Below are 67098 nucleotides of genomic sequence, written 5' to 3'. Positions count from 1 at the left end.
CAGTCACAACTCACAACACACACAGTCTCTCTCTCTCTCTCTCTCTCTCTCTCTCTCTCTCTCTCTCCTAATTTGACTTTTTCTTTTCAAAGCCCAAAAAAATGAAGAACGAAAAATTGATAAATGTTGTTTTATTCAAAAAATAATAATTTGACACATACATATGCCTATTTGCCTCTACAATGCCCCTCCCTCTCCTCCACTATCACCGACTCCAATAACTGCCCCACCATTAACCTCCATAGCTCCCTCCCCTATGTGTGACAATCAAAACACCACCGTAAGAGGCAAAGGGGGAAGAATCGTCTAGGTGATTCATTAGTACCCCATTCGCATATAGCCTCCATAATTAGCGTTTTTGCTAGTTCTTAAGACTGAACCTTGTCCCACAGCGAGGTTGTGGCTATGGTGGTGATAATGGTAGTGCCTTAGTCAACAAGATCTATTGCCTCAATTGTACTCAAAGTTTACTATTGATTTTTGGTCTGTACAAGTCTCTTGTTTCAATTTGGTAACTCCCAACATTATTTTGTCAATTTTATGGCCCAACACTCCCTTCTCTCACATTCATGATGAATCTCACTATAAATCTAATGAGTGAATTTCACCATGAATATGAGAGAATGAAGTATCATTTTTCGTATTCTGAGAATTCTTAAGAATTAAGGGTGTGAGTGCAATTATTCCAAATATTACCTAGTATAAACGCAAATTACCCAATTTTTTTTTTTTTTTGGATAAAATAAATTGGTGAAAGGGAGAGAGGTACGTGGGTGTGGGACAGTATCCAACCCCAAACGCAGGCACAACAAAGCTACAGATACTATTGTAATCTATTCTTGCATGGATTGTTGCATTTAAGATTTAAACTTCACGCAAAATAATAAATGCACTAATGCAGTCAAGGGGAAGCGGAAGTCTCTATTCGCTGAACCCGAATCTAAACAAACTCTCTTTCCTCTTTATTGTCCAATGATTCCTATGTATTTTACGGGGTTTTAACAATTTTTTTTTTTTAGGTAGTACGGGCTTTAACAATTGGTCGACATCTTCTCAGAGGAAAAAAAAAACACTTGGTCAATTGGTCCACATCATGAAAATAACCGAAACGTTAATGTCACGTGAGGATTCAAGACTATAATTTGATTGGATTAAAAAGAAGAATGGACTACAACTTGATTGGATTTTGGTGAATGCATTATCCTCTTTTCGAAAAATAAAAGAAGAAAAAAGATCATTTTATATATATGGATTGGTAACTTGGTGTAAAATTTTACGATATTTTATAATTCAATATATTTTTTTTCTTGTATATGTATTTTAATGAATTTCATTAGATTACATTTTCTCTTATATGAAAAGTTTTAAGAAAATTAGAAATCAATAATTGTCTCATATTTTATACATTGGTCATGTTAACGGTGCCCTTAGAATAATAATTAACAATCCATTTTAGAAAAATTTTAACATCACTTTTATGGGAAATAAAAAAAAGTTATCAAAATATTAATTTTTTTTCTTTTTCTATAAAAACTTTTTTTAAAATGATTATTAATCATTGCTCTAAAAGCATCTGTTAGCATTTCTCTTTATGTATATGGGGAATATATATATATATATATATATATATATATATATATATATATATATATATATAATTCTATAGTTGTGAGAGGAGAGATTTTTTTTTTTTTTTGAAAAGAAAGACAATGACTTTCATTAACAAAGGCTGATAAATCAACTTGAAAAACAATAGTGATGTCTAGTGGTATATCTTCCATCCAGACTTAAAATTAAGAAATGGAAATTACTCGTCTCGCAAATAAGTGAGATACAGTATTACAATACCTACGAACATGGGAATAATTTGACATTGAAAAATGAGAGGCAAGGTATCGAATATCTTTTGCAATGTGGCCAAAGTTGGATAATGAGTGAGAGTCTTCTTTAAGTGATGTGATGAGGATCTATGAATCACCTTCCAAGATAACCCTTTCAGAACTCATTTCCGTAGTCAGTTCAAAATCTTGTCATGCTGCCAAAGCTTCAACCTCAATAGCTGTAAACGGCAAGGCAATACGTTGGGATAGAGAGACCATTACCTGACTAAGCTCATTTCTAATATTTACCTTAATACCAGCACAAATTTTTTTATTGAAAAAGAAGGGGATTTAAATTTTTAAGGAATATCAAAATGTGTTGACTAATTGAGTTACAAAACTCTTGGCATAACTATCTTATCTTTAAAATGTTTAAATTTCAAGTTGTAAGTGCACAATTTGTACCCGGATCCAAACGAGTGATGGACTCAGGCCCAAAGAGCCTTATACAACAAAATTTATAGAGTGTAGGCTTGGAACCTAGGCTTTACGGATATTGGACAACAGATAGGTGGGCTAGATCACCACTACCTAAGTGACTAATAGATAAGAATAATAGAAATTCTCCTCGGACATAAGCTGAGGATGGTTTGTATTGCCTTTCTTTCTTCGAATTATAGACTAACATTAGAGATAAGGTGTACAGTGCTTTCTTTCTCTCTCTTTTTTTTTTTTTTTTTTTTCTCTCCCCTTCTCCTGCCTCGTTTTTTCTATTATATCCATCTTCTTCTCCCTTTCATCTTCCACATGTAGCACAAATCACCCAATTAGATACTTGTCTCATCCACCACCTTCTTGAAGTCTTCAAACAATAGTTGGAAGACTGAACATTTACTGTTTAGAGGTCATTTCCCCATTAATGCGGCCAGAGAGATAGGTTCGGGGTCTTTAATGCGGTGGTAGCAGCCTTTTTCCCTTAATATTTCTTATACGTTCCCTCTCTCTATAACCGTGTGGAACACATCTTTACCCAATAAGCTTTCTAGAATCCTCTCCCAAAACATCATGACGTGTCATGCGATCTTCATTTGACTTAGCCGAGGAGATGCCTCTCCTCGGACAACCTCACCAATCTTTCTAGTAAGAGTTGGCTTGTGGACCTCAAAGGCTCTACTCGGACAGGCTCACACCACCAAATCAGGCCCAAGGTCCAAATGCGTGTTTTGACCATTTTACCCCCCACACAAGTTTTTTGTATTTTAGAATAATGCAAGAAAAATAATTAATCAAAAAACAATTATTCATATTTATGAGTTTTTGGATTTCGTGATATAGTAAATAACCCATGATTAACACAAAATTTGACATTCATGTTAATAATATAGAGAGCAAGGAATCCATTGGAGAGGTTTTAAGAGAGAGAGAGAGAGAGAGAGAGAGAGAGAGAGTTGAGATCAATTTACATTTGATGTAACTATTTGTGATGTTACATCTCTCTCTTTTATTTATTGGAATACTATTTTTAAAACCTCATTATTGAATTATATATTTTCATTGTTTATATATGCATGTCAAATTTATTGTAATCATAAATTATTTAGTATATAATCCATATAGTAATGTTTTGTGTATAATTTCAAAGTTTTTAAAAAGTACAAATTTTATGATGAGAAAGCTATTGATCTCTAAGTATCTTGTTACTTTGCAAGCATGGAGGGTATAAAAAGATAATGTAATCTAATAGTTTATTCATCAAAATACTACTTAAATAAGAAGTTATGAAGTAGTATAACATCTCATAGAGTTGCACCATTTTAAGTTGAACAAGATTAGAACTGCTAACTAAATTAATATTTTAAAATTTTCACCATTAGGTTGTAAGTTCTCATTCTTCATTTTTTTTCTTAACATGCCTGTTAAACTATGTATTAATTTGATGCTATTTTACAATTTGATTGAAAAATTCACCTTTATGCGTCATTGTAAAATATACAAATCTAGAATTTAAGGGTGTGTTTAGTAATAGGATTTAAATACAATTTTTTTTGTTTTAGAAGCCAAAAAATAGTGGGTCTCACACCTGAATCTTTTGTTTGACTGATATTCTTTAATAAAAAAAAACAGTTTTCAAAATTTTTTTTTCTTATTTTTCCTTTTTAAAATGCAATTTTGAGAATAGCTGAAAAAATATTTTCAAGATAAAAAAAAAATATTTTTAATGGTATCGTTGTAAATAAACTGGAAACAACGGACTCCACAGATTTGTTCAAACTCTTCTCTCTAAATGAAGGAGTTTATCTTTATTATAAATAAATTCTCACACTTCAAATTTGAAACTTATCATTATTTCAAAAAAAAGGGTACATGAGTTGTATTTCCACACTTCAATTTTGAAGCTTATCATTATCCAACAAAAAAGGTATCTACACATAATGTAAAAAAAAAAAAATATATATATATATATATATATATAACAAAAAAAATTATCGCACTTCAACTTTGAAGCTTATCATTATCCCCCCCCCCCCCCCCCCCCCCCAAAAAAAAAAGGTACATGAGCTTTATTTTCACACTTCAATTTTGAAGCTTATGATTATCCCCAAAAAAAAAAGGGTATCTGTGGGGGGTAAAAAGATCTTAATAGGGATATGGGCCGTTGGGGCTTACTAAGGAAGGCCGACCTGCTCTTGGGTTTAGGGCTTGTTGGTACTTTAGGTCGGCCCATGCGCCGAGGATCCGAGGATCCAGCCGATGATGTTTTTCTCCTTGGACTAACACCAGAGAACCCGGGACTTCATGGTACAGGTTAGTGAATGACACGGTCAAGACCAGTGGTTAAAGGGGGTGAACCCTTGAATGTCCTAGAAGCACCGATGTTGGGAAAGTGTCAAAAGTAAAGGCTGCTACCTCCACATTAAAGACCCTGCACCTACCACCCTAGCCGCATTAATGGGGAGGTGACACTTGAACAGTGGAAGGGAAAGTTACTGTTCAAAGGCACTAAGAAAAGAAATATCTAGGCTAAGGGAGGAGTTGGGGCAACACGTGTATAAAGTATTAAAAAGAAGAGTATTTAAGGAGAGATCTAAAACAGAAATGGGGGACGGACTTTTTGTAACCTAAAAAGAAAAAGGACAAAGAGAGAGAGATAATATAAGAACAGCTCTCGGCCTACGTCCGAGGAGACCTATTCATATTACTTCTTGCTGTTTCCAAATACTGGCAATCTTTAGTTTGTCATTTAATCTTCACTCACTTCTAACCTGGGTTTCAAGCCCACTCTCTACAAATTTTTATTGTTTAAGGCTCATTGGGCCTGAGCCCATAACTGTTCTTGGGTCCAGGTGCAATTGTGCACTTACAGTATCAACACATTATTTTTGTAAAAATAAATAAATAAATAAATATCTCAAAAGTAAAAATGGACTCCCATATATAATTTTACTATTTTCGGTATTTTGGAAATTGTTTTCATAGTTCGTACTACTTTGAAAACACCCAAAAAAAAAAATTATTACCAATCAAAGCCTAAATATTTTATAGATGAGATAGTTTTAAATGTCTAAATAAGTTAAATAGTACTATAATAATATTCTTATACTACAACTAGCCTCATCGCGCATGCAAGGCTTCTTTTTTTTCTTTTTCTTTTTTTGTCTAGTGTCATAATTTTTCATTTATCTCAATTTTTAAATTATGACACAACCCAAAAATTAAATAAAAGAAACCGGTAACTCTTTATAAAGTTTTTTTTTTTTTTTTTTTTTTTTAAAGTTGGAATGTGATCTTGTAGGAAATACATAAAGTGAACTGAGAAGGTTTTTTTTTTTTTTTTTAATATATATAATTTTTTTGGATAAGATTGTTTGGAAAACATGAATTAGTAGGAAAGTATCTTATTTTTTAGGCATTTTAAGTGGAGTTGAATATATATTTTTACTAGGTTGTTCCTAAGTTTTATCCCTGTTAAACGTATAATCTAGGGATATTTCTGAACTACAAAAATGTTCAATCCAAAGAAGGAAATCTTATTATAAATAGCATAGATTTATTATTGTTTTAGCTCGTGAAGTCAATTATTAGAAATCTTGTAACTTAACTGATTAGCACCTTCTACTAATTCAAAAGCAAATATACGTTCCGTTTGTTTCAATGGAAAACCTTGTATAAGGATAGTTTTCCTTATTTTCCAATGTTTGGTAGCATAAAAAATATATGAGTCAAAGGAAAACTATATTTGGTCAATATAAAAAGTATGGCTTATTTTTAGAGATTGTTTTCCATTAAATTTTTTTAGAAAACAACTCTATCTCACAGCAAGTTAAATAAGAGAAGTTAAGAGGTTGTTTTTCAACTTATTTAAAGTTGCTACCAAACATTGGAAAATAAGATAGTTTTATAGAAAATGCTTTTTAGAAAATGACTCATTTTCTAGAAAACATCATTATTGAAACAAACAGAGCGATTGCTAACTAACAAATTATCAAAAGAATAAACTATTGAAGTCAAATAATTAGCGCCTACACACAAGGGAGAACTATTGTTTTCACTTTTTTGATGATTTCGGTGCACTATTGGTTTGTGCCTATTGCCTAGTTAATGTAGTATTTGATTATATGGCAACATAAACTCATTCTGTCTCCTTAATGCAATGAAATTCAAAATTTTATACCCAATTATGGGGTTTGAAAAAAACTAATGCAATATGTAATCGAGAATAAGTTGTGAACAAAGTTATAAAAGACAAAAGATAAAATTGAAAAGTATTAGTCAACTCTATAAAAATATAATAAAAAGTATAGGTCAAGAGTCATTTTTTTTAGCAAACAATAATACATATTAGAACAAATGAACACGAGAGTAATATATGGATTTTTTTTTTAAAAAAACAAGCTTATAATATATTACATAACTAGAGTGCCACTACAAAATAACCTAACCTTTGTAGTAGTAGCCTAGGGTCAAAAGTCTTGTAATTCGGTATCATTGTCTTGTCTTGTTTATGAGGATATACATGGTTTGAATCTCCTTTTCCCATTAATTGTAACATTTTTTTCCTTTTGATAATTTAATAATTATAATAGTGAGAGAGATTTGAATTTTAGATGTTTTCATTAGAAATACTAAAAATTGAACTGCAAAACTCTTAGTTGATTGTAACATTTGAATGTGTTAACTCAAATGTTATTGAAATGATTTTTGTTTTTGGATAAATCGCTAAAGTAGGGGGATGTCTCCATTAATGTAGAAACATTAGGAGGTGCTAATTAGTTAGGCCACAATACTCTTGGCATTAAAATCAAATTCAAGATACTGGTAACTTGGTAAGGAATTGGATAGGATTAGCATTAGTTTGTTCAAAATTGCTTTTTTAAAATTAAAAAAAGAAATCAAATTCCAAACCAAAATTAGAAATATTCATAATATAAACTTGCATGAAAATGAATAGAACAATTCAAAAGATATTAAGATTTGAATAGTGCTAGAGATACAAACTATTTTACAATTTTTTTTTATAAATTGTTGATGTCGTGAGTGATTATTAGTAAATGAAAAAAGTAATATAAATTGTAAATTTAGATGAAAACCAATAAAAGGTTGATCATATCAGTAGTTTGTAAAAATGTTATAAAATAATTTGTGATTGTAGCATTTTTCTTCAAATTTAAGAATTTTTTGCTCTTTTTCAAATTGTATTAGAAGATAGGAGTATATTCGGGTCAAAAATTCAACTGGTTTCTCAACCTTACCACTGATTTAGAAATCTAAAAATAAGAGGTACTAATTAATTTTGTGTTCTTAACCAAAAAAGGGACTCAGTGCTATAAATGCTAGTATTTCTAAAACAAGAGAGTGACATCAATAGCAAAACAAGAATAATAACGAGAAGGTTCCAATGTTTTACTTTTACCACCCTTCGCTTTCTAGAGATTATTATTATTATTATTATTTTGCTGAATCGCTTTCTAGAGATTTGAGTCCACCTTTGGTGCAAAGATTTTATTATTATTATTATTATTATTAATTTGAGCAATAAGATTTTATTAATATTAATTAGGTCCCTGCAAAAGAGAACGTTCTTGCTTTATATATAATAAAGTAATTGTAACTTTAATAAAAAAATAGTAATAAAAAAAGGATCAAACTTATGCACAGTATCTTAAGTGCGGTTTGTTTGGTTTTCTTCTTAAGATTTTGTCATGTAGCTACTTAACTTAAAATATACACTTTTATTAATGAGAAAAAAGCCACATGGCAGAATCTTAAGAGAGGAATCTTAAGAGAAGAATCTTAAGAGAAGAATCTAAGGAATAACACTTAAGTCCTGTACCTAAATTTTGCTCAAAATGAAAGATAATAATGTTATTATTCTTTTTTTTTAAGGAAAATATTAACAAGCACTGATTCTTGTTAAGGTTTTTTTTTTTTTTTTTTGTGTTTCACTTAGAAAAAGGAAAAAAATTGTATTGCCAAAAACTGAAAAATTATCAAAAATTAAAAAAATTACTCAAAATATATTGTTAACAGACACCTTACTGTGCCGGTTAACACAACCCTAAAGGCTTTCTTCCCCACTCACAAACCATGACAAATGGACCAAAGCAATTCGACCTTTTTAGGCCGATTTCTTTAACGTGTAGATTCATTTTACGGCATCAAGTCAAACGCGCTCATTTAAAAAATTGAAAGCTTCAACTTGAAAGGAACTCTCACGTCACGCCTTGGCGTTTTGCCTATTCAAATTTTCATACAGAGAGTCTGACAGATAAGATCAGATGGGAATTTATGGGATTGGGGACCATCTTTACTCTTTAGATTCAACGTCAGCACTCAGCACAATTGGTCCACAGGTTGGTGGGTCTTCCTTCTACCCACGTGGTAAACGGTATAGATTTAAACATATTTGAATGTAACGGTCCTGATTTTACTGAATATGACTTGTACATGTGCGAGGCACGAGCTTAATCTAGAAACATTGACAAGCAACCACGTCTGGTTTGGTGCAGGAGTCTCTGTATGCTTAACATTGAAGTTCACGTGGTGCTTTGCTAGAAGTTGAGCTGTTCGAGTAGCGATAGTTCAACCAATATATTGTGTCCATCATAATAGGTTTATTAAGTTTTTAATGGCATGTGTAATATTACTTATTGTCGTTAAGTGAAATCAACGAGTACACTTTAGAAAAACCTTTTTTTTTTTTTTGCAGCAAAATAGAAAAAAGAAACATTGACAAGGTAAAGGTGGGTAACCAAGAAATTAGTAGTATTATTATACAATTATTATTCTATAGAAAATGTTTGAAATTTTCTTCATAAATTTTAAATAGTGATTGTACAACATCTATTAAATCAATAAAAATATAGAGTATATAATGTCATTAAGTATTTAGTTTACATAGCATGTTAGGCGAACAACTTAGTCAATTTATGCCTAATAATAGCCTATACGAGCCGCATCAAACTTACAGATGGAATTAAAAAAAAAAAAAAAAAACCATTCTTAGAACTGTGATGTCGTTGCACAAGCCTTATTACAGCTCAGAGTTCCGCAAACTTGATTCAACCAAATGGAAGGGATCATGCAAATCTCCTCCATAAACAATTGGACAATTGAAAATTATATATTATAAGTTAAAAAGGGAAAAACATAGATGTAACAACCGATACACTAGATTGACAGAGAGAGTTAAAAAAAAAAAAAAAAAGGTAGTTATGAATCAACAGAAACAATGATAGGATAAAATGGAAGAGAATAACAAGATAGTTATAAAATTCAGCACAATTTGACAACAAAGACTGCAACAAGATGCAGAAATATAGATTTAAAAAAAAAAAAAAAAACGAAAGATGTTAGGCCTCGTTTGGAAGGAGTGAATGGAATGAAATAGAAAGGAATGAAAAGAATAATATTAAAATATTCTTCCCTTCCTTGGTTTGGGAGTTTTAATGAAGAGAATGGAAAGTCAATTCTCTTGTTTGGGAGTTTAAGTGGGAGGGAATGAAATGAGTAGGAAAGAACACTCATTCCTTTCTATTTTCTTAAAACCTCAAATTTTTATTCTCCCGAAATTGGGAGGAATGGGAAGGAATGAAATTAGATTTAATGATTTTTTCACTAAAACTTCCAAAATACTTCTATATATTCGACCCTTTATTTTAAAATAGGAGTCTAATAGTAATATTGTCATAAAATGATTTCATTCCATTCCCTCTATGTTATTCCCAAACAAGATTACTTACATTCCATTCATTTTCATTCATTTCCATTTCTTTATTTTAAAACATCCAATCAAGGTTACTTAATTTCATTTCATTCCATTCATTTCCTTTCCTTTCCCTTACTTAAATACATTCTATTCTATTTTATTCCTTTCTATTCCCTTATGATCATTCCATTCCTTTCTATTCTCTTTTGATCATTCCATTCTATTATCTTATAAACTCCCAAACGAAGCCTAAAAAGACGAAGGATAAAATCATACCAAAAAGGAAAAAAAAAAAAAAAAAACAAAAACCAAATCGAAATCACGAAGTTCCTTACTTACCGAGAAGCATCGAAGGGAAAAGACTTGTTCACATGACCAGACGAGAAATTTTTTATACTTTAAAAAAGAACAAAAAAATTAATAATCAAATATCTTCTTCTTCTCCTAATAATAAGAACAAGATCTTGAAGCCATGTGTTTGTTTGCGCTCTCAAACTCCTTAAGTAGTTATTAACTTGGCTTCAATAAGGGTTAAGGAGGCATAAGCTCAAAATGAAAGTATTCAAAGAGAAAATCCTAACCTTTATCATCGGTGTGTTAATGAAACTTCATGCTTATTTTATCACCCATACACATGATCAAAAGCGGAAGACCACAAAGTGTTACATCCTAGCGAGTTCACAACATTATCAAACCTTCAAAGATGTGCCTTGGAGTCGGACAGAGATTCTGGTCACTAACACTAAATAGTCATTGCGAAGAGGTCTATGTATGAAAAGTTTAGAGTTTTGAAATTGTTGTGGGTTGCAACCATGAATTCATTTACAAAGTTGTAGAGTCTAGGTAACAAGGTCTTGTTCTAGATTATTAACTATTTTTTTTTTTAATTGAATTGCCTTAATTGGGGTTAGGATTGTGCACAAGTTGGATTTGATAGGTAAAGGGAAATTTTTTTAACTAAATCGCCGCCAACCCAACAACCTCCAAAAGCAACAAGTCAATTGAAAATTTGGCTAGATTCAACTTGGCAAATATGGGTTAGCTTTAGTTATATGTTGCATACTAAACTTTAAAAATTATATTATCATTTATAGATACACCTAAGTTGTATTTTCTCTAAATCTTATAAATCATTGAAGGAAATCATAAGAAGCAACACACTTTCCCATAGATTAAAGCACACATCTCTCTATAAAAAAAGTACATATCTTAAAGTCTTGGTACTTTCTAACTTTTTCTAAGAAAGAAGAAAAAGAAACTACAACTGAGTATCATTTCCATTTCACTTTATTAGGGCTGTCCAAGCAACCCAACAAACCAATTGGAACCAACCCATTGCGACCAAATATGACTACTTCAACAGTGGGTGTTGGGTTTCAACCCTCAAAAATTGACTCTAGCAGGTCAAGTGACAGGTTTCCTCTTCTAAAACCCAAGCCACACAACCCGATCGAGAAACCCTTCGAATTAAGGCTAAGTCTACCCAGTGTTGATGACGATGAGGTCTCATTTGCTTAGAATTGGCCACATTTGGCCCTCCTCCACTCAAATCCGGCCAAGTTTGGCTTTCCTTAGCTCCGATTCAATGATTTGATGCTCTCCTCCACTCAGTTCCAACTACATCTTGCTCTTCTCCACCCAAATCTGGCAAAGATCTACAAATCACCACCGACCGTCACTCCTTAATCAGTTTCGCCTGAACTGACCAATCGTCTGCCCATGCCTAATCCGACTCGACCTATGGTGATTGGTTGTTGATGGTGGTTCTCAACATCTTCCACCCAACTTGAGTGGGTTGGTTTCGAGTTGAGTCCAAAACCGACCTGGAACAACCTGTAGACAACCTTGCTATATATACTTATAAATACGTTGAGAAAGTATGATTCATTTTTCATATTAACTTGTCTAAATCATAGAGTTAACTCAAAAAAAAAAAAAAAACTTAAAATTAAATTCAAATACCTGGTTGATTTGACCAATAAAACACAAAAAGAGATATCTTATCCAAAGCCAATTGAATTCAATTAAAACCATGTCTTTCACTGTCTCTTCTCCCTTTCTTTAATCTTGATATGTCCAGTTGAGACAGTTCATTGCATACCACGGAATGCGTTTCTATTTCTAAATTTATATATTGAGTTAGTTAAGAAGAAAAACTCAAACATGATTCATGGCTCAACAAGGGCAAAGAGACAATGAAACTTGAAAAAGTAAGAGAGGAATAATAGGGAAGAAAAGATTCACCCCAAAAGAGAGGGTGAGAGAATTTTTTTTTTATTCTTATATATCATCAATAGTCAAAACTTTTTAATATAGTTCAACTCTCTTAAAATTATTCATTGACCATAATATCTCTAAATATTTGGAAATGCATTTCAAAGGGAAATAATATTAGATAATAGAGATGGGACAATCTCAAACCCTAATTCAACTTATGATGAGCATGGAGCATCCTAATTCTACCTCCCACGATCACATTATAAAAATCTAAATTAGCCTGTTTCTAAAATGTTGGAATAATTTTTATTTTTATTTTTAATCCTGCTTACATGTTAAAAAACACCATGAAAATCGTCCCATTAGGAACGAGTCAGTTTGGGCCTTTGAACTTTGAAGAACTTGCTTTATTATAAAGAACTAAGCAAGAGAAAGAGATGGTTGTGTATCAAATTCAAAGGACTTCATTTCCAAAAATTGACATATTAATCATATATATTAGGTTACAATCCGGTCATATAAAATGTTTTTGTTCAAGTTAATCAAGTGCAAGTTCAATGTTAAGTTTATCTCTCTCTCTCTCTCTCTCTCAAAAAAAGAAAGAAAAAGGTTTCAATGTTAAGTAATTTTTTTTTTGTTTGAGATAAAATGTTAAGCAATAATTAGTTGGGCGGCTAAGACATGTGATGCCCAATGGCACTCCTAGAATATTGCATCCAAAAAAAAAAAAAAGGTTTCAATGTTAAGTAATATATATATATATATTTTTGTTTGAGATAAAATGTTAAGCAATAATTAGTTGGGCGGCTATGACATGTGATGCCCAATGGCACTCCTAGAATATTGCATCCAATATTACTAGTAGTATTCATTGTTCCCTTTTTTTTTTAAATTTTATTTTATAGAAGTTGTTCCATTTTAATAACTTAATCGATGTTGTTTCTTTTGAGGAGCTTAATCAATGATTTAAAAAAAGCTATGGGTCCACAACTAAGGTTAATTTAACACTTTTTTGTAATACAAAGTGAGATCTATTGGCCGTTAACTATACATGTCCAAGCAACAAAGTCCAAAGTCCAAACCATGTAATTAGCCTTTTTTTACTCCTGAAGGACAATGTACTGGGAAGAGATTATTATAGTTGGGAAACATCAACTTCAAACTTTTCTTGGTTGCTGGGTTCAGACTCCAGATGTACCAGGAGAAACCTACCCCGAATATATTACAGTTTTCCTTCTCGGGTTTGGGTCTAGTGACAAATCCATTATAATCACAAGATTTGGGGAAAAATCTCTCATGTGCTACCTATTTGTAAACGGTCGATCTCATGCGTTGACATATGAGATTCCAACTTAAATAATGAATAGTTTAAAATTGTGGGTTTTGATTTGATTGGTAAATGGTGTGTATGGGTCAGACTTGAGGAAGTTTTCTAGTTCAACCTATCGAGATTCGATTGTGGATTGAAAAACTGTTATTCTTAAATCTCATTCATATTTGATTCCATTCAAAATAATGTTATTGTTTTCGATATATCTATGCTGAATTCTTGATTTATTAAAATCATGGTACTTTTAACTTTTAAAATTTAAGTATGTCCAAGTTAAAAACTATTGATACACTTTTGAAAGAAAATATTTTGATAATTTAGAAAGAGCAATTCATATTTGACTTCTTCAGCTGAAATTTAATTCTTAAAAGAACATCTTTGCGTGACTAAAAGAAAAACAATTTATCACAGCAATTACTATGTTAGTTTGTAAATCTTTTGTTATAAATGGGGTGTGCCTTGAAAGATAAAATGGAAAATTAGGAGCAACTATTCTATAGAATATATGAGTTGTTCCACACCTTGCAGTTGCAAATTATTATATTGAGTTGGGATGAAATTAAGCCTAAGCCAAATGGAGGATTGGGACTACAAACTACGAGGGGCACACAACAAAACCCACCTATTTTGAGTATAAAATAACTTGCCTCAAACTTTTTGTTATGGTTATTATATAAGTAAGGCAAATGTGTCTATTTTAATTTTCCAAGGTCCTAATAAATTATAAGAAATGAGAATCAAATGTTTGTATATGGAAGGTAATCATAAAGGGAGAAAGTATACAAAAAATAAACTCTGTAGTACCAAACAAATCCTCGCTTAAGTTAGTGAAAGTCTTGCTCTCAAAGTTCAGATGAGAGTGGACTTTCCATTAAGAGAATTTATTGGATTTAATATGTGGGTCTCTTCTTGCTAGGAGAGGACTCACTTGGACATTGGAATGGTTTGATAATTTTGGCAAAGGTTAGCCCTAGTTTGCTTCTGTATTTGAGAGTATTCATGATTTTGAGAATGTTGGGGTTGAAGAATAGTTACAAATTGAGTAATACTTTACATTAGAATCAACAATCCGTTGTAGTCTAGTTGGTTAGGATACTCGGCTCTCACCCGAGAGACCCGGGTTCAAGTCCCGGCAACGGAATTTTTTTTTTAAATTTGTAATGGGTTGCTTATTAGTTGGCCCAATTTAGACAACAGTACTAAACAATTTACAGCAAAGAAAATAAGAACAAACATTTTAATTGATTACTTATCATCATCACCCTTTTTTTTTTTAATTTCTTTTTTGGGTCGATTTTATTGTTGTGTTAATGAAGGTAGTTAATTTCTCAAATTTCGTTCAAGGAAAAATAACAAAAATTGGCATCATTTTTGAAGCGATCTCATGTAAGCTAAACACTAGTCCTTTAAATCCTGGATTTGGAAAATAAAAATTGTAACGTTCATCATTTTTTTTTTCTGGACAGGGTTCTACTTGTGCATATAAAATTTAATTGTTTTATGTCAAACATTTGATTTTAGACCCTACATGTATTAGGTCCTTTACTCCAAGAATCAGGCTTGAAAAGGACTGTTCGCATGGCTTTGCATACAATGGAATAAATGAGTTTCTATGATCAGCAATACATGGATAGATAATTATGAATTCAGGGGTTTAATGATATTCTAGCGGTAATAACATCTTTTATGGTGTTTCATATCTGTGGTTCAAACCCTACCCCTTTCACTTTTTACCTATCAAAAAAAGATAGGTATAAATTCTTTTCTTTTGAAATCCAATCTTAAACTTTCCAACTTTATAAGTACAATAAAAATTAAAAGGTTGCTAGAGGGTAATATAATTCTGTAAACTTGATTAAGAAAATTATATGATCACCAAAGAAGGTTGGTGGCATTGTGACTATGTAAGACAGAGCATCTTCTCAAAAAAGAAGAAGATAGAGCATCTAACCGGCCCAACCAGCAACTAGAGTGGTATTCATTATATGAATAGAAATCCAGTAACTAGAGCTGTATTATTAATAGAAATCAATCGACCCGAATCATTCAATACCACAGGTCCACAACCACAGCTTGAACACGATACCAACCGAATCATCCGAACATTCCTGTTTCAATACGACAGCTTGAACACGATATCAACCCGAATCATCTGAATTGAATGTTCAATACCAACCTAATCATCTGAATTGAATGTTCAATACCAACCTGAATCATTCAATACGACGGTATGAACACAATACTAAGGCAAACCCATGGAAATACCCCTTTAACCAACTAATAATAGACATAGATACTATATGTAGCTTTATTGCATTGTAAAAAGTCAAAAAAAAAAAAAAAAAAAAAAAACTATGTGTAGTAACGGCTGAGTTTGGATTTAGGGTTTAAAATTGATTTATCAGTAGGTTTTGAAACAATATGGTAGCGTAGTTGGCTGGAGACGCATTGAGTAATGGCAGATTGGCAATTAGATGGATAGCTCAAAAAGCTATTTGTGTGCAATGGATTCTGGGACTTCTACCAATCGAAGAAGGGAAATATATATATATATATATATATATTTTAAAAAAGAAAAGAAAAGCCATTTAATGGAAGTCTTTCTACTGCTAGAGGTGTCATCAAACAACAGAAGACAAAAGTATTGGAATGAGGTCGCAGATATACACCATCTTTGTATCTCTCAAACCACATATACAATACACCGTGCATTACATCAACCTTTTATTCAATGCATAATAAAACACGCATGATTGTCACTGATATGGAACTCAAATTACTGAATAAATTCTTTACCCTGACCATCCTCTCTGAGAACCCCCAGAAGATTGCACATTCAACCTGTCAAGCACCGCATTAAAATCAACAGGCTGCCCACTCTCCTCCATCCTCTGAATCACGCTTGCAACATGGTCACCCCTGAAACCCATGCTCACCAATTTCTCAATCAGTTCACTATAGGGATGGTTGCGAAAGAATTGTGAATGGCTTGGATTCCGGACCATAAGATTGGGGCCTGTTGTTGGTTGTGGATTCTGAAGTGCAACACTTGTTGGAGGATATCCACCTTGAGTGTAGTGAGGCGGTTGAGGTGGATGATGTGCTCTCCCTTCACTGTCATACATCATATATCCACTCCCTGGAGGAAGTGTAGGCTGGGGTCCGGCAACTGCATACCCGTCACCTGGTTGTGCTCCAAAAGTGCCCTTCATCTGCTGAGGCGGGGGCTGCTGTGGAACTGTTCTACCAGATCCAGAATACCCATATGGCATGGCATCAACACGGCTGGAAACGGGTTGAGGAATTCCTGGGAATGGCATTTGCATTGGCATGCTGTTTGGCAGCGTCTCTGGAGGTGATGGGTTTGTTGGTTGAGTTGGTGCGTAGGACGAGTAAACCGTTGTCGATGGGGGCCTGATCTGGGGTTGCATTGCGGGCTGTTGCGATGGCTGAGGTAATTGCTGCGGCCATTGCTGCTGATACTGAGGGAATGGTTGGACTGGTGCTGTCTGATTTATTTGAGACTGTGTTGGCTGTGGTGCCACCCTAGACATGTCCTGCAGTTGGGGTGTTCGGTACTGAGAATCAGGTGGATATTGACTGTGTGTGTGTTGGGTTTGGGCTGGTGGATTTGGTAACTGAGTTGGAGGGAGATAATAGGATTGTTGTTGCGTTAGATTCTGTGGTGGTGCTTGTGGAGGAGGTGCCACAGGCTGTTGCTGTGGCACTACTTGGTGTGGCAGGGCAAGAGCTAATTGCTGGTTATGTGCATCAGATGTGTTATCAGTCTTTTTGGCATCAGCAGCAGCTGATGAAGTTTTCTCCTCACTGGAGTGGCTTGAAGAAGATGACTCTTTTTGCGCAAGCTGAAGCTTGGCTAATTCTTTCTGGGTCTCTGCAAGTTCTTGCTTGTCTCTTAGGATCTGTACAGACCTGTGGACCTGAAGTGGGCAATATAAATAAGTTAATCTCTTGCAGCAAATGGCATGCAGAAGGCTTTGTACTGAAGATCACAGCATGTAATCAATAAATGATAACTGTAAAGCATGTCAGTGGAGTTTATTTGAGCCTTCAAATTAACAGCAAATCAAAGTGCTTCCCTCCCAAACACAAAAGTCATACAATATCTACCACTCCATATCAGGTCAAAGTTGGAAAAGAAAAGACTTAATACTTTTCAATAGTGAGTATGTAAAAAGACTCAAAATGGCACCAGCAGACTTTATCTGGAAAATAAAACTTTGAAATATTTGGATATTATCACAGTAGATTTGAAATGGAATCCCAAATTGCATAATTGCTGTCACAAAAGACTTTCGAACGCATTTTGATGATATAAATCCATTAATGTGTCCAATGACAACCATGGGGTATTAATTAGAAAAGCATGCCACACACTCAGACGTTATTCAAATTTTAAATTAAAAATACAACACAATTTATAATAACTAAAATACTTTCTGAGGGCAAAAAGGTTAATTAACACACTTCTGGCAGCAAGTCATAAACAAAAGAAACACAAGCAGAGGAACACAAACATAATGCAATCATCAAACTGCTTTTTTTTTTTTCCCCCCCTAGAAATTCAATAAAATTTTGAACATATTGCATCTACTTCATGACGGCCGTTCTTTACCATGAGGCCAAGACACTAGTAGATTTCTTTTGTGTATGTGAGATTCAAACACAAACCCCTTCCTTATCCAATGACAAGAAACTTTACCAGTTGATGTTCATGGAGAACCACTTATTGAACCCCGAAAAACATAAATATCACTGGCCTTTACACTTTCCATAGGCAAACTTGTATTGTAAAATAGACATTATAGGGAAAGACCTGAGGTTCTTAATTATTTTCGACAGATGAAAATGGAACATGTAAATAATAATCAAAATGATGATGATTACATGAGAAATAAACATTTTTATTTTTTTTATGATGAGGAACCCTGGGGACTATGCTGAAATGAGAAACAAGCATTGGGTGAAAGGAAAGAAAAAATGAGACTAGTCAACACTACAAAACCTTCTAAAGAAGAACATGGAAGAAAATATTCAGCATTTTTCTGTTAATTGTACAGAAGAACAAGACCATGATCACAAATAATCTGATGCTTCTATTTATATCCAACCATGTGTCAATAAAGCAAATGTGTTAATTATTTATTACATGGTAAAACATTTTAAATAGACATTACATTAAATGTTTAGTTTAAAAGATAAATGACAAACATTAATAGGCATAGATCATTGTATCATAATATAACTAAGATTGATTCTATAAATTGCAAAATAAGAGATGATCAATAATATAAGTTTGACATTCACACAAATTTCAAACTTTGAAAGTTTCTAACCTCCTAGAACTCAGGATCACATAATTTACATTAAAGCTCCTATTTTCTTATGAAGAAAAATCCCAAAAATCTAACCATGCCATATTCTGGCTACCATCCATCTATATCTCATTGTATCAGTGCCATTACAATAACAACAACAACAACAACAACAACAACAGCAATCAAGACCCAAATTTTTGGGGTCCGCTATGAATTCTCAACAAAATAGTGAGGGTCTACCACATCCACATGTATTCTTTTCCACCATTCTATTCTATCAAAATTCACTCTTTATTTCCTTGATTGACATGTCCTTTTTTACTACTTATATTGATGTTGTTTTTAATCTTCCTCTATACCTTTCTTTATTCCCTCAATTTGAATCAACTCACTCTTTCACTAGTGCATTAACTACAATCACTAAACATGACCAAACCATCTCAAGCGACTCTCCCTCATCTAGTCATTAATAGGAGCCTCCCATATCAGTGCCATTCCCGTTACAGGTATTATCTTTTTAAATTTTGGATACATACAGAAGATGTATTTATACAAATACAATGACTTCTAATAACCATGCATCCTCTTGAATGCTACTAATTTTGAAACCTGACAACCCCTCACTCCCACCATTGTGATGACTGCTTGCAAACAGGAAAATTTCAGAAAACCAAAGGAAGCCTATAATATCATAAAGGTCCTACAATGTGAGTGTAAAGGTGCTGCATTTCGTATCACATAGTGGAAAAAAAAAAAATTTAAAGAATATCCTCCTACTTCAGAAATACAAACATTTAAAATTGTGACTCACTTCTTGAAGATGTTTCTCAAGAGATTTAAGTTTTGAATCGGCCTCTCCATGATCACGACCTAACTCCGATCGCATTTCTCCAATTGATTTATCAAGATTGTAGCAGTATAATTCCAACTGAGACAGACGTGAACTGATTCCCTCAAGAAAGCGCATAAGGTTATCAGAATACTTTTTCATACTTTTTTCCACAGTTGCAATCACATCTTGGCCGAAAGAATCCTCTGGCTGGCTATAAACAGAAGGAAACATCGCCGATCTTGAGATTCTGCTTTTCTGAAAATCCTGCACCAAAATGGGACAAAGCAACTCCTTGTAAGTAAGCGTATACAATAAAGCTCCATTTATAGTCACTTAAAAGTATCAAATGATAACACCAAGTAGCAGCTAAAACAATTACCAAATACTCAAAATGAGCTTCCCAAGTCAATTAAGTAGACAAAATGAAATTCTTACAACCTTGTGAGCAAAATCTTTGAAGATCCCAACCAGTAAAAACTACCAAAGTATAAAAAAGTTGCAGCACAAATATAGTATAACTAAATTTCAAATGGGGTTTTTCAGCAGAGCTTGCTACCCATTCAAACCCAGACATTCATTTACACATATGAATGTATATACTATAACCAAACCAAACCAAACCAAAACATAATACAATGTTGTCTTTGCTCAAAATGAAAACCCATCTTTGGAGAAACCAAGAAGACCAGAAAGCTGAGCTGTTACTAACTACTAAGCACACCCATGTATAAAAGTGATCTGCGCCGCAAAGTTTTATAAAATTAAAACAAAATCTAGGGTTGGAAATTTAATTTCTTTCCATATATAAAAAGTAAAAACCAAAGCTTTCAAGTTTTATAAGCTATAACAATCCACAAATCATAAATAGAATACAAAAAAAAAAAGAAAAAAGAATGCAATCTTTACAATTCAAACAAGGAAAAAAAATAAAATAAATACCCAATTAAATTTATCCAATTATCTACACAATCCTAAACCCTATCCACATTCCCAAACCCAGATTCCAAAGATGCCCTCAGAAAACAGACAAAATTACATTGAACACCAATTTTCAGTGAAACCCTAGAGACAAACGGTGAAGTACCTTTCCCGAATTGGAGCTGATGACTGGGTCGCCATGGTTCCCATTCGTAGAGTCCTGGTTGGTGTAGTCTTCGTAGGAGCAGAGAATGTCATCGGATCCGAAATCGAACCCCTTTGAACCCGGGTTGCCCCGGCCCGATGATCCGGACGCCATCGACGGAGAATCGAATGATCGAGAGAGAGAGAGAGACTTTAGGGTTTCTACTTTTTTTTTTTTTTCTAGAGAGAGAGAGAGAGAGAGATTCCGTGGGACTAGCTCAGCTTTTGTTTGGAAAAGAAGTTTCGTGGATATTTTACTTTACGGGTTTGCAGGGTTTAAGTGAAAATCGTTTTTTTTTTTTGTTATGTTGATATTGTTGCTGGTTTTATATTTATAGAGATTGGTGACAGATTGTGTGTTGTGTTAGCTTTGCGGGTCAGATAAGGATGACAGTCACCGACCATGCTTTTTGCAGCCATGCCCTTTGTCTTTTGTGTATTTAATTATGTTCCAACGATTCAGTACTTTATACACTTTACGGCCAACACATTCTTACAGATTATGGTCAGTTATCTCTCACTTTTATATAAATTTATAATTTTTTATTTTATTATTCATAATTTTCTATATAAGACAGTTGTGGTAAATGATGTGTGTTTGTGTACTATATTAGTATCATTAAATAAAATTGTGTTTATTACATACAAGATGTCATGTATATTTCATTTTTTAACTAAAATTATGACTTGAAATCACAATTTTAAGCTTAAAAAACAGATTTTAAGTTGTAAAAAAAAATGTAACATGCAACAATTACTACCCTCTTTGAATATGGTCCCCATTTTTTTTTTAATTTTCTTTTGGGGACTGTTGATTTAAATAATCTTTCCATATCTGTATTGATTATGATTCTAATGTTATTTTATTTGTGTGTGCGTGTTTTTAAATAGGGAATAATAATGAGAGGGATTGCTTAACGGATGAGGAATTGGGTCACGTGCAATGTATGTGCAATACGTGTGTGACATGTGTCGAAGAAAGAGTGGCTGTATGAAATGTACAATAAAGAAGTAAAATGGTTATTAAATTAAGATATTGGCATTGGGGACCATATGTTAACAGGTTTAGATGTAAAATGAATTCGAGTTTAGCTCAAAACAGCTTGCTGAGTCCATAAAAACTGACGACATGTTATGATGAACATGGAGAATCGGAGTTGGAGTAGCTTTTCATTGACTTGGGTTAAAGACTAAAGACTAAAGACTAAAGAGGCTGCAAAATGAAGCAATACAAACAAAAGGTAATACTCGTTTGCGGTGGGATGCACAAGGGAAGATGAAAGTGGGCTCTTGATTGTTTACAACTTAACCAAATGGGCTTGCACTTATGACTTATCCCCCCATCTCTTGGATTTATGTATCGAAGGATCCAGATAGGTTGGGCCTCGCATAGTTCATATTTTTTCTTTTTTTCCTTACATATTTTCTCTTCTATTCAATACTTATTATTATACAGGGGAAAAAAAAAACACCCTACGCTGTTAGTCGTAAAGTGTAACTGTTGAGCATCCTAAAATATAAAATGAGCGTTATTGGTCACTCAATTAACTTTTTGTAGTTTTATACTTTTATTTACTATGTGCCTAATGGAGCAATGAAATGATTTTTTTTTACTGACATAACCGTTTAATTTATTAAAACATTACATATATGCAATCCTAAACGTGATTTGTTTCTTTCCTTCAATTCAAGCCCAAACCCAAAAGACCAATAAGACTCATTTTCAAATTTTCTGGTTTTTTTTTTTTTTGAATAACTTTATACTCATGTGTTTTAAACAAAAAAGAAAATATCCAAGGGAAAAGTTTCAATTTTAAAATTTTCCAGTTATTCTTTTTTTTATTTAATTATATTCATGAAAATAGTTTGTTTTATTTTTGCCACACAAGTAGTTAATTGTCTTATATCATTAGGGTTATCCAAGGAGAACCGAACCCGAGAAATCGACTGACCTACTGTCATTTGATTCAAAGTTCAATTGATCAGAAGAGCCTGTCAATCAACGATGGTTCTGAAAGGTGTAGACCCGACGAAGTCGGTTTGAGTGACGGGTGAGAGGGCTTGAAACTTGATGAATCAACTAGTTCGAAAATTTTCTCTTCTACCCTTTTTCTAGCGAGTTCTTCACCCATTTGAAGGTTCCTTTGCAATCCACATCAATATTCCAGCCATATTTCGTTTACTGGGCCTCAATTTAGTAAGACTTTTTTTTTACTGTCTCTGCCAATATAAGGAGATCTCGACATATTCGACCATATTCGATCGCCATCCAATGAGGCCTGATTTGACGAGTCAGTGGCAGGTTCTGTTCTCCCCCACCTGAAGTGGTCAGGTCAAATCCCGGTTGAGCACAAACCTGACTCGGATCGATCCATAGACACCCTTATATATCATGTAGTGATTCATATAAGCCTTGACTTTCTCTCATATATATATATATATATATATATATATATATATATATATATATATATGAACTCTAGTAAATCTTGTATTATGCTAAAATATATATAAGGAAGATTGGCTTGGTGATTGACCAAAATTTTCACAAATCTTTGTAGAAGAGTTTGATAGTTCTTTCTAGGAACTTTTTCCACTGCATTCCCCCAAATATGATAGACAAAATATTGGCATGATCTTCTTAACACATTGGTAAAATGTTGATGTCCAATCCTTATTGTTGTGTGACTAGAAGCCAAAAAGAAGTTATCTTTTCAGTAATTTTTTTATTAAAGTTATTAAAAAAAGAGAGAAGAAGATAGATAGTGAGGGAAGGGATGGTGATTGAGTTTTAACTGTAGACATGAAACACTACAAAAAATGCTACTATCTAGTCTATTGTTGGGGGCGAAAAAGTTTTTCCTTTTGACAAATAAGATTTGTGTTGGGTTGGAGGCTTAAACCGAAACTCGACGATGTGCTCGAGGTACAACCCAAAGGCTATCGGTGAAGATCTGAAGAACTCACTCTATTTTATGCCTTGGGCTTAGGTTGAGACCAACAAGAATGGCCCATAAACAATTCCTACAGCAGACACATCAGCATGATTAAAAAGCATACTGTAAGAAATAGCCCAGCAATAAGATGTTTCTGCAGGAAATGGCCCAGCAGTAAAATAAGACAGGACAGAATAAACCTCCGGCTGTTAGCTATTTCACAGATTAAGGAAAGTATCCACATTTTCAAACTCATCATTCATTGACTCTAGAGAAGAGTCTTCTATCACAACAATATGAGGGAAAAATTCTATAGTGACAGTTACATCATAACCTTCAATAGTGAATGAGTAAGTGAATATTATGGGCTCTATTATAACAAATAATGAGGAAAACTTAGTGTGAGATGAAGGGAGAGAAAGAGATCCCCGCTAGCGCAGCAAGATCATTATGGTGTCAGGACATGCTCATGAATATAGTATAAGTAGTGAGTAATGAGGGACATTTCAAGTAGTATGAGTAATGAGAGAGAGTGTGTATAGTAAAGCTACTGGGATTTTCTGCTGGGGACAGATAAGTATTTATGAGTAGGGGTATGAGGAGTGTTTGTGAGCTAGGAGCTGGAGAACTTGGTTTTTAAGCTTGAAACTAAGAACTCGGACCTTTTGCCTGAGCTTAGAGAAGGTTTTGGCAGAGAAGTTAAGGAAGAACTCTTTCAATCAGTGTATCTCTTAGTGTGTATAGGTCCCCCCCCCCCCCAAGGATTAGTGGAGAGTTCCCTTTATGGTTGAGTTTGAGGGGGGTAATTAGCAAATAATCTCTGCTAAATCTTCCTCAATCTTCAGAAAAATCCTTAGAGAATCGTTTCTAGGATTTTTGGCCAAGAGTAGTAAGCTCAGCTTTAGGATGTTCTTGTTGTTTTGGGTAATAATAGCTGGGATTCTGGCCTAGCATTAAATTTTGATTTGGCCTTAGCTGATGGGATTAAAGCATGTATTAGGCTAATGATCTTAGTTTTGCTGCTGCTAGAATCAGAGTTCTCTAGGGCAGATTGTATCACCCTAAGCTAGGTGTCAATCTTGGAGCCATATGCTGGGAACTCTGCTGAGATTCCTTTGGTGCCCTCCAAATCACATTTCCCTAAGTTTCCCCATTTGGGTTCATGTACTTGGTCCATGAACCAGAAAGTACATGTTTTTGGCATGATAATGAACTGATTTCATGTTGTTCCAGAAGCTTTCATGGCCTAGTTATGGCTGCCCTTGTTCTTTGACCGAATGGGTTAGAGAAGGAAGGAGATACAGCTGGCTAAAGCTTCCTAGCTTTTTGTCATGTCACCTTAGCTTTATGTCACATGAGAAATGATGGAATTCAGCTTGGGAAGGAAGGGTTTAACCCCTGCTGGACACGTGTCCCTCTTTTGATTTGATTGTACATGCTGGAACTGATGGTGATGGGCTTCAGCTATCAAGTTGTGCTGAAGTTTGACTGGACAGCTCATGTGAGCTTCAGTTGCTGGGATTTGTATATGAGCTGGGCTGGCTCAGTTGGGTTGGCTCAGCTGGGCTTTGTAGTTGAGATTCTTTGGGTTTGGCTATCCCTATAAAAATGAATGGTTTTGCCATGGGCAATATACATGGGCTTTTGTAGTTAATTGATTATGGAGAAATAAACATAATTCCCATGAATTTTGTGAAAGAAATATTTTTGAGAGATGTGTAATTTATATTTCCCATGAGTTATGGACTTTAGTATATATTTTGCGAAGAATAGTTTTGGGCTTTGAGCATAATGTAATTGTTTTTGTCAAAATAGTATTTTGGGCTTTTATAAATAATTGCCAAAATAGATTTGGGCTTTGTAAAGTATTGCCAAAATAACATTTGGGTTTTATAAAATAGGTGCCAAATTAGTATTTGGGCTTTGTAAAATAGTGCCAAAATAATATTTGGATTTTGTAAAATAGGTGCCAAATTAGTATTTGGGCTTTATGAAATAGTACCAAAATAATATTTGGGCTTTGTAGGATTTTGTAAAAATATTGCCGTGTAGCAACGGACTTAGTAAGAATGCTGTGTAGCAACGGGCTTTAGAGGTGCCATATCGTAACGAGCTTTAGAGGTGTCGTATCGTAATGGGCTTTTAGAGTGCCGTGTCCTAACGAGTTTTAGAGGTGCTGTATCGTAACGAGCTTTAGAGGTGGTTTTGTTGGACTTTTTGGATTTTCCCACAAGGTAAATGTTTTTGGGTTTTTTTGTGGAGATAGTATAATTTTATGGCCCAATTTTGATAGTAATATGATTGGTACTTTTGTGAAAACTCAAGTTGGATAACATGTGGGTAATATGTGTGAGAGGGCCTAGGATAATTTATGGGGCTTATATATGGAATATTTGTGAGAGCCCAATAACATGGAGAATATTTGAGTAATATGTGGGAAATATTTATGTGGGCTCAAAATAGCTTATGGGCTTATGTGGGTATTTTTGCGAATGAGCTAATAAAATTAAGGCATGAAAATTTGTACCTCGACACTTGTCACTTGAACCCTTCCTCATTGTTGATATTTTGTTTTTCAAAGGCAGTGAAATAAAATTTGTGATGTTCTTGATAGGTACTTAATCCAGTTGTCTTATGTTGAGAAGTATAGATAAAAGACTAGCGGGTGTTAACCCCCAAACCCACCTTAAAAAGAGTACTGTATTATCCAAGGTAATTTAGACACTTTATAAAGCTAACATTCAACTTCATTCTTAATAATATGGGACAATCCTATAAAAAAAAGAAAAAGAAAAGTAATATGGGACAAAGCCCACAAAGAACTTTATGAAGAATGAGAGGTGTAAATGAAGGCCTAGATGTTAGCCACAAGCCCATCCTAAAAAGTAAAAACAGTAGTATAACTCCCAATCTTAAGCCCACCCCAGGAAATGACATTTACATGCCCCTAGGGATCATATTCTGTGAATCAATTGAATTATGTGTCTTGTCACAGTGCATATGATTATAACTTATAAGTTTATAACCCCTCTGGAATAAGCTTAAGACAAAATTGTCTTGAGCCCAATTTAAGTTTAGCTCTCATGATATTGTTCATTTATCTGATTATCAATTTATTATGGCACTCCCTTAATAAGAACTCTGATTGCGATGCAAAGATAAATTTAAAAAGTTGATTAATTAGTCCAGATAAAGCTGAAACTTATAAAAAAGGTGTGCCATAGTCCATACAATCATTTAACACAATATTTATTCTAAAAAAAAAAAAAAATTTGAACATAATATTTGTCACCAGACTTGATCCCCGTGCCACACCAGTAAAAATGGAGAAGAAGGCCTAGAACATTGATAGATTAATCTGTTAAGAAACCTTTATAGCAAGGCCTAGAACATTATTATCTAATTCTTTCTTAAGAGAAGAGGATCAAGGAAACTGTGTATGGAGTAGAGAAGAAGCAGCGCATAAAGAATGACTCCAATGAAGCCAGCAATAAGAGCTCCTTTAACGTGACCACAATAATTGGGAACTTGGCCACAGATGGGTAGCCAACCTGCATAAGAGTTTCCTTGCCTCCCCACTTGAGCAATCGCTAAAGCTGCCGAAATGCTTGAAGTCAACAACAGGGTGAAAACCTATAGTCCAAATAATGAAACGCATCAGCTATAATTGGTATAATGGCTTGTGCTATTATCAATTTCATTTCCCAAGTACATTACCTCTATGGGGTTCTTTTATATATATGAATGATCCTAAGAGATTGGAAATGGAAGATTCCAACTGATGACCTCCGTGATCCTCAACCCATTATGCTATTTCTTAAGATTAATACATTTATTTTTACTATTTTAACAAATGGAAATAGAAAACAAAGCCCTATTTGGATTGCCAAAAACCTCAATAGTTGCCACGTATCTTTATTGGTGGATTTCTGTTATGGTTTAATTAGAACCACAATTCAACATTGAATGCTGTACTGATATGAAACAAACCAAAGTAAAAACAAAGGTATATACAAGAGAAGGCTTCGTAAACAATTACCACGTCCAGGGCAACGACTAATCGCCAGAGCAAACTCTCAGAAGGAAGAAAAAGAACCAAAACCCCATAAACACTGACAATAGCATTTGCGATCACAAAGTACCTATACATGGCAAGCTTTAAGTAACCAATAAAAGGAAGAACACAATGAAAAGTCTTAGTGGCACTGGCACAAAATTAAAAGACTCAGAAAAATCACTTACTTGAAGGCAGGCGTGTGGCTGTACTTTGCCTCGAAAGAAACTGCAAAGAAGTTAGCTTTCTCATGGCTTGTAGCCATGACAATTGCAGCTGAAACGGTGGCACCTAATGCCATAAGCCTACACAGAAGGGTGCATAGTCTCTTGGTTTTGGCCATGGATGCTACAATATTGTTGGAGCTCAATTAGGTGCACAAGGGAAATGGGATTCCAAGGAATTAAGGTCGAAATGACATATTAATATAAAACATGAAATGTTACTGCTGGGAATGGGAAACCTAAAGGGTTAAAGAGTGTTAGGAAGACAGATGAGGGGTGGTGCACTTGTATTCGTACTTTTTTGTTCTTTGTTAGTTGAAATTCTCAACTGCCACCACTACCGCCCAGTTATAGATTTTCTAATTTTTCTGCTTTGTGGACCTTTATTTTTGGGGTTCTATTGTCTTTCTTGATGTTGGTAATTACGAATTAGGCAGCTAAGAAGGAGGAATTAGATATGCCTGAATCTACTTTTTCTTTGTTTTGGGTGGAGAAAACTTGTAAGCACGTGCATTTTCACTAGGGAAAATAAAATATCGGATCATACCCTTTCGTGTCACAATTTTGCTACAGTTTGATGTGATATATTATATTGTAAGTGATAGAAAAAAATAGTAGTGGATTTATGTAAAAATGACATGAAGTCGATCACAATTTGTCACGTAAGACAGTTGTGAAAAATTGAGTGGTAAAAGATGTGGTCCTAAAATTACTTTTTTTACTAATTTGATCCCATTCATCTAACCAAACACTTCAATAAATTTTTTTTCCTTCCAATTTTTTTTCCTTCCCATTTTTTTTTTCATCCTTCTTAAAAGCCACCCAACTAAATGGAAGTCAATATTGATTTTGTGAGAGAGATTGTACGGTAAGGGGATACCTAGGACATTATGTTGACAAAGTACTGTGTAGGTTATTGGATTAAAAAAATAAAGCCTTAAGTTTTTGGTGGAAGTTAATTGTCATTGATGAGGTGTAATGGTGGGTTCATGTGGAGACACACCTCTGCCATTCACAACTCACCACAAGGTCGAATTATGGCACAAGTTGTGCCATTTTATGTGGTCATAGTATTACTTTATTTTTTATTATTGAATGTTAATTTTGAAAATATAATTGTTGGATTACATGTTATATATATTATTTTTAACATGCACATCAAATTTCAATTAAATCAGATGTTATTTACTATTCTATCAATGAGCTTATTTTTTATGCATAATTTTTACCTTAAAAACTTGAAATTTAAACATATCAATGATAACATAGCTATTACTCTTTGATCTTTGTAAAAGTTTGTAAATATGGAGAATATAATAAGAGCATTCAATTCAACTATTAGATTTTTAAATTTTACATCCAATAAGATATAAGGAGAGTTTGAAGGGTTCCAAACTAATTTGAAGAAAAACATTTTTCCTTTTACAAATATAAAGGACTATAATTGTCTCACTTCAAGAATTTCCACACTCTGCACACAAAATGTGAACATTCTTTCTTTCTTAGTGTGAGACAAAAATTTTTCTTTTATAAATGGGTTGTGCCTCTTTTGTAATGGGGCCTTAGCCTAGCCTAGAGCCAACTTTGCAAGCTCGTAACACCAAACATTTTAGGTAAGGACTTAAGCCAAACCATAAAAACAAAAGTCTGGGAACCTCTACCAACCATACCAACTTTCTTTAAGGTTGTCTTTTTTAGTTAAAATTGTTAATTCATGAAAATTTAATAGTTCATTTGACAATAAAATTTCAAGACTTATATCCCACCACAATATCAAATTTTATGAAACAGGAAAAATTAGAATTCTCATCTTATAAGTAGGACATATCAATTCTTGAATATCCTAACTTTGAGAGTGTAGATGCTCATTTTTTTTAGAAGCCCAGCAGGAAGAAAAGCCCAAAGACGTGGGCTGAAAAGAGTAGGATAGAAAATGCCATTAAGCCCAAGTGGTAGGAATAATAGATCATGGATCCATAAAGCAAGCAAATAGACACTGAAAAAATAAATGGGCCTAAGAAGGTCCAGAAGAAAGAAATAACAAACCCATGGGCTGTATGGATGTAGAAAAGTGAGTATGGGTCACGGTTGTCATGGCAGGCCCAAAGTAAAGTAAGTAAAGAAAATAAGGGGCAATGGATAATCCATGAGCCCCAAGGATGAAGTAAGAAGCACTTGGGCCAAGGAAGCCCAAGGAGTTAGTAAAAGCCCATGGGAAGCATAGAATTGGAAAGGGCCAAGGATGCCCCAAGAAACTAAACGGGCTAAGGATGCCCAAAGGAAAGTAGGTAGGATGAGGGAGCTCGCAAGTAGTAAAGAGCCCAAAGAGTTTATTGGGCCTTCAGAGAAAGAAAGAGCAGAAAAGCCCGAAAAGGCCCAACGCCTCTGGGTCAAACAAACCTCATGGCAGACATTGCAGAATGGTGTGGCATGAAACAAATAACAAGGGCTGGGAATAAAAGCACGGAACAACCCACAATTGGGCAAGGCCCAGCCCCCTAAAAGAAGCAAGCCATAAATGAGAAGTCAGGGAAAACGACCCACGCTATAAGAAGTCAAAGATGAACGGTAGACTGGACAGATTGACCTTCAAACCGCGGCAGACACATGAGCAACGAGTAGAATTTGGATGAGCATGGAGGTAAGGCACGCGCAAGGCCCAGACACCACCAGCCTGTATCCAGCCAATACAGGAAATGGTGAGGTCATGGGTCAGAGGTAAGAGGGCACGGTTTGGCGGTGGGGAGGGGGAAAAAACCCATTTTCGTGCTTCCTACTCAAGTTCTTTTGGAGACAATGTCCTGTTGGGATAACATACCACCCAAAAGAGGCAAAACTGAGTTGGAACCACTAGGTGCATACCATGAGGGACGGAGAGAAGGAGAGTACTTACACCGTGGCAGGTAAGAGTGTCACAACAAGCAAGCAAACAAAAGAGCTTTCTTTGTCTGGTGAAGCAGAATAGCACGGCTAGCGCAGGTAAGTGGCGCTGGTTGGGTGACTGACCAGTCAGTAATGGTCGGCAAGAACACCCACACCAGACAAAAAACGGTTAAGGGCTAAAATGGTAAAAGCCCGCTACGGCTGGCCCTATATAAGGGACCTTTGTTGTGCACGGTGGGAGGACGGCAACCTCTGGGGTATAATCACTGGAATCAAAAAAGGCAGTGAGTATAAAAAACTAAGAAAAGAGAGAGAAAGAATTAGAGGAAAGAGAAAGGAGAGTAAAAAACGAAAAGAAAGAGAGAAAAGAACTAAGGAATAAAGAGAAGAAGCAAAGAAAATAGAGAGAACAGAGCGGTAGGCATGCACCGAATGGGTCAATTTCCCTTTCCCATTTCAACCCATGCTCTTTGGTAACGGAGAAAGATCTCGTAAAATACAAGTCATTTAGGTCCACCCCTTCAAAGCAGCTAATTTCCCCTTTTGTGGAGATTAGTCGCATTGAAAAGGTGGTTCCTCTTGTTGACTTAGACTTAGCAGCATAACTTAACGCGGCAGGCTGACATTTATTTCTTTTAATAAACTTGCGGTTGTTCATTCAATACTTACTATTTTGTTGCTGTTTTGTAAAACGGGCACTCCTTATCAAAGCCCACTATTTATATTATCTGAATCCTAAATGAATTTTCTATTATTATCTTATTGTATCTGCCTGCCGTAGTTGGTGTAACAGTTCTGCCTGTTATGGGCCTGTGATCAAAGCCTGATTAACAGAAGCATTGTTTGCACACAAGCTGGACCAAGGAGGGTTGCTCTTGGACCGGTCCCAACTCCCTGATCCAGAAATCTTTGGGCCTAGTGCAGCGGCAGGCGGCCCAGCCTAACATTCGCAAAAAAGGCCCACACAGTGAGCACTGTGAATATGACACTTAAATTCTAGAGTATTTTTTAAATTTGTTGAAATTAAAATATGTATATTTATTCAATTAAGATGTTTATCTATGTTCAAGGATATATTTTGTCATGTAAAATGTAACCTTTTAAATTTATAGATAATGGTCAAAAGCATAAATTTTTTTTAAATTTTTTTTTTATCAAAGAATATATAAGATCACTTTAAACATATAAGATCTGTATCATTTAACTAAATTTGTTTAAAGCTCTTTAATTTTTTTTTTCTAGAATATGCTATATAAGAAGACTATAAGTTCAATTTCTAAACAGATCCCAACCTTTTTTTTAGAGGATATCCGAACAACTTAAATGTTAACTATTGCAAATTTAGATTTTTGTGAGTTTTTTTTATTATAAAAGATTAGAATATTTGTTGTGAGTGTTTTTAGCAAATAATTTATGTGACTTTAAACTGTTAGGAAAAATGGTTTATTAACGTCATAGACACTTGCCAAAAACCATTAAGGTGTGAATGAAAAATTGATCCGTAAGCGCCGGCCCATGTGGGTTGGGTTTTGTCCATCAAATTTTAATCATTTTTTATTTTAATGTTTGTCTGTGTGCACTGTACTTAATTCCAATATGTCTATTCGTTATTGCACATTTTCTGAACTAATGTGAGTGTGTAACAATATGTCTATAAATGGTCATCCCTCATTTCATTTCAAAAACTTCTTTCACATTCATTCATAAGAGTCTTTAGAGAGAGAGAGGCACACACACATTTTTGTTTGTTGTGCATGAAGATTGTAATGTTTCTTCTGCGTGTTGTTGATGATTGTATTTTGAAGGCATACCTCTGAAAGACTCAAAGCATCACAAAATAAATAGTACAAGGGGCAAAATCTATCTTAAGGATATATTGTTAAACACTATCCTTAATTAGTTTTGTATCAACAATTTTGCATTCATTTGGTTTGGAAATTTTACTTTATTTTCTCTACATTTACACATATAGATTTGTGCATATATTGTTTATTGATCTTGTTCACAAAATCACAAAAGTAGATTATTTGTGCATATATTCCAACATAACTTTCAAGAATTTCTTAATTTTTGGCTCATCATTTTTAAAATACATTTTTTTTAGAGTTTCAACCTATGACATTTACTCCTAATGATTGCTCATTGTCATCAGACCAAGACACTATAATCAGTTTTTGTTGTAGGTAGGTAGAGATTGAACCCTATGTTGCTTGCCCAGCTATAAAAAATTTTACTAGTTGAACTAATTAGAACCTATTTAAATATATGTTTTTAAAACTGATTTTAAAATTATTTATCCAAAAGGAATTGGCTTGGGTCCAGTATTTTGGGATTTGGACATGTATCAAATAATTATTACATGTCCACATCTCAATCAATGCCCTATCTGAAACATATTTTTCTATAGTTTTAACTATCCAAGGAAAAAAAAAAAGACAATGTTTTCCTTCAAACTAACTTGAAGAAATTTATTTCAGGCTATTATATGCCAATTCCTAAAACAATCCAAACAGATTATTTAAATAAATTATACGACTAATTAAATAGGTCATGTGAAGTACAAGTGAATTGTTTTATCATTCACTATGTAATGAGTTAGAGAAATTTTCCTTCAAACCAGCTAGGTCCGTTTGAAAATAAGTGTTTTATGGGGAAAAAAAAAGTTTGGCTTATCTCTGTTCAAGTTTTTTTTTTTCCTTAAAAAAAAAAAGTCTTTTTTTACTCATTCCTTTTTTTTTTTAATATTAAAAAATAGTAATAATTAAACACATGGCCATTTTGACAAACACCGGATAAACCAAATAAACAAATTGGAAATTTCATAAATATCAAGCCCAAATAATCATGAAAAAAGAATCAAGGCTACAATTAGGGGTGGCAAAATTTGACACGACCCGCGAACCCGACACGACACGGCACGAAATTAGCAAGTTATGGGTTGAGGCTTAACGGGTTTGTGTCATATTCAGGTTGACACGGCTAACCTGTTTAATAAATGGGTTGGGTTAGTGTTGAACACATAGAACCCGTTTGGCTCGTCTGACTCGTTTAATTAAATGATATTTTACCAATATACCCTTCAAACTCTAAGTATATGAACTTATTAGTTGTTGTGATTTATATTCTTTGACATATTGTGATTGATTATTTGTGATATTGGGATATGCTTTAATTTTGAATGATTATTTGTGATGCAGTTACTCGTTAGTTCTGAATTTTGTATTAAAAATATTTATTTGTTTGTTTTTTCATTAATTTTTATTTTTCATTTTGATAAAATCTGATAAACAAGTCGACACGACTGACCCGTTTAATAAATGGGTCGTGTTAGGGTTGAGGAATCTTGACCCGTTTAATAAACATGTTGGGTTAGTGTTGACCTATGTAGTTGAATACTCATGACTTGACACGATACGAACCCGACACGCGAACACGAATTGTCACCCCTAGCTACAATATTGTCCAAAACATCATAATTGAGACAAAAAATTTAATCCAATTCATTCCAATAAAAGAAAAAAAAATCAATCCAGTCAGGGGAAAATCAATTAATCAATCTAAAAAGGTAAAAACTGATAGGAAATTCCAAGCTTGGCCTTGCACTGCAGCAAGATGTGGTTGTGATAAGTGAGCAGGAGTGGAGATAACAAACTATTTCTTAGGGCTTACAAATGATTTGGGTCAATGTTGGCATTGAAAATAGATATTGATGCAAAAATTGTTCTTGACTGTATTTCTAGTGAGTCTAATTGTAATCTTAACCATTCCTCTTTTATTATGGACTGTAAGACCCTCATCAACCAATTTTCCAATTGAAGATGAGCCACTGTTATTGGGAAGCCAACAAGTGCACAGATGCTCTAGCTAGGAAAGGGCCATTCATCCAACAAGACTTTGTTGTTATTGATAGTCTGACTGTGGACATTTCTGTACTTTTTATATTATGACAATATTGGGTTGTACTATGAGAGGAACTGTCCTCAAAACTCATTGTCTACTCCTTAGTTTTTAATGAAAGTCGTCTATTTACCCTAAAAAAAAACTATTTCTTAGGTCTCATACATTAGCTTAAAAAAAAAATTAGGAGTATTTTTTTTAAAAGAAAACTCACATCACATCAATATGGGTAAAATAACATAATTGTTAATTTTACACATTTAACCATATAAATATACATGATTACTATTCACATTCAAATTCATTTTTTAATAATTATTTGCTTATATACATAAAGAAATAGAGAGAATAAAAAAAATGATAAAAAATGATATTTTAATAATAAAATGAAGTATAAAGTAGATAATTTGAATATATAATGTATATGTTTTTGAATAGCAATAGTGTAAAACACAAACAAAAAAAAAAAAGATTTTTATATTACAATAAACATAAAATTTTGCTCTTGCAATGCTCTAAAATGGAGGGAATTTGTAGAGTAGTATGAGATTGCCACAATATATCGTTAGTTAGCAAGAATCGGGAAGAAGTTTGGAGAATAACATCTCCAGTCTTTGAGGCTCAAGTTCAGTGAAGAAATTGAGCCTCAAAGCCTCGAGATCGATTGCTGACATGGAGATATTTTTGCCACATGGAACTCGAGTCTTAAAGACTCGAGTTTCATAGAAGAAGAAGAAGAAGAATTTGAAGAACACGATGAAGATATGAGATTCTGAAGAAATTGAAGACCAGACGATGAAGATCTGAAGAAATTGATGAAAGAATACGATGAAGAAAGGAACCCACAGAAGAACACGATGAAGAACCCAGGGAACCCATAGAAGAACACGATTCGTTGCCTCCGTTGCCTCTGTCGCTCCTGGGTTAGGGAGATTTGGGTTCATGTAGGTGTTTTTGATTTGTTGTTCGTGTATTTGTTTATGATTTGTTGTTCCTTTGTGTTTCTTCTGATTTGTTGGTTATTCCTTTGTGTTTCTGTTCTGGTGTTCTTTGCGTTTCTGTACTGGTGTTTTAATGTGTTTTGAAACCTCTTTATGGAAATCGAGGACCCGTTTGGTAGAGCATCTTAAACACACATTTTCAGTTTTTAAACAACATTACACGCATTTTCATACACTTTTTCACCCACACGTATTTCAAAAAACTACAAACAACATTACTCAAACTCCTCTACCAAACGGACCCTCAATCTTTAAAACTCAAGTTCCACACAGGAATCAAGTTTTAAATACTCAATTTTCACGTAGATTTTTTTTCCACATCAGATCGTCATCATATACAATTCAAGCTTTAGAAACTCAAATTTCACCTTTGAACTCAAGTTTTAGAGTCTCGAGATGTTAGTTTGCTACATAGTTTGTAAACATGATGTCGGGGACGTTTTTCCGACAAGGGCCAAAAAAGTGATATTAGCCCAAATCTCCCTTTGGGTTCTTTAGAAGTGTTTATTGTGGAGAATCAAGCCCAAAATTCCAAATGTATAATGAACAAAAGGCTAATGGTGCTTTGACAAGAGAGAATCAAAATGCTAATAACAAAAGTGCAGAAAAAGCATAAAAACATAACAGGTCTGAAACTTTAACCCACAGTCATCGAGAAGAAGAAATTGAGAGAGTTTGTGAGGAAGAGAGGGAAGGTTCCCCTGTACCCATATTTCCACCCCTAAGGTTCAGAATTGTGAGAATGTTTCTTGGCTCAATGGGTTTTTTCTCTCAAGTTTCAGCTCTATAGGGAAAATATGGTTCAACAGGTCTGAAACTTCGACCCACAGTCACTGAGAAGAGGAAATTGAGAGAGGTTGTGAGGAAGAGAGGGAAGGTTCCCCTGTACCCATATTTCCACTCCCAAGCTTCGGGATTGTGAGATTATTGACTGGCTAAATGGGTTTTTGCTCTGAAGTTTCAGGTATATGGGTAAAACGTGGTTGCTTCTCTTGTGGGTTGGTGATTAATATTTATATCAAGTTTTAGGGGATGCTTGTGACCAGTTTTTTAGTTGGGAGGAAGGCCTTGGACCTTTCAAATGCTATTTATATGACTTGGTGTATTATATTTTATGCTTAGGGAAATGTTTGTTTGCTTTTTACATGATTTTGGAAACAAAGTTGTTTCCTCTTCATGGCTACTGTCTTTGGTCTTTGCAGGCCTTGGAAAACTACATTTTGGGTGGCTGAGTGAAAAGGCTGTTCAGCCTTTTTCTTAGAGTTAGCTGTGTTTTGGTGTGAAAAATGGAGCTGGGCTGAAAATTATGGGCATAGTCACCCAGAGCATAAAAACTCTTTTGAGGTGGAAATTTTGGGTACAAGACCTTCTCCATGAGCCTGAGGTGTTACCAGTGTCTCTTGCCCACTTGGTAGCACGCATAGGTTGGGCTCATGCAAAAGGTCTGAAAGGAACTGACCTATACCCTCCAAACCACACTTCCTCAATTTCCCCAATAAATCGCATGGGCTTGGGCCATGCTTAAAAGAATAAAATAAAACATAATACATAAATTGGGCTTGTAAAAAAATGTGTCATGAAAATGGGTATCAACATTAGCCCCCCGAGCATGATTGGCGCTTGCGGCATGTGTGTGAATAATTGATGTTTCCTATTGCTTATAGATGTCGCGGATTTGGGAATTAATTTTTTCCTAACTACTCCCTTTTTTTTGAGATGATACTAGTTGATGAAGCCCATTTGTAGAGATATCGTGGTCACTAGTCCAAGAAAGTCGAGTTGTAACCAAGTGATAGGTCCAACATGAATTGCTCCTGGTAGGGGTGTACACGGGTTGGTTCGGTCGGTTTTGAAGAGGTTTTTTGCACCATGCCTATAGGGTGCGATTTCACCCTATGCTTGACCACACCTCACTTTTGGAAGGTTAGAACCGGTCTACACAAGGTGCGGTTAATCTTAGCGGTTCAGTGCGGTTCGTTTGGTTAAATGGGCTGGTCTTTTAAAAGTTACTATTCTAAGTTTTGGGCCTTAAAAAAATAGCATTTTGAGCCCATTATAACTTCTTTTTAACTGACTTCTTTTTAACTGAGACTTTCTTTATCAAGTTTCAACCACACGAACACAAAATCTCAACCTGTCACAAGACTCACAACATTCCAAATCAAATACTCAATTATAGAGTATCAAGTCTTAACTATAATATGACTTAAATCTCAACCTGTCAAATTAAACATGTGTTTATTAAACACATTAACACATATTAATAAATCTAAACGTGTCACAACATTCCAAATCAAACACACAATTATAAAGTTTCAAGTCTCAACCCAAACCAGAGAATTCTAGCATGACAGTAAGCTAGCAACATTAACATTAATATTTCTAACATCATAGTAATCACATCAAATATAAGCAGTATCACAGCCCCAAGGAGGAGTGGTAGACTGGTAGTGCAACACTACAAAGTAGTCAAGTAGTGCTTGAGAAGCACTATACAAATATACATAATGGATGTAAGACTAGAATATACAGTTGGTACACTACACAACTACATATTTTTCACAAAAAATGGAGGCAGTTTAGTCTACTAAGACTAATAGTCTAATAATTTTCAAGTGTGTTTAGTGCTTGTGTTGTCATGTGTGCATCTAGTAAACATAAATAAAGACATAGCAGCAACAGAAGCATCAAGCCACCAGCAGCAACCCAAGCACCCAAACACACCTAATTTGGTCCTCTCCATGATTAAGTCAGCAAAATATCCACAAAAAATGTTAGCAATCAGCCAGCCAACTCCAACTCCAATCATCATATACAAAAAACTCCATTCCTACAATGTCAATCCCCAAAAAATAATGATAAATAGAAAGTAGAAAACAATACATGACAATTAACATCATTACAAACGGCAGCCAACAAACATAAGCAGATTACATAAAATTTATAAGTTACCTTAGGTAGCTAAGTCCAAAAAACAACCCCACCTTCCAAATCAGTCTAGAACAAAATTTGTACGCATAGTGGATTTTGGTGCAAGCTCTAAAAGGAAAGAAAAAAAACCAAAATGAATTGTATATAAATAATTACTCACAAATAAATAAATAACAAAAAAATACGAGCATTTATAAATAACAAAAGCCGAAAAAACACATTACTCGATTCAAGTTCATAGTTTTCCACTTCATCCATTGCCTCTCGTAGGTCAATTGGTTCAGTTGAACCCTTGGACCTCAACCAATTTTGTGTACAAATCAAACCTTTAAAAGTATTGGGAGACAATAAGCTACGGAAAGGATTCAAAACACGACCCCCTGTGCTAAATGCATATTTTGATGCAATGGTAGAGACGGAAATTGTGAAAACATCACGGGCAACTTAAGAATGGATTCTATATCTTGAAGAATTCACCCTCCACCAATCAAGAATATCAAAGCCTTCCTACTCTAGATCTACACTAGCTTCTAACAAGTATCGGTCCAATTCAGATTTGCATTTTACACTATTCTCATTTGCTAAGTGTTGTTTGTATATGTTATTGTACCTCTTCATCCTCTCTTCTGCACTACTAAAGCCACTTAACGTGGAGGACATGGCAGCAACATCATTGCTACCAGACTCACTAGTCCCACTAGCACTAGCATTACAGGGGGTCCCCATTACTCCACTATAGTGCTTATACAATCTATTCAAAGCTTCCCTAACTCTCAATCCTAACTCATCAGCCTTCTCCTTGTCATACCATTGCTTAAACCAAAACTTCACATACTTCAATTTATATCTAGGATCAACCACAACAGCCACAAACAACATCAGATTCATCCTATCAACACTTCCCCAATACTTATCATATTTCAATTTCATTCTTTGTGCCAAACCCTTTAACAAAGGATCACCCCTACCATTACACAACTGATTTAACTGGTCTTGAAGACTAACAAGCTCATGAAAATACACATTAGTAGTCACAAACAAGGAACCTGAAATTCTTAAAGTTGCCTCATAGAACATACCAAGAAACTTTGTAAAAAGTCTTACATTTTCCCAATCTAAAAACTAAGAGGGACCACTTGATGGATCCTCAAAATAACGAAGGAAATGCCCATCATCTTCCTCCATCCCTTCAAATGCAGCCACAAACTTTTGTGCACTTTCTAACATCAAGTAAGTTGAATTCCACCTAGTAGACACATCAAGGCATAACAAACTTTTGCTTTGAATTTTTTCTTTTTCAACACATGCCTTAAACTTCTCAAATCTATTAGGAGATGATTTCACATACCTTACTACATAACGAACCTTAACAATTGACTCATTAAGGTCCTTTAGCCCATCTTGCGCAATTAAATTCAAAATATGGGCACCAAAACTCATATGAAGGAACTCACAACCCAAGAGGCTACCCACCCTATCCTTTGTTTTCCTTCTAAGATATTCTATGGCCAAATCATTTGAGTTTGCATTATCAACGGTAATTGTAAATATATGATCTATTCCCTATTGAAGCAAACAAGACTCAACCACCCTACCAATGGTCTCACCTTTATAATCAGGTACTAGGCAGAAATTTAAATTCTTTTTATGATAAACCCAATCAATATCAATATAATGTGCAGTCAAACAAAGGTAATTAAGGTTTGGATTGAAGTCCAAGTATCAGTTGTCAAACACACTCTTTGACCAGCCTTTAAAACCCTTCTCAAACTCTCCTTCTCCCTAATGTAAAGTCTAAGACAATCCCTTGCAACAGTAACACGAGAGGAAATTTCAAACCTAGGCTCTACCTCTACCATAAAATCAATGAACCCACCATGCTCAACAAACCTAAAAGGTAGTTCATCAACTATAATCATCCTAGCCAAGGCCATCCTTAGTCTTTTCATACTAAACTTCCTCAACATTAGCTCATTAACACCATCTCCCTCCCCCTTTTTTTACTTTGGTAACTCAAAGTGGTTTGGCCTTTATCACGTCTATAAGGGTACTTTTTACAACTAGATTTTATATGGGACCACTTGACAAAGGTTCCATTTCTTTTTGGGTGACAATTATAACGCCTTTGGCAATAGTTGCATTGTGACTTAGGGTAAAGTGGGTCACAACCCACCTTCTGTCTTAGAGAAATGATCCCATATTTTAGAAGGCTTTTTACCACCATTAATAGTAGCTTGTTAAGTTTCTGTTTGTGTTTGAGGGGGTGCAACATCTGATGGTGGAATGAAAGAATGTGTGTTTGATTGATTAGCCTCAGTCTATGGACTAGGAGTAGGCTCAGTAGGACGGGTAGAACAAGAAGCGCGAACAGCCATGATCTAATTACATCAATATAAATAACAATCACATATACATAGTAATTAAGGAAGCAACAACAAATAAATTAAGCAAGCAACCTTTAACTACAACACACAGTCACAAACTAATTTTAATAACATATTAGTAAATAAAAACCATACACGTAGCTTATTCAGTGCTAAAATCACAACAACAAGATAATCAACTAAAACCATAATAGCATGATATAATAAACTAAAATCACAACAGTATAATCAATTAATATAATGATATAATAAACTAAAATCATAACAGTATAATCAATCAAAATGATGATCAACAAATAAGTTTACAATCTTTGAACCCTAGAAACAAAATCAAACAGCAAATAACATGAGTGAACCTTAAAAAAAAAAAACCTAAAAGCAAAATCAAACACAAACATGAAAGTTTGACACAACATGGTGAACTGAAAAACAAAATCAAATAGCATAAAAAAATATAATCAAACATTAGTGAACTAAAATATATATATATATATATATATATATATATATATATATATATATATATATATATATATATATAAATAGTATGAGAAGATACACAGGAACTTTTTGAGCCTTTGAGATTTAGTCCTTCACAAGGCTGAAGCTGAATCTCTTAAATTACCCCTGAAATTACAAGAAAATAACCAAAAAAAAAAAAAACATTAACAAGAAACATTCAGTGAACTCAAAATAAAACCAAAAAAAAAATTAGAGGTTAGGGTTACCAAAGACAGAACTACATAGTGGCAGAACCATGGTGGAGAACGGAGATGGGAAGGAGACTGACTGACTTAAGGATTAGGAATTCTGTGAGACCTTGAGAGGAAAGTCTTTCTTTGTGAGAGAGAGACTGAGAATCGGAGACGGGTCTTAAGAGTGTGAGACTGAGAGCTTGTGTTCTTAAAGAGTAGAAAGTTAGGTCATAGGTGGGACTGGGAGCCTAAAATTGAGAATTTGAGAGGGAAAAACTACTGTTTGCTTGGCGGAATTAGGGTATGGAAAAAAATTTATGTGGTTGAGGGTAAAAGATTAGAGAAAAATGGTTGGATGAGAGCTTGAGAATCTGAGATTGAGAGGGAAAATTTACTATTTAAAGAAAATGTAGGTGACTGAGGCATTGAGCTGAGTGATTGAGTGAGTTGAGCCTGAGAGCAAAAGTGTAAAAAAGAAAGAAAGAGAGAAGTTAGAGTGTTAGACAACTCAGTCTGTACCGGGTAGTGGGTATGTGTGTGGCTAAGAGTAATCAAGAAAAAAAAATCTTACGCAGTGACTTAAACACTAACCACATACGCCATTGTTTTTTTTTTTAAAATGCAAGACAACTTAGACAAGACCTAATTGAGAAAATTCAAGCTTGAGGATAGACACACGCTAACGTTACTTTTTTTGACTTTGCACGTGGGTGATACTTGAGACTTGAGAGTCCTCATCTAAAAAAAAAAAAGAGTTTGAGCACGGCGTGTTGGCGAGTTTGACTTCACACGCGGGTGAGACTTGAGAGTCCTCATCCAAAAAAAAAAAAAAAAAACTGAGAGTTTGAGCACGGTGTGATTGAGAAATTGAGAGCACGATGTGCTCAAGAGCACGCCATATATTAAAAAAAAACAAAATTATATATATATATATATATATATATATGTATATATATATATATATATATATATATATATATATATATATATGTTACAAATACTCGGTGCAGTTCGGTTCTCGGTGGTGTGCAAATCTCGGCGCCGATGGCCGCACCGGTCTGACATCGGTACTAAAGAGATACCGCCGACCACAGTGCCGGAAACCTTCGACGGAGCCCTAGGGGGGCGGATCGGTGCGGTCAGACCAATTTCCGTCGGCTTCAGTGGATCAACAACCAGGCCTAGCTCTTGGATTTTTATGTCCACGTGTAGCTTTAGAATATTTTTTACTTAGTCTTTCTTTTCATACTTGCAATGGTAACTTTAGCATTTACCATAGGAACTTTCACTTCCTTGACAACTTGGTGACTTTGGCTTTCCTCCTTTGTATCCTTTGACTTTCATACCACATAGGTGGCTTTAGCATTTCTTCTATTAAAGCCTTGGACTTTCACGCCACTTACTTGCTTTAGTTTTGCATCAGGTAACTTTTTTTTCATTTAGGATTTTAGCCAACACATCGTTTGCTTCTTCCTCGTCTCTTTTCTTCTCATTTTTAGTGGCCTTCACACCACTTTGCTTCAGTAGGCCCCTTTTTCTTTTCTTTTTTTGATTCACACCACTTTGCTTCCCTTGCAATACAACTTTCATATTTTCTTCTATTCTTTGTTATTTTCTTCAAGAGTTGTGAATATTTACTTTAACCCCCATTTGAGATGATGCCAGTGAAATGGAGGAGATCTTTTTTGGTGGAGAGCATAAATTTGAAGAGCTCAGCACCATCCACCATTCAAAATGTCGGGGTTTGGGAGGGACAAAGTGTTGTTGCTGAAGAAGAGAGGGAACCCAATAATATGAAGCAAGGAAACTTTGCTGACGATGACCAAAGAAAGTTCGCGGCAACCCGCTACCCATGGCCATGAGCTCGTTGGTACCAATGGTGGTGGAGCGGTGCCTACGGCAAAGAGAAAATAACATTCTTTGCTAAGGAGCAAGGTTACGTTGTAAGAATACGCTGCTGATCTTGGCGATAAATTTCTAAACCCGTTTTTCTTTTAGCATATTAAATAAAGGTAAATTCATCGCTGACCTTGGTGAGTTGATTTGTTCATTGTGGCTATCTCTTCGTTGTGCTTTTTGATATGTTGAACAAATTATTCAATTAAATTTGTAAAGTGCCTTTTCTTTGGAAAAATGATAGTCTCATTGCGTTGATTCATGAGGTTAAGCCTTTTTTTTTAATTGAAGCCAAATGCTCATGTTGAAGCCAATTTCCATTGATTCTGATAGTTGCAAGGCATGGAACTTAGTTTGCAATGCGGCTATGCTTGGCTTTGAGTTGGCCATTGTGTTGGAAGTAGAATGAGTTGATAACTGACTGCAATTTTGACTTGGGCACATAGGGGAAAATGATGATGAATGAGAAACCATCTTGAACCTCTATACAAATTAGATCACCAGGATGCTTCAATATTTGAGTTGCTTGATTGTTGGTAAATTTGGTGAGATTGTGTTTGCCAAGATTAGTTTTAACGAATTCGCAACCATGAGTGATGAGTGATATTGCTGCCTGCCTTGGGATAGTATATTTGAGGTGGAATGGAGCGAAGATATCACTTGCCAATGTAGTATAGAGATAAGGCATAGCCACTATGTGGGCATGGTAGTCCCTTGTATCGCGTCCTTGTGACAAATGCAAGCAAAAGATATGGCCACAAGTTGTTGCATTGTGCTTGTTGTAATGATGAGGAAATAGTTGGTTGAGACCATTGGGATGGGCAGTAACATTAAGACACTGAAAGGTGTTATTGATTGTGCAGTGTTGAAGCCAAAGTTGCCAATGATTATATATAGGAGGGGCGCTCTTAGCGTCTTTCCCTTTCCTAGCTCCAAGCAGTATGCATTAAGACGTGACATCTTTAAGGCCGAAGAAGGTTGTCGAGTGTTGGAGAAGTATAGGCATTTACTCATATGCAAGAAATTTCATGCTTAAAGTATTATCATTACTTGTTTGGCCGCTTGATAATTGTAAATCATCAAGTGTTGAGACCATTGAGTAAAGAACATGTTCCATAGCTTTGTTGCTAGAGTGTCGGTGTCGAGATTGGTGACTTCACAAAGCGTCTATTGTTTAATCATGGTACTGTCCATCTAGTATGAGATGCTTATGTTTGTGGCAATGTTACAACCACTATTCCTTCTATGCAATTGTCGGTGCACAGGCAACAATTCCGTTTGTTTCAGAATGAAGCTGCAATTTCTCTAGCAAGTTAAAGTTTGTTGTGGCAAGTTAAAACTCGCTGTCAACCCCTTTTCATGCCAATAGAGATTGTTGAGTGTGTTGTAGCATGGTTTCTTGTAAAATGACTTTGGCATAGACAATTGTGATGTCGTTGTTGGCACTTTCATTCCTGAGGCCAATTCCATTGCCAATCTATCATTTCTGAGGTTGAAGCCATTGCAAGCAGCAACGTAAAACTACAATAGATGATACCATGGCAGCCGTTAGTAACTTTGAACCATTTTGGTTTGTCTCTCACTTGCGGCGTTGAAGTAAAGAAGAGAGCGACTACAAGCCAATGTCCCAAAGATGGTGATGTTGGATGGGGATTACAAGTACAACATTGCTTCAACTTTTTCCTTCGCCTCCTTTCTTGCTTTTTTATTTTTATTTTTATTTTTTATATCCGATTGTCTTGTATTGAGCCCTAAGCTTTGAAATTTCGAACTAGTTGAAGTGTGTAATATGGGCTGCTGCCTTGGAGACAATTTCTCTTGTATTTCACCCTTGTGGACAACCCACTTATGTATAGAGCAGCTCCTATCTAGTTGTATTGGTGCCACTTTGAGTTTGTACTATCATGGTTAGTAGACACAATTTGCATTTTGTACAGAGTAAACATATATGACATTTGGATGTAAATTTTGTATTTTGGAACGAAAAATTGATTTGTACCTCAATGATGTATATGGTTTGTAATTTATACCTTGAGAATGACTTTGTACCTTTCGTTGATAGGCTATGAGCACGTTTTTGTTGTGAAAACAGCCCATGTATGGCTCTAAGCATTTGAGTATGTTGAGGAGAGCTTGCTTGGAAATGTCATGTGCACCTTGTGATTGAGTAGCATAATTTTGATAGATTATATACACTAGTTTCTTGAGAATGACTTGTGCTTGAATTGGGTAGCTTGTGAATATGGCTTTGCCTTTGCTTGGGCAAGTTAGTAGACATGTTGCTTGGTTCTTATGCCTTTGCGAACAGGTTTTGGCTAAGCGTACGTCTTGCTGTTTGTGCGCCATTTTCTTTTTGTAGCGATCTTTTGATGAGAAAATTTGCTTTCACATACAACAACTCATATATATTGAAACTTGGCTCACTGCTTGGTAGCCAACTTAAACTCGACATATATTAGGTCGCTACTTTGTTAGTTTCAAGAAGCCCCCACATATGGGTTGCGTTTTCGTGCATTACGACTTATGGTGCACTTGTTTGTCATCGTTTCATAGAGGTTGATTGCGTTCTCACAGATAGCAGCATGAATAAAGCTTTTATTGCTATTACCTTTTGAAAATATCACATTCTTGCATATAGTGACTTATAGAATGCACAATTTTTCCATTTTCTTGAGGAGGAGTTTTATTCTCGCGTATAGCTAATTACCATGTGGCAATGAGGTAGTGATCCGTTGTGTTGACTTTTCCATATTCTCAAGGGATGGTTATGTCCTCACATGTAGTGGATCATCGTGCTTGAATTATAAGATATTATGTTGGCTTCCTTACTATTTTGTAAGGCTTGCCGTTAAGATAGTGGTGGTTTTCCCTAACTTGTTAAGGGTGTTGCATTCTTGTAAGTAGGGGTCTTGCTACAATGAAATCTCCCATTAGCTTCCCAACCATTTGATAGGGCTTTCCACTGAGAGAGTATGTGTTTGGCTTTCCCTACCTTATTGAGAGTTTTATTTATTTATTTATTTATTTATTTATTTAAAATTTACCCTCGCATGTAGAGGTTTTGCCGTAAGAGTAATTTGTAGGCTTTCTCATTGCTTTGCGAGGTTTTCCATTTAGAGAAAGTATTGGCTTTCCCTAACTTATTGAAGGCATTGCACCTTTACATGTAGTGGTCTCACTATGCTTGGATAATATGATAGTTCGTCGGTTTCCTAATGTTTCATAGGGCTTGCCTCCAAAAATTAGTATGAGTAGGATTTATTGTTGTTGCTTATGATCTTGTTCGAGATGCCAAAGCGAGAAATGATATGCTCTTTGATGGAGTTGGTTATGGCCACTCCCATTACTTTTCTTTGAGTAGAATTTCTTCCATCCACTTAGTGATTACTTAGTGCGGCAAAGACTTGAATGTACCCATTCAAGGGTGGATGGATAGGTCTGATGAGATCAAGCCCCCAAGTATAAAAGGCTATGAGGCGCTCATGTCTCGAATGCTTATAAGTTGTGTGTGTATAAGCTTGGAGTGCATTTGGAAGTGCTGCGACTTTTAGTGAATTTGGTAATGTCAAACCAATGGTATGCCTTCACCAAGAGTTATTTGGTGACCTTTCTTCCTCCCTTAGTATTCTCAATACTACTCGAAGATAACTTCTGAAAATTGGGGTTCTTGCATTTGCTATATAGAGGGCAGAACATGATTTTTCTTTGCCGAAAATATGTTGTGCTGTAGACAATGACTTTATACTTTGTCAACTTGGCTTCTAATTTTGGTATGATGATCGGTTAAGCATCGGAGATGTCAATATAGGGTTGCTTCATTCCTAGCACAACAAATTTCTATCGTTAGCCTCTATGCCGCTTATTCCAAGTTTCCACATTGTACTAAGATTCCACGAGAAAATCTTTAGAATGGATTTTTAGCAACCGACTTGCGATTTTTGAGCTGTTTGACATCAATGTTTAGAGCGCGCTCTAGCAAAGCATTCTTCAAAGGTGCGTGCCAAGAGCAATTTTCTTGAGGATGACAACATTAACGCTTCCCTCTTTAAGCATAATCTTGAATTCAAGAATGACTAAGGCGTTGGCATGGCTTGGAATGCATGCGTTTGTCATGACTTGAGATATATGAACATGCCATGGCTTGGCGCACGCGGATCGACCATGATTTTGGATGCGTGAGCTCGTCATAGCTTAGCGTGCATGAGCGTGTCACGGCTTCGGTGAGAGGGAATTGAGTTCGGATTTCCTTTGTCATTGGGTGCTCCGAGAAGGTTTCCGTTTCACCCTAAGTGCAAATGTGATTTATATTAGTAAACGATAGTCATAGCTAAGCAAAGTAGCGTATATGACTTATAGAAAATATTTTGATTAAAAATTTAAAGGATTAAAATGGTTTAAACGATATGTATAAAAAAATGAATTAGCAAAGAGAGTGCTTGAGAGTCTTAGCTTAAGCGTGCTTTGACGATAGTATATTGCTCGGATGACTTCAAAACTTGGCTAATGAAATGTCGCTACTTTAAGACTTGATATATGGTATGTCACTACCTCAAGGCTTTATGTACGAAATATCTAACTCCTTGCCGTGGGCCATTTAGATATGGCATTTAGCTATTTGGTGAAGACTTCATTTAGCGGTGACACCAAAAATATTCAGCTCCAAAAGGTCGCACTCAACAACAATTATTGTTGCGCCAAAATGAGTCAATCACCCGCAGCTCCCATATGCTCAGCGCATGAGGAGTTCTTGGGTTGAAATGGAAGTTTAGAACTTCGCTTTGTTGATTATTGGACGGAGCCTTCCTTCCCTTCACAGTTGGACTTACGGCTCACCGTTTTTGCATTTTCAAGCTTTTGAGCTATTTGACATCAATATCTAGAGCGAGGTTTAGCAAAACATTCTTCAAAGGTGTGTGCCGAGCCTCCTACCATTAGGCTTACTTAGGAATTCTCCTTGCAAGAGTTGAGTGACAAGAAAAATTTTCTTGAGGATGGCAACATTGGTGCTTCCCCCTTCAAGCATAATCTTGAATTCAAGAATAATTAAAGCGTTGGCTTGGCTTTGAATGCATGCGCTTGTCACGACTTGAGATATATGAACATGCCATGGCTTAGCGTGTGCCGATCGACCATGATTTTGGATGTGTGAGCTTGTCATGGCTTAGAGTGAGTGAACGTGTCACGACTTTGACGAGAGGAAATCAAGTCCGGCTTTCCTTCTTTGTTGGATGCTTCGAGAAGGTTTTCGCCTTGTCCCTTAGTGTAGTTATGATTTATATTAGTAAACGATAATCATGGGTAAGCATTAGCACAAATAACTTGTAGAAAATATTTTGATATAGAACTTGAAGGATTGAAATGGTTTAAGCGATATATAAAAAAGATGAATTAGTAAAGAGAAAGCTTGAAAGTCTTAGTTTAAGTGTGCTTTGACAATAGCATATCGCTTGCATGACTTCAAGACTTGGTTTATGAAATGTTGCTACTTGAAGACTTGGTGTGTCGAATATCTAGCAACTAGCAGTGGGCCATTTAGCTATGGCCTTTAGCTATTTGGTAAAGACTTCATTTAGCGGTGACGCAAAAAATATTCAACTCTGAAGGGCTGCACACAACGTCAACTATACTTGTCCCAAAATGAGTCAATCACCCGCAACAGCCCCCATATGCTCGGCGCTAACTCAGCAACAATACAACTCAACAATAAAGGACACATGTGTTGAGAAGATGTTAAGGATGAGCTTTTAGCTGTTGTCGTTGGGTTTTTGGTTTGAAATTGATGTTTAGAGCTTTGCATTGTTGATTATTAGTCGGAGTCGTCATTCCCTTTGTAGTTGGACTTGTGGCTCACCATTTTTGCATTTTCAAGCTACAACAAATTTTTTCACAAATATCATGTAAAGCAAGAGATATAGGATGATTCATCCATAGGAATGATAGCTAAAAAAAATAATATAGATGAGTGGGAGAAAAAAAAAATTCCCCTTGATTCTTCTTCAATCTCTCACTTCTTAGGTGGCTTCCGGAGGTTGGAGCGATTTCGTCACATGATTTGGAGCATCTCCAACAGCTCAATGAGCTAAGGATAGAACTTATTTCAGCTTAACTTCACTATGCTCTTCTTGCGCGGCAAAGTATCATATGGTTTTTGTTGGAACAACAAGTTGGTGTGAGAAACACCATATTTTTGTTGGTTTTGCGTCTTTGGATACATGATTTCTCTTGTTTTAGCTGCTTGACTCCTCAGTGAAGTCACCAAAATGTCGAGGACGTTTTTCTGACAAGGGCCAAAAATGTGATATTAGCCCAAATCTCCCCTTGGGTTCTTTAGAAGTGTTTATTGTGGAGAATCAAGCCTAAAATTCCAAATGTATAATAAACAAAAAGCTAATGGTGCTTTGATAAGAGAGAATCAAAATGCTAATAACAAAAGTGCAGAAAAAACATAAAAACATAATAAGTCTGAAACTTCAACCCACAGTCATCGAGAAGAGGAAATTGAGAGAGGTTGTGAGGAAGAGAGAGAAGGTTCCCTTGTACCCATATTTTCATCCCTAAGGTTCAGAATTGTGAGAATGTTTCTTGACTCAGTGGGTTTTTGCTCTCAAGTTTTTGTTCTATAGGGAAAACGTGGTTCAACAGGTTTGAAACTTCGACCTACAGTCACCGAGAAGAGGAAACTGAGAGTGGTTGTGAGGAAGAGAGGGAAGGTCCCCTGTACCCATATTTCTACCCCCAAGTTTCGGAATTGTGAGATTATTGACTAGCTGAATGAGCTTTGGCTTTGAAGTTTCAAGTATGTGGGTAAAACGTGGTTGCTTTTCTTGTGGGCTAGTGATCAATATTTATATCAAGTTTTAAGGGATGCTTGTGAGCAGTTTTTTAGTTGGGAGGAAGGCCTTGGACCTTTCAGATGCTATTTCTATGACTTGGTGTATTATGTTTTATGCGTAGGGAAATGTTTGGTTGCTTTTTACATGATTTTGGAAACAAAGTTGTTTCCTCTTCATGGCTACTATCTCTAGTCTTTGTAGACCTTGGAAAACTACATTTTGGGTGGCTAAGTGAGCTAGGATGTTCAACATTTTTCTTAGAGTTAGCTGTGTTTTGGTGTGGAAAGGGAGCTGGGCTAAAATTAGGGGCACAGTCACCTAGAACATAAAAGCTCTTTTGAGGTGGAAATTTTGGGTACAAGACCTCCTCCCTGAGCCGAAGTGCTACCAATGTCCCTTACCCACTTGGTAGTACGCATGGGTTGGGCTCATGCAAAAGGTTTGAAAGGAACTGACCTATACCCTCAAAATCACACTTCCTCAATTTTTCCAATAAGTCGCATGAGCTTAGGCCATACTTAAAAGAATAAAATAAAACATAATATATGAATTGGACTTATAAAAAATTGTGTCACAAAAATGGGTATTAACCCTGACAACTAACTAAAATATTTAAAAAATAATGTTAAATGAAAAAAAAAAAAAAATCCTCTAAAATGACCAAGTATTACTTTAAAATAAAAATTTAAAATCTCCAATGCACTAGTATTTTTCGTTGTTGTTGTCTTTATTATTATTATATTTATTTTTCTTACAATGAATCCATCTGAACACAGTGGCTGTGGCTCCGACACTGGTTAAGGTTGACTATCTGTGCGCCGAGGTTCAGAGTTTTGCTCGTCTTCTTCTTCTTCTCTCTTCCCTAATTTTCCACCTCCTCAATGGCTATTTCTTGTTTCTCTCTCACATCATTCTCCAAAATCCCAAAACCCACATTTCCAAAAACCACAATTCTCATTCCCCCTACTTTCTCACCCAAACCCCACCTCAAATTCAACCCCATTTCCAAACCCTCCACTCTCTCTCTCTTCCTCCCAATCCAAAAAAACCCCAAAACCCATTTCAGAACTCGATTCGAATCCCACATCTGTTGCCTCTTCACCGGCATAGTTGAAGAAGTGGGCGAGATTAAGCAACTGGGTATCGCCGAAGATGGCGGATTCGACATGAGAATAGCCGCAAAGACCGTTCTGGAAGGAGTAAATCTCGGTGACAGCATTGCTGTTAATGGTACCTGCTTAACGGTCGCTGAATTCGATACCCAATTGTCCGAATTCACTGTCGGTTTAGCGCCGGAGACACTGCGGAAGACCTCGTTGATCGAGCTCGGGCCAGGCTCCCTCGTGAATTTGGAGCGGGCGGTGCAACCCACGAGCCGAATGGGGGGCCATTTTGTGCAGGGGCATGTGGATGGGACTGGGGAGATAGTGTCAAAGGAGCCTGAGGGGGATTCCTTGTGGATAAAGGTAAAGACTGGGAAGGAGTTGTTGAAATATATAGTGCCCAAAGGGTTTATTGCTGTGGATGGGACTAGTTTGACAGTTGTGGATGTGTTTGATGATGAGGATTGCTTTAATTTCATGTTGGTAGCTTATACTCAGGAGAAGGTGGTGATTCCTTTAAAGAATGTTGGGCAGAAGGTGAATTTGGAGGTGGATATATTGGGGAAGTATGTGGAGAGATTGCTGAGTAGTGGGTTTGTTGATTCAATTAAATCTTCTTGACAAAAAGGTACTTAATGATGTTTTTTCGTTTCTGTGATTGCGTCATTGTTTGTTGCAATGCATGTTGTTTTTGTTTGAATAAGAAAGAACTCTGTTATTTTGGCTTGCTATTTTTACTCTGTGGATCTTCATGGGGAAGATGCTATAACTGTATTGTAGAGAAAGAATTTTATTTTTGACTTGCCTGTTATATATGATCATGAAGTGCATCATGTAGGAGGTTCCTTGCGTGAAAATGTGGCTAAACTGGATCTTCTAGGCAAAACCAACACTTGAAGTCAAAATGGTTGTGTGATGATTGTGAGAATTTGATGGCATTGAGTTTGAGGCAGTAGATAAAGCCATGACTCTTGTAGGGATTGGTCTAGCTGTTCCTTGAACTCATGATCTCTCAAATGGAGTATTGAGTTTGACTTTCCTAACTAGAATCCAAGCAACTCTTTGGGAGTATCCCTGGGGATTTATCCCTGTAATTGGGTACTGTGTGTGAGACAGGGGACTATGTATGTCAGCAGATTAGTTAGGTGCTCAAAGAGTTTTGCACCCCTTGTTAATATATATTTTTAAAAAGCCATGAATATCTGAAATGAAAGAAGTATTTGGCCCTAGATTGAGCTGAACAGTGAGAATTTCGCATATATACATGAATCCTGGTAGTTATGATTAAAGATGTATCAAGTAGGCTTTGATAAAGCTTCATTAATCTGAATTGTGCTTTAGCTATCTCTTACCTGATAAGGCAACAACAAATAAAGAAAAGGACAGCTTAAAGTATGTTCCGATTCACCTTGTACACAATTACAGGACCTTTGTGTAGCAATGGAGAGCAATTTGAAAAATATGTTTTTAAGTGTTGCTTTTGTTTTAAAAATTTGGTCCACAACTAGACTTTAGCTTAGCCATTGCTTCAGATATCTTGTTGTAAAGACTAAGATTTCCACACCACATCCATGCATGGTGCTTGAACAGATTAAGAGCTAGTATGTAGTCTGATGTTGATCTTATGAAAACCAATGACAACTTGTCATTGACAAGTGGGATGCTGTTGGGTATGATAAAAGACAAATATCTGAGTGGCAACTGGCAAGTCTATTTGGTTGTCTCAAACTATAAAATTTTCTTCAGAGCATCAAGGGGATAGAGGACCTTAATGATATGGTAAATCTCAAGTTTGTTCCTCCGGTAGATTTCCAGCTGTCCTCTTCTCGACCCTTGACACTCTTTTCCTTGGAAACCTGTGTGGCGCTCAAAGATTCCTCCTAGAGCTGCTTTCTTCTCATGGACTGCCGCTTTAGGTAAGATTTTGACTCTTGGTAGATCATGGAATAAGGGTGTCCCTGTCATGAATTGATGTTATATCTGTAAAAGGAGTGGGGAATTGGTAAATCATCTTCTTCTTCATTCTCTCATTGCTTTCAAGCTATGGTCTATGGTGTGGGCCCATTTTGGTGTGATTTGGGTTATGCCACAAAGTGTTACGGATTTATTTACAGCTTGGCCAGGCCCTTTTGGTAGACATCATAAAATAGACTTGTGGAGGGCTGTCCCACATTGTGTTTATGGTGTATTTGGCAACAAAGGAATGCTAGATGCTTAGAGGGAAAGGAACAGTCGATTCTCAGGAATAAATCTTTCCTCCTCTACTCTTTGCTTGATTGGAGTTCTGTTTTTAATTCTTTTTCGTGTTCTAATCTTTTAGATATGCTTGATCATTGTAATTTACGAGCTTGATGTACTCTTATCCATGTACACTTCCAGTGTACCTGGGTATTTTGATTAATGAACTTTTGTTATTTATAAAAACTAAAAATAAAAAAAATCTTTGGCCTCATTGATGCTGAAGTATCTTCTAAATACTTATTTATTTGATAGTACTACCTCCTGCAAACTCCACTTCTGACACAGTTTTCACCTTGATTATGACAAGCTAAATCCTGTTTTCATATAGTGAAGATTCAACTAAGAAAAAGGATGAGTTAAGCCCTATGCAACATACTGTATGTGTATGAATAAAAGTGTAACGTAAGTACCAATTATGCTCCTTATGCCATTTTGCTCCCAAAAATGCATTATAGAGATGTACATTTTTGCAATTTCAGGTACTTGACCCATTACCTATTCCAAAAGGTTATCTTTCTTCCCCTAGAGGAATCATATGTAGGGTGGATACTATGAACGAATTAAATGAGGGTTATCATTTTGGAAACATATTGATTCTGTCTACCTTTGATTTTCAGTATCGTTGATCTGTTGTGTGTTGTGCCCTCTGGCTTCATGGTTCTCATGGTAGATTAACACTCCTTTCTCTTTCATTTGCTTAAATTACTATCGATAGCATAGCAAAATTTCAGGGAAAAGCCATTTGATTTACTTTAAGTTTCTTTGAAACAATTATTTTCAAGACTCATTCAGTTCTATAAGTGAACTCTCAGGCACCATAGATAAGTTCTGATGGAAAAAATTCATTAGAATTGTTTGACTTAAAAGTTAAAACTGAAACCCTTGTATCTACTGAATTCTAGAAGCTCATCATTGCCTCGTGTGTGTGTGTGTGTGTATATATATATATTGAAATTATTGGTAAGTTATTCATGCACCTAGTGGGCTTGAACCCATGACCTCGCCATCCGCATTGCACTTTTTAGAGGGGAGGTGCCATTTGAGCTAGAGCTCATGTGCACATCTATTACTCTGGTCAGGGATTTATGCTCTAAATAGTCTTCATTCTTCCTAGTTTTTGCTTAATTCCAGATGTAGACTCCATACAGGCAAGTCTGATATATTGACATTGGGAGAATATGAGTCAGGACTAGGTTTCCTTTCTCTGGTGACAATCAGTACCAGATGATTTGTGATCACAAGTGTTTTGTGTTGTATATTTTCTAGCTGCCACAATCAATTTTCTTTCTCCCAGTTCCTATGTTTTTCATATTCTTGAAAGTTCAAACTTCATTTCATCTGCTGCAGATGCAGGGCCCTTCCCTTTCAACTTGTAGATCATGACAGTTGCTTATACATAAAATCTTAGGCCATGATGTTAGGGTAAATGATTTCACCATACATCTTTTATCATGTAATTGACGCTCATTATGATGTTTCTAATCTGCTATATTCTTTCACTTATTGAGAAGAAAGAAGTGCAGTTTGGGAAGAATGAAAATTTGTGCTGATGAACTCTAGCTCAAATGAAATTTCATTCCCTTCATAATATATAAAAGGATGGAAAGTGAGGCGAGGTTGTGTATTCGGGACCTATCAAGTGTATGCGTAACTTTCCAAAAAGATAGAGAGAGAAAAAGAGGGGAGATGAAAATTTGGAATGTAATTAGCACTGTGCCAAAATATAAAATCATAAGTAAACTCAATGAAATATTTCAATAACATAATTTAAATTTGGATAGTATAAATAAAAGAACAACAGTTACTCGTATTATGCTAGACTCTAGGACTTATTTCTTGTCCTGTTTGAAGCTTGATTGGTTTCAGATATCCTAAACAAAACATTGCATGTGTATTGGCTATTGAGAATCTGAGATGGCCAAGGAGCATGCGTATTGACTTAGAAGAAAGATACGATTTTTTTTTATAAAACAAACGCATGGAAAAGCAACGACATTAAATTATTGATAAGAAGATGTGCACCATACTAAAAAACAAACAGAATTTTACTTTTTAAAATTGAAAGAGGAAGGAATCAGGTCCAACTTTTCTGCTTGTTTGTGCTCATAACGAAGATCAGGTCCAACTTTTCTGCTTCGAGTCCAAGCATGTCACGCAAAGGGAACAAAGACAAAATAGTGCACGATAACTTTGCATGATTTAAACTTGTCAATTGGATAACTAAAGAAGATTAGCTGCAACATGTTATTATAAGCTTAACGCAACAAAGCTTTTGATGAACTTATTTTTATATTAATTTTTCATTGTTTGGTTTACCAAGTCAGGATTTCATTCACCTCGTAAACACTACATTTGGTGTGAATAATTTCGTTTACTCTCTTACCCAATGCTAGTTTCTGCTTTTCCTAAATTTTTTTTATGTTAAATATTCATGTGCTGGTCCCTTCATCATCATTGCCTGCATTAGCATCTTTGTTTTTTTCCTTTTTTTAAAAAATTTGGGTGGCCGGGTTATTTGCAGGAGGCCAATGGATAAACTTCTTATGAAACTTTTGTGATGTAATCAGTAGGATCGTGGTGGCTTATCACTTGTTGCATACAATAGTCAAGAGTTCACTACCAGTGCTTGGAGTTTCCTCTTGCCAGCACGACATGCAGCATGCGACCCCATCTTTCCTGGTATACCTCTTCCCCCATTAAAAATGCCATCCCCGGGGGATTTCCATTATATGATTTGACATTATTACTGACCTGTTTTTCATGTTCCATTTTGATTATTTAATAAATGGGTTTTTCTCTTTGTTTCTAGGGGTGGGGACGTGTGGTTTGTACTTGGTGACTTGTATTGGTATGCCTATATAGTATTTGCATTTTGCATACATTATCCACGTGTTATGTGGGTTTTTATAAGTTTTAAGGTAATTTTGATTTTGCCTCCTGAAATAAAATTTTTAGATTCATACCATTAATATTATCTAGTGTTTAGACTGAAGTCCTTCCATCCATATTTGTTGCAGATTTGTTTGTAAATTGACATATAAAATCAAAACTACGTAATTTTTTCTATTCAAAATTATGTCATTTTGAGCTCCTTAAGTAGGTCAACGTACTTTGTATTCGGTATATTGCAATTTAAGGATGTATATTGCAATTTATTCTTTAATAATTTAACTGAATTTTCAACATGATTAAAAAAAAAGAAAGAATAAAGTAGAGAGAGTTTGTTTCAAATGAAGAGCATCTTCTTCCATGTTAAAATGATTTAGATTTACGTCACTCTAATTGCTGAAAACATGTCTTCACTATCTAGTATCTACCAATAAATAAATTAATGATGCTCCGCATGAATGCTGCTACAATATTGAATTTCTGAGATAACAATCCTCTTATGTGCCAATAGAATAAACACAAGCATACCAATATAGTGATATACCAATTGAATTGAGAATTCTTAAATGCCCAATGACATTGTGTTTATGAGGTCCTCTCCTCTGCCATTGCCACAATATCAATATGGGTGCGGGGTGCTTGCTTTATGCGGCGTTTGACCAAAAAGATGTGGTAGAAATTATTTTCTTTTCTCTGAAAGAGAGATCCTTCCAAGATTTTGTCAAATCACGAGTCATATTTTCACGGTTAGAAAAAAGATAAAAATGCTCGAGTATAGGATGGATCTATCCTTAATGAGCAATCATATGAAAGATTCCCTCTTTCTTTGATTGCTTGAGTTTTATAATCACGAGAAGATTCATGCATTATATCATTTCATATTTGAAAAAGTTAATGAACGAGCCTCGTTCACTTCTCTCTTTCAAATCACTTGGGAAAACTAAAATAAAGAAAAACCGCAGGGTTAATTATATGGATCATAATTGATCATTTTAGTTTTTTATATTAATTTTACAAATTGACTTGGCAATTTTTTTGAAGGTTGCTACTTCAATAAGATAAATAAACCCTTCCTTTTTCTCTGTTTTGTGTTCACAAATTTATAAATAAACCTTAGTTTTGAGGTGCTTTGAGGTGGGCTTGGGAGTTACATCTATAACTTATCCTATATACTTAGCAAAAGAATTCTCCAGCTTTTCATTGTATTTAAAGTTTAAACCGTAAATTCGTTTTTGAACCATCTCACTTTGATGCACATATTAATAATATACAAATTTTTTTATTTTAGCATAAGAACATATCTTTTCAAATATACCTACTCATATTTCAAAACATCATACGTCAAATTATTTATTATACACTATATTTCATTAAAATATTGATTTTCTTGATGTTTTAAAATTATTTCTCTTTATTCACACCTAATAACTGCAATTCAATTTTTTTCATTCATTCTCGAACTATGTAAAAAGGAATAAAAAAATAAATACAAAATAAATAGTGTCAGTGTAAATTTACATGATTATTACAATAATCTTGTATTTTTTTTACACAATTTTGCATAATATGATATAAATGAATTTTAGATTTAATTAGCTAAAACATAATCATTTTTTCTATTATACGGAGCATTAATACGAGTGTCATAATCTATAAGGAAATACTAATGGATGTCCTAAGGGTAATAGTTAACAATCCATTTAAGGAAAGTTTTTATGGTAAAAAAAAAGTAATTAATATTTTGACAACTTTTTTATTTTTCATAAAAGTAGTGTTAAATTTTTTCTAAAATAAATTATTAATTATTATCTATAAGATAGCATGACTCTAATTTATATCTCTCCAATTAAGAACATACTTCCTGCCTTCTTACAATATAAGCCAGGGTTCAAAACCATCCCATATTCCCATTAATGAAAGTCATTTAATGTAGCTCCCAATCCCACAATAATTGACCCTCCAACAAGTTCAACGAATTATTGGAGCAGGAGGATCGATAGGAGAAGAACTATATAAGATTCAAATGTCAGCAGAGAATATTGTCAGAAAGTGAAATAAAGTAAGAAACAATGACAACCTCATCACGCTTCTTCTTCTCTACCTTGGGAAGTTTGGTTTGTCATTTCATTTCACTTCACTTCTAGTCATTTGTTGTTGTTGTTGTTGCTGTTACAGAAAGTCATCTCTTTGTTTTTGTGTGGTGGTTTCGGACTCACACCCTGTTCAACTATGATAACTGTCCCCAAGTCCACATAATTAACTTTAATAATAGTAATAAAATATTGCTAGTTTAAAGTTTTGCTAATATAAATGGGTGGTTGATAATAAAGTTGGCATCTCTTACGTCAGAGTTCAGAATAACCATAACCTTGTTTCATGCCGCTACCCAACTAACCTAACTACACCTACTAAATCACATTTATGCCCTTCATGAGTTGATTTAATTTTTTTTTAAGATTTGTTTTTAAATAAATAAATATACTTAGGATTTGGAATGAGTAGAATTTTTTAGCTTATTTGTAATTTTAACTTATTTTTGTTACTATTTATGAGTTTTATTGCACTTTTTGATATTATTTATGGGTTTTATTGCAATATTCAACTTTTTTTAACACTTTCAGTGTTCATTTGGGATCCGTTTATTCTACTAAAACTAAAATTTTTTTGCTAAAAATACTGTGATAAATGTAAGATCAGTTAGCTGAAATAGTACAGCGAGATCTATGAATAGTACCAAAAAGTTCAGTGAGACTCATTAATAATAGCAAAAATAAGCTAAATAGTAAAATAAGTTGGCGAAAATAATCTTTGCCAAACAGACACTTAGTAAAATGATATAACTCCTAATTGTACATTAAATTATTAAATACATATTTAATTTCGCTTATGTTTTCCATTCGTGTTTTGAAGAGTCACTCATTTATTTTATGAAAAATTTGAAAGGTTAATAAGCACAATTCTACTTTTAACATAATTAAATTCATTTTTATATGTTAAATTGGCATTAGTGTAATATTCTTTTGAGAAAAGAGTAGAAAACCATTATGTAATTAAGCCATCCTATGTAAGTTTACCAATTTTTATAGAATTATTTTTCTTAGATGACAAGTAACCCTTCCAATCTCAAAAGGCAACATTATAAGATGTTGATTAATGATTATATTAATCTATTATATCATATCTTATGAAGGGACACTGTGATGCACAAAAAAAAAAAAGACATCTAAGGAATATATTCAATTATGTATTAGAATTTATACTTTACTTTTCTCTTAGAGTTATTGGTAATGTCTCTTCTTTTTTTTTTTTTTTTTGATTCACGGTATTGTCTCTTGTATCTTGGTCTGATACTCTTTCAAATCCTACTACGCACATCTAACAATTTATTTAATCAAATCCAAAAATAAAAGAAGTTTTCAAGGATGCATAACTTGTTCATGAGGTTAACATCATTTATTTTATCTTAAATTATAAATTATACCCTCTAAGCTTGACATGTTTTCAATTCTATTTTTGAAATTTTATTTTTCCTTTAATTCAATTTATTTTTAATACGGTCCTTACATTCAATATGCATCGTTAAGTTCACCAAATCAGTGGGTTCCAACTAGCTCAACTGGTAAAGTCTCTGATGATTGAACAAGAGATTTGAGGTTCAATTACCGCCTACACCAAAAACTGATTGGTGTCTTGATCTGATGATAAAGAGCTATCATTAGGAGTGGACGTCAAAGATTGAAACTCTCTTTCCAAAAAAAAGTTCACCAAACGAACATTGTTACAAAAAATGAATAATACTAAAACTAACCACAAGATTTGACAAAGCAAGAAAAAATGATTAAATTTGAAAAAATATTTAAGTTAAAGAGGACTAAAATAAAACATAAAAATATTGAAATGAAAATAAGTCAAAATTAAAAGTGTAATTATATATACATATTGGAAGGTGGTGCTGTATCTCTCCTACTCAGCCACTCTATTGATGATTGATACATATTGGACGCCAAAGATTGAAACTCTTTCCAAAAAAAGTTCGCCAAACCAACATTGTTACAAAAAATGAATAATACTAAAACTAACCACATGATTTGACAAAGCAAGAAAAAAATGATTAAATTTTAAAAAATATTTAAGTTAAAGAGGACTAAAATAAAACATAAAAATATTGAAATGAAAATAAGTCAAAATTAAAAATGTAATTATATATACATATTGGAAGGTGGTGTTGTATCTCTTCTACTCAACCACTCCATTGATGATTGATACATATTGGACGCCAAAGATTGAAACTCTTTCCAAAAAAAAGTTCACCAAACCAACATTGTTACAAAAAATGAATAATACTAAAACTAACCACAAGATTTGACAAAGCAAGAAAAAAATGATTATATTTAAAAAAAAATATTTAAGTTAAAGAGGACTAATTTAAAAAATAAAAATTTTGAAATGAAAATAAGTCAAAATTAAAAATGTAATTATATATACATATTGGAAGGTGGTGTTGTATCTCTCCTACTCAGCCATTCTATTGATGATTGATACATATTGGACGCTAAAGATTAAAACTCTTTCCAAAAAAAAAGTTCACGAAACCAACATTGTTACAAAAAATGAATAATACTAAAACTAACCACAAGATTTGACAAAGCAAGAAAAAAATGATTAAATTTTAAAAAATATTTAAGTTAAAGAGGACTAAAATAAAACATAAAAATATTGAAATGAAAATAAGTCAAAATTAAAATTGTAATTATATATACATATTGGAAGGTGGTGTTGTATCTCTCCTGCTCAGCCACTTCATGATGATTGATACATATTGGAAGGTGGTGCTTGTGAAATTGGTATTGATTGCGTGGTACCATCATGTCCATACACGTGCCAGAAGAAAATTGACTATCTACTTGAAAAGATCAGCCTCTCAGAACCGACTAACTGCTAAAATAGTTAGCCTCTAAAATATCAACATCCACGTAGACTGACATGACCAATAAAGTAATTTCCAATTTTCCACTATCACCAAATTGTCCCTTTGGAATTATGTCAGAATCTAGAAGGAAATTCACCTAATTACTAAATTAACCCATTTGATTTATTTTTATTTGAAGCCTTCTTTTTACCATTTAAAAAGAAAAGAAAATAAAATAAAATCACTTAAGCAAAGATCAATATATTGATAAAAGTATCACGACAAAAAAAAAAAAAAGAAGAAGAAGAAGAAGAAGAAGAAGAAGCTAAAACTATTAACTATTCAAGTCAAATAATTATACAATTTAGCTTCCAAAAAAACTTATACAATTTGTAGCACCTTTTTTTGTTGTTAAATTGCTCAGATATTTTAATAAATAATTATCCCTTTGCGATTTGGAGCCTCAAAAAATCTATATAATTAGAGTACAAAGGAAAATGTTGAAAATGTCTTTCACTACACAAGATGGCACTTTGGTAAACACAATATTTCCAAAGGAGAATCTTAAGGGCCATAATCGTATTTTCATTGGAGAAAGAAATGGCAAGGATAGTTGCCGCGTAATACTGTGAATATGAACCACTACTGACCATTTATATCTCTCTCTATATATATCTTTATGTGCTGTCAACGACCTTCAACTTCAACCAGCAAAAAAAAAAAACACTTCAACTTCCCAACTTATTCTCTCTCACTTTCTCTTCCAATCAGACTCTTCTCTACAGAACTAGAGTTTACTATTCCATCTCCAAGCCAAAAAAAAAAAAAAAAAAAAATGAAGAAACCAGGATTCTTTGCTGCCTCAGTTGCCGCAGCTTCTGCTACCATCTCTGCTTCTTCCCCAAGCTCTGTCTGTAATACTACTCAACAGGTAATTAACCTTAAATTTGTTTCTGGGTTGTTTTCCTTTTTATCTTTCTCATTCATTTTTCAATTGGGTTTCTCCAATTTTGCTTTTTTCACCCTTCTTTTTGGTGTTCTACCCTGTTTGGTTTCCTAGAAAATAATTTTTGACTTGTATTTCAAGAAACCAATTTGAAAAGGCCATAGCCTAAAAGTCCCAAATTTTTTATTTCCTTTCTTCCTTTCTTCTAGCTTTCTCCTTTTTTCAATTCATGTCTCTCCCTCTCTCTCTTTAAGTTTTCGAAGATTTGGTAATTGATTAATTTTGGTGTTAACGTTTTCTTTCTGTCTCTGTTTTTTTCTAATCCTAATTTCAACTTTCAAGGCTAACTTTTTTAATTGATGTTATGATTTTTCAGGAGGCTGAATTGAGCAAAAATCAAGCAAGCTCTTCACATCTAAGGTCATCTTCGACTGAAAAATTTGCGCCGAGGTTTGATGGTCTAAGATTCATTGAAACGCTGGTCACTGCTCACAGATAAGGTTCATCATCAAGCTTTCAGGATTCTGTGCTCAAGAGCCATGACCTCTATCCATATTTGATATTTGTCTTTTATTATTTTTTTAAAAAGGCAATTCTGAAGAAATTTCAACTTTTTTGGTAGATCAGATTTTAAGTTGAGAAATGAAGGAACTGTAATATTTCAGGTGTTGTGGTAGTTTTTTTTTTTTACTGGTCAGATCTATGCTTGTTATTGTACAAACCTCTCTCTTTCTCTCTCTCTGTCTCTCTAATAAATTATATATTTAAGCCTTTCTCTTCTTTATATCGTGGTGATATGTTTTTGTTTTACTTTTAAAGGAGAGTAATTTTCAACATTCAATTGCCAATAAAGGTTGTCAAAGTGATACCTTTAGCAGTCTATGTTATGTGCAATAGAAAATAGAAAAAAAAAATAGTACACAAAAGACAACCATCTATGACGGCATGCAATGAGATTGTTCCAAAAAAACAATTTCTTAGTCTCATTTTAATATTGAGACGTGAATGATGACGTTTTTAATTTTATGTTTCACGTGAAAAATGACTCATACGTGTCAACAAGCAACTAGAGAATTAGGGGAATTGCTATGAATTGGGAATTTGGGAGGGATTGGACTGCTCCAAAATTGGCAAAAGGTAAGTGCTATGAACAATCCATAACAACCTCAGGACCTCATCCTCAATGAAGCCCCAGAAGACAATTCTAGTTCTCTAAAATTAAACTGCCTGATCTGATTATTATACTGATAAGCTTGTTGTTTTTGGAATTTGATTGGTCTCCATTCTTAAACTCAGTTGGAGATGATCCCAAATGTTCTTTTTCTAATCCAACAAGGCAACAACCCTTTTTTTTTAATTTTTTTTAATTTTTTAATAGGTAGATAATAGGGAAAGGAAAAAGTGAGGTTCGAATCACAGATATTGACACTACAAGAACTGTTATTCCAATTTGATTATGGTGTAGTCTAATTTCAAGTTCTTACTCTATTATGCACCATCGCATTGACTTCACAATACATTTAAGTATTAAAATTACTTGAGGTGCTATTCTAAAAGAGGTGCTATTCCGCACTAGCCTAGAATTTGTAAGGCCTGAGTTCTTCATGACTAGAGCTCTCTCTTTGAATAGTTGGGGGGGGGGGGGGGGGGGAGGTTTTTCTTGTTTCAATGATAGTAGAATGTAGAATCTCCAATTCCTTGTGCACTCAAAATATAGGAGTCCTGGAAATCCTCTAATTCCTTGTGATGATTAGACGAGCATTAAAAATCTCAAAGGTTTCGATATTGAAACTTCCATGATGCATGCCAAAACACTTTTATTCAGACAAACATCATATAAATCATCAATTATGACTCATGGGCGCAATTTAATGCCTCATTCTGAAAAGCATTGTCAACCATTCTGTTAATATTTTGATTGAAAACGGTCGGGACTCGGAGCACATCCCCCCACTTGTTCAAGTGTGCAACTAACCTTTCACACTTCACATGCTTTGCTTTATTATTCTACTTTCTACACACTACCCATCTAATCTATTCCTACAATAATGCGATATGGCCCCATAAAAATTGATGTCACAAACTTAGTGTTACACTTTCTGTGCTTACCTTTCTGTGCGATTGTGTTGTTGATTTTTTTTTTCATTTTTTTGTTTGTTTCTTTCGGTGGCCAATTTTTTCTCACATCCTTTTCATACTTTTAGCCAACGAGCTGTGCTTTTCTATATTAACACCAAGCACTTTCCTGCACTATTGCAAGGTGTGATTGATGAATAGTATTTGCTTTGCTAACGAGCTGTGCTTTTCTTTTATAATTTAATTTTTCCTTTTGGATGGGAGGATTAAAAGTTTGTAAAGTTAGTGGAAAATGGAAATGGAAATGGAGTGGCACACATAGTGCTACACAGGGACAGCATTTATCTTTCCAAATGACCACACATCTAACTTTTCCTCAAAATCAGATAAGAATTAGTTTGCCAAGGTATGTGAAATTAGATAACACCATTTTGTTGGTAAAGAAGGTGCACCAGCTTCACCCATTCGAACTAGTTGTGGAGCCTTGATTTAATTTCAAGGGAAACAAAATTAACACCAAGGAGGTGCATCAGCATCACCCATACTGTTTAAGACCAATATTAAAAATAAAAAACCATTCATGTGTTTACCAAGTGATAGTTTTACGGTAAAAGAATCCATAAAACAATAACATATTCATTATTTTTTATTTATCTGTAAGGATTTATTTATTTCAAATTTACACTCATGAATAATGAAATTAATTTTAATAGGTAGATGAGCACCCAAGTACAATTTACATAAATCTATTGTAGGAATGAAGGGCCCAAATAAGGATATTGGGTTGTGGGCCGTATCCGAGGACTTCGAAGAGCTCAAAGAAAAACACGTATTAGTAAATGCGAGTAGCTTACTGGGCCAAGGAGCAATCCCTCCTCGGCCAATAGAGTGGAAGCCTAAAGTCCGACCATCCATTAAGTACTGGGCAGTGGACAATCACGCTTGGGAGGATAAGCTTCAGTGAGAGGTAAGTCACCAGAGAGATAAGAAATTTCTGGGGAAAAAACTACTACTACATCATTGAATGCTCTGCATCTAACCCCCTGACTGCATTAATGTGAAAGTGATATCTGAATAGTAACTTTCAGCCTTACAGCTATCCACAAAGACTTTAGAAAGGTGTTGATGGGACAAGTATCAAGGTTATTAGCAATCTGATCTACACGTGGAGGGCTGAGATGAAAGGGGTGAAGGGAGTATAAAAAGGAAGAATTCCATTACAGAGGAGGCATCTGAGATTAAGAGAGAAAAAACACTGTGTAACTAAGAACTTGAATATTTGTATAAGTCCAAAAGAAATATATAAGAACATATCATCCTTGGACCTGACCGAGGAGTATTTTTCTTCTTTGCCAACTAGCCCGCTAGAATTCATATTTGACTCTTTGAACGTTTAGTTTCTAGCCCACTCTCTAACAAATATATTGTTTTAGGCTTGTTGGGCCATCATCCTGATATCTTGGGCCGGTGGGTCAATTTGGGGCCCTACAATTGGCGTCGTCTGTGGGAAATTGAACATTCTTGAGCTTGTTCAATCATGATGGGTTCAGGACTAAACTGTGAGGAATCTGTGGGATCCCAACGTCAATATCAATTTCTTAATCTTAAACAAAAGAGAGACCGTGAAGTCAATGTGCACATGACTCGTACCAGTAGGAGTCATTCCATGATTGGGAGCCATGTGTCTCATGGAGAAGATACCAAAAACCTGCATCTAGAAATAGATCATTTACGAAGGAAGCTACGTCGTAAGCAAAGGAGAAGGACTCCTCCAAGCTCGGGGTCTCAGTTTGATGATGATGATAGTTATAGACCCAAATCAAGGACTCCTCCCAGTAAGTCTTTCTCTTATAATGAAGATCACCATTATAAGCGAAGGAGCAGAAGCCCGGCCTATGGGGGCTTGGGGAATGATGCTATAAGCAGGGCCTTACACCAAATTTCAAAATCATTGTTTGCACGGAGGACTGAGAGGGGAAAGCTTCCTCGATGGTTTACCCAGCTAACATTTACCATGTACAATGGTAGGATGGATCCAGTGCAGCATGTTAGTCATTTTAACCAAAGAATGGCTATCCACTCGAAGAATGAGGCCTTGATGTGCAGGGTATTCCCATCTAGTTTGGAACCAATGGCGATGAGGTGGTTTGATGGGTTGGAGGAAGGATCAAATAGCTCTTTTCAAGCGTTTACCAGAGCCTTTGGGGCCTTATTTGTCACTTGTAGTAGGGTGCCTCGCCCCCTAGACTCTTTGTTGCCTATGACTATGCGAGAGGGAAAGACTCTGAAGACATACTCGGATAGATACTAGGAGATATTTAACGAGATAGATGG

The 67098-nt window shown here is 34.9% G+C and overlaps 4 protein-coding genes and 1 non-coding gene across 11 annotated transcripts; 3 read left to right on the top strand and 2 right to left on the bottom strand.

The window, feature by feature from the left end:
• The first annotated feature begins 14641 nt into the window (after nucleotides 1–14641).
• TRNAE-CUC (transfer RNA glutamic acid (anticodon CUC)) lies at nucleotides 14642–14714 on the top strand. The gene has a single exon. It is a non-coding gene; the product is annotated as a tRNA-Glu (tRNA).
• A 1442-nt stretch (nucleotides 14715–16156) lies between these two features.
• Nucleotides 16157–21180, bottom strand: LOC142639186 (uncharacterized). The gene is made up of 3 exons (XM_075813311.1): nucleotides 20829–21180; nucleotides 19724–20008; nucleotides 16157–17514 (listed from the first exon to the last, which is right to left on the bottom strand). The coding sequence occupies exons 1-3, from the start codon at nucleotides 20979–20981 to the stop codon at nucleotides 16366–16368; spliced, it is 1587 nt and encodes a 528-aa protein (XP_075669426.1). The 5' UTR covers nucleotides 20982–21180; the 3' UTR covers nucleotides 16157–16365.
• A 5767-nt stretch (nucleotides 21181–26947) lies between these two features.
• Nucleotides 26948–28307, bottom strand: LOC142640955 (CASP-like protein 1C1). Its single transcript, XM_075815295.1, has 3 exons — nucleotides 28045–28307; nucleotides 27842–27944; nucleotides 26948–27435 (listed from the first exon to the last, which is right to left on the bottom strand). The coding sequence occupies exons 1-3, from the start codon at nucleotides 28197–28199 to the stop codon at nucleotides 27202–27204; spliced, it is 492 nt and encodes a 163-aa protein (XP_075671410.1). The 5' UTR covers nucleotides 28200–28307; the 3' UTR covers nucleotides 26948–27201.
• A 23030-nt stretch (nucleotides 28308–51337) lies between these two features.
• On the top strand, nucleotides 51338–56892 carry LOC142640998 (riboflavin synthase). Of its 7 annotated transcripts, XR_012845291.1 has the most exons (4): nucleotides 51340–52331; nucleotides 54562–54610; nucleotides 56512–56623; nucleotides 56754–56892. XR_012845291.1 is itself a non-coding variant. In XM_075815345.1 (2 exons), the coding sequence occupies exon 1, from the start codon at nucleotides 51482–51484 to the stop codon at nucleotides 52322–52324; it is 843 nt and encodes a 280-aa protein (XP_075671460.1). In that variant the 5' UTR covers nucleotides 51338–51481; the 3' UTR covers nucleotides 52325–52331; nucleotides 56512–56892. The 7 variants fall into 7 exon arrangements, 2 of the variants coding, with proteins under 2 accessions (XP_075671460.1, XP_075671461.1); XR_012845290.1 differs by lacking the exon at nucleotides 54562–54610; XR_012845289.1 differs by having other exon boundaries at nucleotides 56512–56892.
• Nucleotides 56893–62420: 5528 nt separating this feature from the next.
• LOC142638619 (uncharacterized) lies at nucleotides 62421–63459 on the top strand. Its single transcript, XM_075812666.1, has 2 exons — nucleotides 62421–62673; nucleotides 63065–63459. Exons 1-2 carry the CDS (start codon nucleotides 62422–62424, stop codon nucleotides 63185–63187), a joined length of 375 nt encoding a protein of 124 aa, XP_075668781.1. The 5' UTR covers nucleotide 62421; the 3' UTR covers nucleotides 63188–63459.
• Nucleotides 63460–67098: the final 3639 nt, after the last annotated feature.

This window comes from Castanea sativa, chromosome 6 (assembly GCF_040712315.1).
Source record: "Castanea sativa cultivar Marrone di Chiusa Pesio chromosome 6, ASM4071231v1".
In the NCBI taxonomy this organism is placed as follows: Eukaryota; Viridiplantae; Streptophyta; class Magnoliopsida; order Fagales; family Fagaceae; genus Castanea; species Castanea sativa.
Note: the sequence above shows the minus strand (reverse complement) of the source record. Positions and strands in the feature narration are given on the sequence as shown.

Bases quoted from the DNA above. Each gene is read 5' to 3' on its own strand.
- LOC142639186 (XM_075813311.1), bottom strand. From the start codon at position 20,981: ATGGCGTCCGGATCATCGGGCCGGGGCAACCCGGGTTCAAAGGGGTTC. The intron at 20,009-20,828 runs GTACTTCACCGT...ATTTTGGTGCAG, and splicing joins TCAGCTCCAATTCGGGAAAG to GATTTTCAGAAAAGCAGAAT. The intron at 17,515-19,723 runs GTGAGTCACAAT...TGCCCACTTCAG, and splicing joins TTGAGAAACATCTTCAAGAA to GTCCACAGGTCTGTACAGAT.
- LOC142640955 (XM_075815295.1), bottom strand. From the start codon at position 28,199: ATGGCCAAAACCAAGAGACTATGCACCCTTCTGTGTAGGCTTATGGCA. The intron at 27,945-28,044 runs GTAAGTGATTTT...TGCCATGTATAG, and splicing joins AGCCACACGCCTGCCTTCAA to GTACTTTGTGATCGCAAATG. The intron at 27,436-27,841 runs GTAATTGTTTAC...TTTGGACTATAG, and splicing joins TAGTCGTTGCCCTGGACGTG to GTTTTCACCCTGTTGTTGAC.
- LOC142640998 (XM_075815345.1), top strand. From the start codon at position 51,482: ATGGCTATTTCTTGTTTCTCTCTCACATCATTCTCCAAAATCCCAAAA.
- LOC142638619 (XM_075812666.1), top strand. From the start codon at position 62,422: ATGTGCTGTCAACGACCTTCAACTTCAACCAGCAAAAAAAAAAAACAC. The intron at 62,674-63,064 runs GTAATTAACCTT...ATGATTTTTCAG, and splicing joins TCTGTAATACTACTCAACAG to GAGGCTGAATTGAGCAAAAA.